We start from the raw sequence: 72,089 nt of genomic DNA on the forward strand, positions 1-72,089 counted from the left end.
CTTGTAACACGCTAATAAATTTACACCAAGATTAACAAAAGTTAGTGGGAAATTGAGACTGCTAAACCATGATTACTCGGTGGAAGTAAGAATATAGTAGGAAATAGATGGTATTTTCTTTGTTTTGTATTAGTTTTTGTTTAGTGTTAAGCAGCAATATTTTATAATAATAGTACTGCTCATGCTGTGTGTGAAATTCAGAGATACGTGTACATGATCTGGATCAGTTTTCACATATCCCTCTCCCTTCTCTCACTTTTCCTCCTTCATACAGGATGTTGCTCTGAAATCCATTTTAGTCTGAGGCTCTCCGCTATGAGAGACACAATGACTACACCCAGTGATCTTCTGGTTCTGCTGCAGGCCAAGATCCTGCAGAAAACATGGAGCCAGTTCAGCGAAAACTTTAAATGAAAGTTTCCCAGGATGAGGGTGGGTAGGTCAGAGGAAAGGTGGGAGCCAGAAATAGAAGTTATCAAGGAATTCGGAAACAGGAGTGGGGGGATTAGGTGATGGCAGCAGTGTGGAAGGAGGCAGAAGGATGGTAACTCAAAGAAGAAAATGAAAAAGAGGTTTCAGGAGGAATTGTCTGGATGGTGACTCATTGGGAAATTAATACCCCCATGCCGCTTCCTTGCCAGCCCCCAAGTCTGTGGATGTTGGAGATGGAAAGTCCCCCAAAGGAGAGATCTGCGGGAGAGGTGGTGTCGGACATGAGAGATGAAGGAGTCATGAATAGGCATTTAGCCATCGAAGCGGTATTAAACAATGGATAGAGGACAAATGAGCAGGTCCTGGGCTAGTTGAGGAAACTGGTAGAAAGATGTTTGGTCAAGATGTGGAGGAGGACCCTGTGGGCAGGAGGCAGGAGGACTAGGTCGGGTCTGCGGCTTCCATTTCTGCTGCAGGCTTCAGTTTGCACTGGTGGGCCAGATTAAGATTGGAGTGTATCAGATTCAGGACTAAAAGGAAGAGATGCAGAAGGACAATTGAGCAGGTCATGAGTTCTCCAAATGACATCAGGGTCCACATGATTGTTGATGCTGGGCCCCAATGAAGATCTCACCAGGACACGTCTGCTCAGTACGTGAGTCGGATGTTGTATGAGTTATTTGTTTCTGATGAAAGTATATATGCTTGTCTTTAATGCTTCTTTCTCTTTCTGGAAATAATATTCAGACTTCTTGATTTTTACATTATTGAGTCATTTTATGTTCCTTTTTTATTTACCAATTTAAATTGAAAAATACCCTATTTATAGGTTCTTTATTTCTTAGTGTTCCCCTGGAGTGTGCTAATTTCCTTCAGTTGTAGCTGATGTGCCCTTGTTATTGTACAGTCTTCAGCTCAGCAAGATTGATAGAGAGATCTTTGTGTTGACTTTAGATAAACAGCCACTATAATAATATACACCCTTTGACAGTTTCCCCATTTTATTTTTAAACGTATTTATTCAGGATTTTTTACTATTGATTGACACACAATGCTTTGTTGTAAACTTAATGTCCTCTTCTCGCTAGTCCTAGGTCTCTTGTAGACCTCTGCAGTATTTTTAGGTCCATCCATATTGACCTCTAGTTTGACAATTTCAGCAGCCCTGAAGCTGAGAAGCATCCCTATAGCATTTTGCTTCCGCAACCCTGTTTCACCATAGGGAAAATATTCTTGGGACAATGCAAAGTGTCAGGCTTGCTGGAAAGCAAAGCACGCAGTGTCAAGGCCAAAATGTTAGTCTTGGCTTCATCAGACCATAGAATCTTAATTTCTGGTAAACACCAGTCAAAATTTCATTTAATATTTTTTTGTTTTTTTATCGACAATGGTTTTCTTTTTGACACCCTCATATAAATAGTTGGTTTGTGAAGTGCCCGGGCTAATTATATTTTTCTCTTGTCTATCATGGAAGTTTGTAATACCGTCTAATTTGCTATGGCCTCTTGGTGGCTTCCCTAAACATATGCCCTTCTTGCATGGATGCTCAATTCTGAAGAGCTGCCTGTTCTAGACAAATTCACAGATATAAATGGTGGTTTCTATAATGGGGCTAATTAGGTGGCACCAAAAGCAGCTGAGTTTTTGCCAACCCCAGTATTATTAAGTAATATAGGAAAACAAACAATTATGTTCTGCGGAAACTATTAATGAAAATAAATATATTTATTGAAAAAACAATCATATTGAAGCATATAATAACAATTAATTTATGAAAGAATAATTGAATGCATTGATTATTAATAAAATTCACCAGTAAAGATAAATAAAGACTGTGAAGGTTACTGTTCTTATCCCAGTCAACAGGCAACAGTCTTAACTAGATTAAGATTGTAAAGTTCACTGCTGTATAGCAAATATTTACCTCTGCCTCACAGGAGAAACCTTCTCTAGGATGCAGACTGTATGTGAAGGCCAATTAAGCTCTCTATCTCTGTTTGCCACTGTATCAAAAGAACATTCTATAATCAACTCCTGTCGGCTTTGCAAGGTTGAAGCTAGGGAATATACATCTTATTCTGCCTCACATAAGGTCTACTCGCATGGATGTTCTCTTTATTGGCTCTTTATTAGGTAATACAATTTCCTTGGACAGATCATGCTGCAAACCTGATATTTATCGATATAATGTGCCCAACCTCTAGGTATTTTTTTCCTGGAGATTGAATGACACCCTGCTACTGAGCCCAGAGTCTGCTCTGAGATAGTGAAAGAGATAAATCATTTCTTTGTTATCAACTCCACTAATGATGTTCCCAGTACTGGATCTTCCAACCATTTGGGATGTCCATAAGGCAACCATTATGGGAAAATGTATCACTATAGTTGAAAATCCAGGTGGCTAGAGCTCAAAATCAGAATTCCCAAAGTGCCCTAACTTCATTGACTGCCAGCTCAATGCATTCCTGACCAGAAATGCCATGTAGATCCTTAAGTGGATGAACCAAAGGTTTAATGAAAAGAGTGACAAGACAGACATCCTTCTGGCTAGAAGGCTGTGATAACATCGTTCATGTGATGTAATAGTTGTGATCAAAAGATACAAAAGACCAACTAATGTATAACCCCAAGAATATCACAGATGATTTCTGTTCCTTTTACAGTAAACTTTATAATCTACCGAAGCCAACAGTTTCCCCTCAGGATTTGGAAGCTAAAATCAAAGATTGTGTCCGTCTGCTATACCAACCCCTGAGGTGATTAATTTCCTCAATGTCCTGATCTCTGAGGAGGAAACTGCAGTTAGCATTAAATTTATGAAATCGACTTCAGTCCCCATCCCAGATAGATTCCCAACTTTTATATATTATAATAAATTCAGCAATTTCCTTTATCCTAGTGTTATGGCCCTATTATCACTACTAATAGATATTGATGTGCTTCCAATGCACAAAGATATTTAATAGCAAACTGTAGCAGAATGACAGCAAACTATGATAAAAAAATGATGAAGTACAACTGATACATTATGTAAGCGCCCCTGGATCCAGGTACAGCTTCAGTCTTGAAGTCTGCAGTCAAAGAATCTGCACCAGTACCAGGCTAGTTTATATACACTTTGGTTAACAAAAAACAGTGATGATGTCACAATGCACACAAAGATAAACTAAGGTCTTTCTTCATTGGTCCAAGGTTTATGATGTTCCAGTAGAATACTGGTCATAGGTCAGTTCAAAGGAGTCCTCTGTCCAAAGATGGGGGAAACTCCAACAGCTGAGCACATGTCTTGCTTGAGGTAACCAACTAGAACTAGTTTGAACCAACCCTTTTAACAAAGTATTTCTGAGTATGAATCTTATACTAATCATAGCTGGCAATCGCTAAGTGCGATCGCTTCTCCGAGGGTACCGGATTCCTGCTGAAAAATGTAGATTAATATAAGACTAAACAACATACATTTTTTAGGACCTGAACCATAAATATCTTTAATGTAAATGTATCTATGTTTAAACAACCTTTAAGTCTTACCAATAAACTGATGTGAGGGGAAACTTTATTAAAGGTGAACTATTTACATATGTAGAAGTGAGTGTAAGTGTACTTGCTGTGTTTTCAATTGTGATTGTATAATTAACCCTTTTTTTTACGTCATAGCATACCATTACAATCGTTATTTAATTATGGAACGACTTCATCCAATTATTTGACTTTAACACTAGACTCACAGATCTCTTTAATTCAGTTCATGAAGGCTTTTCCTTTGCTTCATCCACTATTGCCACCACACTCCAAAAACATACTAGTATTATTATTATTAGCATTTATTTATATAGTGGCACTAATTCCGCTGCGCTGTACAGAGAACTCACTCACATCAGTCCCTGCCCCATTGGGGCTTACAGTCTAGATCCCCTAACACACACACACACACACACACACACACACACACACACACACACACAGATACAGACAGACTAGGGTCAATTTATTAGCAGCCAATTAACCTACCAGTATGTTTTTGGAGTGTGGGAGGAAACCGGAGCACCAGGAGTAAACCCACACAAACACATTTAGCTGCTTATAAATTGCCTTTAGTCTTTCTCAGTCTTTGTGTGTATGTTAGGGGATTTAGACTGTAAGCCCCAATGGGGCAGGGACTGATGTGAATGAGTTCTCTGTACAGCGCTGTGGAATTAGTGGCGCTATATAAATAAATGGATGATGATAATGATGATGATTCTCTGTGATTAATAAAGAGGGTAAAGATCCAGGGCTATGTGGAAGCTAAAGACCGGTCTTTCTTCTGAGTGTAGACTTAAACATTTTTGCAAAGCTGCAAGCTAATAGACTTAATGTATGGCCATGTTTACTCATGGCCCTCGTGGGTTGGCCTTTCATTATGAGAAGGTTTGAATTCTATGGGCTGGAAGGTGAATTCCTAACTGGCATATCAGCCAGGATTCAACTAAATTCTGAGATATCAGGAGTTATTGTAGATCATTGAGAGTATAAACTGGCCTATAAGCTTATTACATCCTTCTATCTATTGTCATGTCTATGCTGGTGTGTGCACTTTTACTCCACCCCTGAATGGCTCTTATGAGTATAAAAGGCAGCGAGGGATTAGCCTCCCTGCCGGTTATAGCGTCCTTGCCTTGCAAATTGGTGAATCTGCTCCTTTTTCTGGGAACCACTTTCTCGCTATCTGTTTTTACCATTTGGCTTGTTACATGGACCTCACTTGTTTGCTGATAGCCCCTGACCTCTTGGCTTGTACTTCTGGACTACCCACGTCTGCTGCCAGCCCCGACCTTTTGGCCTGTTACTATGACTCTCTTTGCTTGCTTCTGACCCTCAACTTCTGGCTTGGCCCTGGTTATTCTGTGCTTAGAGTTTCCTCTCTCAGCCTCCTATCTGTGCTCTTCCAGTTCTGGTTATAAACTTTTACAACTTTGAGTGTAAGTCCTGGGGACATCCAAGTACCTGTGTGTGTATCTTGCCCTACAGGAAAGGCGGCTGCTATAGGTGAAGACCACTTCTAAAATCTTATTATAGTTACCTGGGAGCTGTAACATATATCCCAAATCAATGATCATGCTCCCAAATATATTTAATGAAGTTAGTAGTTTCAGGAAACTTTTCCACTCTCAATCATCAAATCTGAAATAGCTTCCTGGGACAAATTGCATATTTTCTGGATCAGCCACCTGACTTTGGTTGAAATGAATATTCTCCTGAGACTCTTATATTATCACAGAGCACACAGGAACGGTTGGATTCTTACAATCTGCCAGGTTTAGTTCTATACATCACAAAGGCATGAAGTCTAACATTGTAAAGGTTTTTCTCCCTGCAAGGAGATTTGCACTTTGCTGATTACACCTTGCAGGCTGCAGTTCTCTGTATGGGTACCAGGCGAGACTGACTGGAGAGAATGATTTTAATTAACAAGAGGAGATCAGGATACCAGGATTAGCTGAGAAGCATATAGTGCTGGATATCAGGATCCGCTGAATAAGAACGAATTCATGCTACCAGGATTAGCTGAGAAGCATATAGCGCTGAATAACAGAATCTGAGTAGAGACAGATACAGAATACCAGGATGCCACAAGGAAGACAAAAGGAACTGAATATTAGGATACACGAGGAATACACAGAAATACAGGAGCCAAAATAAATCAGAAGCTTTAACAGGCTAATAGGACATGAAGATCTGGCACCATATTGCCAGAACAGGGGGTGTCCATGGTCTCACAGCAATTGATTATGGAAGTAGAGGACCGCAAGATGCTTGATGAGGGATCTTGTGGGATCTTGTGTTGAGCACAGGTTGTACAGGCAGAAACAAATTCTCTCACATCCAGATGAAGGGTTGACCACCAATTGTTTTTTGATTTGAACTCCGGAGTTTTTCAAGAACCAACCTGCTCAATGAAGCAAGAAGATGGTGCCCATTGTAGAAGTTTCTTCATAAATTGCAGAGGAACAAAGGTCTTGTTGTGAAGAGTAGTCACAGCAAAATCCACAGAGGCAGAGAGAAGGAATCTAGGATCCAGTAAAGAATGATTTACTGGACCCTCAAGATTCTGATTGTCTTCACATTGTCCCAGTTTTCAGATAGCATTGCACTTTTTTCAACTCAAAGGGGCAGCACAGTGGCCTAGTGGTTAGCACTTCTGTCTCACAGCACTGAGGTCATGAGTTTGATTCCCGACCATGACCTTATCTGTGTGGAGTTTGTATGTTCTCCCTGTGTTTGCGTGCGTTTCCTCCGGGTGCTCCGGTTTCTCCCCACACTCCAAAAACATACTGGTAGGTTAATTGGCTGCTATCAAATTTGACCCTAGTCTCTGTCTGTCTGTTTCCCTCTCTGTCTGTCTGTGTGTTAGTGTGTGTCTATATTAGGGAATTTAGACTGTAAGCTCCAATAGGGCAGGGACTGATGTGAATGAGTTGTCTGTACAGCGCTGCAGAATTAGTGGCGCTATATAAATAAATGATGATGATGATGAAGGGTCTGATTCATTAAGGAGCGTAAATGGCAATTGGTTGAATAAAATGCACACAATTACTCTTCGCATGCCCAGAACCGGACCATATGAACATAGAACACAGCAATGTCCAATTCATCTTTGAGTGCAAAGGACCCTTACTACAGCCTACAATTTCAGGGATGGAATGGAGAGGGGAATGGGTGTTTGCATGTAGTCAATGTACAGTAAGGATGTTCCAAGCTTGAGCACACACAGCAGAGTCCAATTCAAGCTTTGGGCATCTCAAAGGTACATGATTTTCTGTCGTAACACTTGCACCAGCTACAGGTGTGGTGCTAGTGTCTATCACTAGTGATGATGGCCATGTATGCATGCTAGAACATGTGTTTGCAATCAGGAGCAACTGTAAAAAATTTTTTTTTTTTAGAAATACTATATTATTGGAAAAACAAAATAATAATGTGTTGTTTTGTGACTTTCTGTTCCGCATATGTATTGGATGTATCCTGCAGTGTATTTTCTGTTAGAGCAGAACATACCTATTCATCAACAGACATATCTTCAGAACCGTTCCTTTGTGAATATGGATGTGCGTATAACCGATATATGTGCGTCTTTTTAAAAAACAAAATAGGGCTGTTTTGTGTTTGTGAATCAGGACTAAAATGTTTACCTCACAATGACTCTCGGCTAAAGCCATGGGCCACTACTCCCTCCTGATTCTCCTCGACCTCTCAGCGGCCTTTGACACCGTTGACCACCCCCTCCTGCTTCACACCCTTCAGTCCATTGGCCTCGCCGGTACCGTCCTCTCCTGGTTCACCTCTTACCTTGCCGACCGTTCCTTCTCTGTTTCCACCTCTGATTCTCTCTCCCCTTCTTCCTCCCTTCCAGTCGGGGTCCCTCAGGGCTCTGTCCTTGGACCCTTACTATTCTCACTATACACCTCTTCTCTCGGTGCACTCATCAGCTCCTGCGGCCTCAAGTACCACCTTTATGCTGATGACACTCGACTCTACCTTTCCTCTCCTGATCTCTCTCCCTCCCTTCTTTCCAGGGTATCCGCATGCCTCTCTGCCATCTCCTCCTGGATGTCCTCTAGATTTCTTAAACTCAATCTTGCTAAAACTGAACTCATTGTCTTTCCTCCCTCTCGTACCTCCTTCCCCTCTGACCTCTCCATCACTGTTGACAACTCATCTATCTCCCCTGTTCCCCAACTCCGCTGCCTAGGTGTCATCCTCGACTCCTCTCTCTCCTTTGCCCCTCACATTCACTCTCTCGCCAAATCCTGCTGTTTCCAGCTTCGCAACATTGCCTGCATTCGGCCCTTCCTCTCCCAGGATGCCACCAAATCTCTCGTCCACTCTCTGATTATCTCCCGCTTGGACTACTGCAACCTTCTCCTTATCGGCCTCCCCCTCTCTCATCTCGCTCCCCTTAGATCTGTACTTAACGCCGCTGCTAGGCTTATTTTCCTCTCTTGCCGTTCCACCTCTGTATCCCCACTCTACCAAGCCCTTCACTGGCTCCCCTTCCCCTACAGAATCCTTTTCAAGCTCCTCACTCTGACTTACAAGGCCCTCGCCAACTCCACTGCTCCCTACATCTCTAACCTTATCTCTATTCACACTCCCTCCCGCTCACTGCGATCGTCCAACGATCGTCGCCTCTCTTCCCCTCTGATTACCTCCTCTCACGCACGTATCCAAGACTTCTCCCGCGCCGCTCCCCTCCATTGGAACAAGCTCCCCTGCTCCATCAGAACTTCCCCTAATCTGTCCTCTTTCAAACGAACATTAAAAACCCACCTTTTCCTTAAAGCCTTCCAGTCTCATGCCTAAACTCCCACCGGTCGGCTACCTCTCTTTCTCATCCCTTCTTCCCTTCTCCCTCTTCCTCCCGTCTCTCCGTCTCATCCATGTGTCTGTCTGTCTTCCCCTCCCTTTAGATTGTTCGCTCCTTTGAGCAGGGCTCTCCTACCTTCTGTTTCCATCACTTTTAACTGCGCTCTCCAGCTACTCAGCTCACCTCCTCTCAGTCCCTCTGCCCTCTGTCTCCTCTCGCTTCTCTCCGCTCCCCTCAGTGACTCTCAACCTGTCATCCGTGCCCACCCTCTTGGGCCATAGTTACCTGCCTGTACTCACTTTTTCCCTCCCTCCCTCTCTTTCATGCTGTGCCTGAGCCCCCAGAGTTATAGTGCTTACTGTTACTTGTACTGTGCTGTTTCACCTTGTACTGTGCCATTGTTTGTCCTTGTACGGCGCTACGGATACTTTGTGGCACCCTATAAATAAAAATTAATAATAATAATAATGACTACTTTCCCATAATTCAGAATGATGCAGGATGTGGGGCAGGGTCCAGTTACTATTTTACCTATTCGGAATCCAAAATGTTAATGTGGTCTGAGTAAACTTCAGGTCACATGCGTATTCTGGTTTTAATTGTCGAAAATTTGAGCTCTACTTTACCCATGTATGATAGTTATATATTATATTTTAATTTGTAACAATTCTGCTTTGAAAATAGCTTTTTTTAGCTTCTGTTAAAAATATTTTTGAACTTAGTTGTAACAATTCAGAAGAAGCTGCCTGCATTAAATAGTCATCTTATATTGCACTTTACTAAGCTGAACAATACTTTATCTTTCCAGTGAGTGCAGTGATAATCTACTGATTCATATCTGATTTGCATAACTGTCAGTAAGTGATGGTTTTACAGTTACATAGGGCATGTCTGTTAGAGTGTGATAATCATTTCATCATTGCAGCAGTGTATTACAATATGAAATAGTTCAGATTCTGAAGTTCAATATGCTTAACAAAGAGAACAACAGGTATTTTGAAAGTTTGAAATGTATATGTGTACATAATGACATGTATACACAATTACATAATGAAATATATCTTAAAATGTTCCTCATTTATAAGTAATTTATTGTCATTGTTTTCTCTAACGATGTACAGTAAAACATATAGACATCATTGGCCTGATTCATTAAGGCACACAAAATTAATGTAAATTGTGTGTTTTTTTAAATGCACATAATTCGGACATATACACGTCAGTATTCAAGGGATCTGTAGAAATGTCTCTTGTTGAATACAGGTCTAGATGCGCTCTGCTCTGATACAATACACAGCAGGATACGTACACTAGATATGTGAAATCTAAAGTCCCAAAAGTACGCACATAAATAAAAGTATTAAATGATTGTTACCTGTTAATAATATAGTCATTAATGACAAAAAGGAAAAACTGTTTTTTTCCCCATGCGATACATCTATCATGATGTTATTAATGTGTACTTTACATAAAACACATTTTTACAGTTGATCCTGATTCAAACACATGTTCTAGCATGCATACACAGCCGTCATCAATATCACTCGGCACTTACACTAGACCTGTAATATGACAGTAAAACACATACCTTGAACATAAACTTGAATTGTAAGTAGCTGCGGTAGCACGAGCTTGGCACACCTTACTGCACATTGACTAAGGGCATACGCCCCTTCCTCTGCTGTTCTGCTCCTGAAACTGTAGGCTGTTATATGGGTCCTTTGTGCTCGAAGATTAATTGTATGTTGCTACTTTCACTGGCATATAGTTTAGTTCTGGGCATGCACAGAACGGTTTTGCACAAAATAGGGCACATATCGGCATTTACGTTTCTTGATGAATCCGTCCCCATGACTAATTTTTCAAAGTAATCCTCACTTTACAAGAAGTTTGCATTGTTTACATGCACATGAGCTGTCATTTTGTTTCCTTAGCTGAGATAAACTGAAATAGAGGGATTAATTAAAACATGATGAGACACAATGCATTTTACTGTCCATAAGTTTGCAAATTTTTCCCCTTTGCACATACAGTGGTTTATGCCCCCATCTGTATCTTTATTGTCCTTTAGCTAAGAAGATGTTCATAACCATTGTGAATGATTGGTCTGTGACGCAATGTGCATATTCAGGGGTGTAACACTCACTCGCTGGGCCACATAGTAAGATTTGTTGTGGTGGTTTGGCATTCCAATACTAAGACCACCGCTGTACACTGAGCTTGTGCGACTAATTCCACCACTGTGCATATATGCGAAAGTTAAAAAAATGACCTCAAATTGCTTCCTGTTATAACATCATACCACCTTAATTATAAACGTTCCTTTTTACAGATAAAATATTGCCTGTTTGACCCTCATGTGTGTGTGTAAATTAGCCAAAAGTCCATTGCAAGAAGGTTGAACTACTGGAGACCAGGAACTCTGTCAATATATTCAATTTCTATCTCTTTCATTATAGTATCTGGCTCGGAAAAAATAGCTCTTGTTTTTACAGATATGTGCAGAATGTGGTCCTACATTCTGACAGTTCCACACATAATAAAGAGCTAAAACAATTGGTGTCCTTTTTCTGTGATAACGCATGCACATGTCTGTTTAAACAGCGGCAGCTGTGCAAAGTCAAGTGCATAATGTCACAAAAAGGAAAGATACTTCTTTGCTTTTGTGTTGCACCTTTGCATTTTCCCATGTTAATAAATGATCGCCACAAACTTCAGTGGAAGCATGTCCTGAACTATTAAAATAATTGTAATACCATTTGCATAAGGGTAATATGATCATTTAAAAAAATAGAAATATTTAGTTTGATTTGAACCTAGAAGGTGGAGGTATTTTAAATCACCTGGAGTGCAGAAGATTATCAAGAGTTATACAATCTTTCCTTTTTTAACACAGCATTATGTTTACTCCTGGGAATTGCAGGGGGCATCCCTCCATCTATGCACGTGTAATGATGTTGCCCTCTTCTTAGATAGAGGGAATTAGAAGAACCATAGATGAACAAAGCAAGAAGCAGTAGATAGTGAGAGCTAGTTTGTCCAAGTCTTACATCCACCAGCAGATCCTTGCTGACACATGCCGGAGTCCGGCTGTCACTTATCGAATCCACTGTTCAATGCTCTCCCTCTGCTCCCATCACCGGTTTCTGTTCCACAGCCCCACGCTGTACAACAGGGAACGTGTGGCCCTTTAAGAGTTCTGCCCTTGTGGTCATGTGAATTCTGACCAGAAACCACCCTATTCATTAGCTCAACTGTAGACGTACATATATTTTTCTACATATAATTTGTAACAAACAAAAAATATTTTAGCATTTTATCAACATTTGGTGAAATTATAATTTTCCATGCCAATTGTCATTTAATTATGTAATTTGGTTTCAATGAGAGAAAGAAAAGTTGTCACATATCTGCACTGTAACAGATGTAAGTACTTCCTGTAACAGTGAAATCATTGAAGGATGCCACTGGGCAGGGCAAGATGCAGAGATGATGATTATGCTATTTAGGAACACGATTGGGTGTATTTTGGGTGGTGTAATCTCTTCAATAATTCACACCACTCATATATAATATATAACACACTTGGCCACTCTCCCGGAATGTCCAGAAAACTCTCAAATTCCTGGTTGGTCTCCCAGACTACCGGGAGAGCATTCTCCCGCATCCTACCCATCCTGCCCACTTCCTAGTGAAGTGGTCAGGATGGAAGACCCCATGATGCGAACCGTGTCATTGCATTTTGGGGGCAAGGCCAAAATGACATTAGTCACCCCTTCCATCCTCACGCTTCACCATTCATCTTGGATCTCCAGGAGGGGAGGTGTAAAAAGATGGGAAGTATGGTATAAATATGTTTTAGGACAAGGAATCCGAGTGGTGTTCCAGGATATATTGCAGTTAGTCAACAAGCCTGCCTCTACAGAACACAAAACGCATGTAGCAAAGTTTCTTTCCCACTGTTAGGGCTAAACAGATAAAAAAGAAGAAAACTCTATTTTACCTAATGAGGAAAAGAAATAGAGATAAAACAGACAGTCTTACATGCTATATTACCATGCAGACACATCATCATCATCATCATCATCATCATCATTTATTTATATAGCGCCACCAATTTTGGAGTACTGTCCAGAGAATATTTCTCTGCCCCGTTGTGTCATTTATACAATCTAAACGACACAACGTCCCGAACACGAACTAGTGTTAATTTTGTCAGCAGTCAATTAACCTACCAGACGAAAACGACATGGAGAGAACAGACAAACTCCACACAGATAAGGCCATGATCAGGACTTGAACTTATGACCCCAGAGCTGTGAGACAAAAGTGCTAACCACTAAGCCATTGTGCTGACACTTAATCATAAGCTACCACAATTGCAATAACAGTAAAAGGAACCAAATAACATTAATCATTAAGCACAGGAAATGCAAAAAGTTCAGTTAAGATTGAGAAATTGTTACGCTGATGGTCTGTGCACAAACTCACAGAACTAGTTGGCGGAGGTCTTCACCTTTAGCAGCCGCCTTTCTCATAGAGCTTTATACGCTCACCAGTACTCAGATGCCCCCAGGACTTAACTCCAGATGTAGTGTAAGTTTGTAATACAAAACCATAGCGGCAGGCCAGGAGGCAGCGTAGATGGCAGCGGATGGTCAGACAAAAGCAGCGGTCAGAGGTCACTAGCAAGGAGAATAATCAGATAACACGCCAAGGTCGGGGTCACAGGCAATACAGCGGGGTCCAAGGTACAGGCAAACGAATCAAGGCCACAGTCAAGCAGGCAAGGCCCAAGGTACAGGCAGGGGTCATACACAGAAGTTCAATCCAGAAGGCATAAACCAAACAGCACAGGAGCAGGTTAGCAGACAGGGAACTGGAAGCTATAACCGGCAGTGAGGCTCAGACCTCACTGCCTTAAATAGTACTAAGAGCCAATCAGGACAGAGGAGAACAGGGTTGACAATCAGCCTCAGGAGGCTGCTAATTAATTACTAGCTAGAACTGGCATAGGAAATAACATAAACCAGGAAGCATGTATAAAAATATAAACTAACCAGTTTAAAGCATATGAGAGCTCCCCCTGGAGTTGGAGGATGTCCCTACACCCTCCTACATCTATGCCACAAGGATAATCCCAAAGAATAAAAACAGAGCATAGAAACTAGAGCAAGCGCCTGGCTGCTAGATCACGCCATGATGCGTCGTACCGCCCCGGCTCGTGACAGAAATATATATTTTGTGAAATTTATCACAAAAAAATCAGCCTAATATTGTGTAGGTCCCCCTCATGCTGCCAAAACAGCTCTGTCCCGACGAGGCATTGGCTCTATTAGACCTTTGAAGGTGTCCTGTGGTATCTGGCACCAAGACGTTAGCAGTAGACCCTTTAAGTCCTGTAAGTTGTGATGTGGGGCCACCGTGGTTCAGACTTACTTTTCCAGCTCATCCCACAGATGCTCGATCGGATTGAGATCTGGGGAATTTGTAGGCCAAGTCAACACCTTGAACACTTTGTCATGTTCCTCAAACCATTTCAGAACAATTTTGCAGTGTGTATGTGGGGGAGGGGGCACATTACACTGCTGAAAGAGACCACTGCCATCAAGTAACATCTACGTGAATGCCAGGACCCAAGCAGAACATTGCTCAGATCATCCCACTGTCTCTGCCGACTTGTCTTCTTCCCATAGGGCACCATGGTGCAATCTCTTCCACAGGTAAACGATGCACATGCAACCGGCCGTCCACATGATATAATTAGATATGCTCAGGCTCGGTTTTCTGAAAACCAAACCCACCCGAACTTAGGGGATCCGAGTAGGCTCGCGAGCTGACTCGGTACTTTCGCGCGTCCTCGGATCTGAATCGAGGCAAAATGTCATTGTTGCATTGTCAGATCTCGCGGGTTTTAGATTCCATAAGTGCCTCCCTCCCCAGGAGATCCAGTGCCATTGCTCACACAGAAACAGGAGTAGCAGTGTTCTTGTCATTCTCCAGTCCCCAGTGCCATTGCTCATACAGAAACAGGAGGGATAACAGTGTTCTTGTTACTTGTCAAAAATTGACTGGAAATGACTGAAAATTAATATTATTCAGGTTAACAATAATGTAGGAACAAAAAAAGAGCCAAATTTTGTGATTTTTGTAAAAAAATATAGGGATCCAAAGCCAAAACACGCGAGGGCAGTTTTGCCAAAACCAAACCAAAACACAAAGTTAATTCAGATCCAAAAACAAAACCAAAACACGGGGGTCAGTGAACATCTCTAGATATAATAGAAAACTTGATTAATCAGACCAGGCCACCTTCTTTCATTGCTTCAAGGTCCAGTTCTGGCGCTCATGTGTCCATTGTATACATTTTGGTGGTGGACAGGGATCAGGATGGACACTCTGACTGGTCTGCGGCCATCTTAACAGCAGTATAGGCCCCTGGCAAAGCAGTGCACTGGGGCCCTACTTACACAACCACTCACAGGAATAAAAATTAAGCTTATATTTATTGGTATCTCCGACAAGATCAGGGTTTAAATATTTAAAAACATGCTGTAGACCAGAGATTGATCCACACAAACGTTTGGACAATATAACATGAGCCTTGAAGTTAAAAAACAAGAACTTCCACCTATATGTTTCAATAAGGAGTATTTGAAGGTTCTGAATACATCTCCTGGAAAAATATACTGAAAAGTTGGCAAGCCTATGGGGCCCCTATGTTCATGGGGCCCCCGTGCAACTGCCCAGCGTGCCTATGCGTTAAGACAGCCCTGACACAGCCCCATACGCAGCAAGCTGCGATGCACTGTGTGTTCTACACTGGGTCATACATTCATGTGTTTTTAAATTGAGAGGTAACTTACCAAGACGTACCCCAAGAGCCTCCAAATGACAATAGAAGACCAGCACTCCTCATCAGCTACGGATAGCAGAACATGCCTCTCAAACAAAATTACAGAAGTAGAAGTTTCTCAATCCATTTATAGGTTTATTTCACCATGATGTACCATAAAATAAGAAAACTGTGTACAGTTAACACTGCCACGATTAGCTTATCTGTTAAGGCTCCTTCTAATCCCTTTCAAAATGCATGGATCTTTCCCTCATGTAGAACTCATTGAAGAGGAAGTTAGCACCATCTCAAAGGCTTCAAACAACGACTGGCCATGCGGTGGCCAAACATGGAAAGGATCGTTTTTGAAAGGTTTATTGTACACAAGTGTTAAAACTCCTTACAATGGGTAAATAAAAGCAGAACTTATCTGAAACAATGCTGTACACTGGAGCTAGCTGAGTGTCTGGTGTGGACCAGAAGTGACATCACCAGAGACTCCTGAGGCTTATCTGCCCAAAGAGACCAGCTTGGTAGTATGGAAAATATTGTATCAGAGACCACCTAAATATGCACATATATTTTTTTAATATATGAGCCTAATCTTTTAGCACAGCAAGAACATCACCCCCTACCAGGGCCGGAATGGGACTAAAAATCAGCCCTGGCATTTAAAGCACACAGGCCCACGTGTTGTGGGCTCCATGTACTATATTAATGCACACTGATGCTGGCGCAGTGCGCGTTGCTGGTGCTGTACAACAGGATGTACTATGAGTGTGTGTGTGTGTGTGTGTGTGTGTGTGTGTGTGTGTGGGGGGGGGAGAATTATTTCTCCTAATGACCCTCAACATTAGCACCCCAATTACATCAATAAATACCACGACAATACATTATTAGTACCCAAATTACAGCAATAAATAACCCCCTACACACACTCATACTACATCAATCACCCCCACATTCCAGCAATTGGCATCACCCCCACATTCCAGCAACCAGCATGACCCCCCACATTACAGCATCCAGCATCACCCCCCACATTACAGCATCCGGCATCACCCCCCACATTACAGCATCACCACCCACATTACAGCATCCGGCATTACCCCCCACATTACAGCAACAGCATCACCCCCAACATTAAAGCAATACCCTTTCCTACTTATTAACAATACTAAGCCCCAAACACACTACAACACTGCCACCACTACGCCACTCCATACTACAGCAATACCACCAATTATACAGGTGCCACTGTAGGAAACCAATGTTTTGCTTTTTTCAAATCTCCCACAAAATAGAACAGAATACTTACACACATATAGTCAACAAGTACCCTTTTCCCTCAATTAAATAGTAATGGCAGAATTTTCATGACTCATTCCACATGAAATTAAACTCTAACATATATCTAAAAAAAAAACATAACTATTGAATGATCATTTGAACCCACATGGCCGCATTAAAAGTATTTCCATCTGCAGCAAAATGTCAGAGAAAAATATTTTTTTTACTAACTTTTTTTTAGTAACTGGATATGCGTCTTTTCTATTCATTTTAAATAACACAGTATATAAATTAAGAGGGATATTGGAGGTGGGTGAGAGATAATTGGTTGTGATCCATCAGTTTGATGGAAAACAGATGGGAAACATTTAGATTATTTACCTGGTGTTAGGAACCCCTCCAGCCGGCACAACACAACCCGGAATCTACTCTGCCAATCAGGTGTTCACTGGAGCCCCTGATGGTGGGGACAGACTGGGCCGCAGACTGAAAGAGGGTCGTGAAGTGTGTACCGGCTGGGGAGAACCCAGGCAAGCGGAGTGAGGTCCACACGGAGGTCAAGGGCCAGCAGCAGACAACAGTATCGGTAAACAAGCTGAGGTCAGGGGTCACAGGCAGATAGCAGAAACGGTAAACAGGCCAGAGATCAGGGTCACAGGATACACAAGCAAAGTCCAATTCAAAGCCAAAGGTCATAAACGGGAAATCAGTAGCGGTATCAGAATACAGGAACAGGAACAAGCAGGTCAGCAGACTGGAGCACAGAAGCTATAACCGGCAATGAGGCAGCAGACCTCATTGCCTTAAATACAGACAATAGCCAATCAGGGTTTGCCCCTGGGAGATACACAGCTGCAGACTAATTGTCTGCCAGACCAACAGGCCAATCAGGACCATGAAGAGGACAGCTGCAGGCTAATGCCTGTTAATTAAATACTGAAGACCTAATAGCCATCAGGTTACTGCAGACCTGTGCGCACGCGCCCAGCTGCCCCCTTGTTGCCGGGACGCGGCGCTGCTTTGTAAAGAGTCCGGCCGTTGCCTTGGCAACAGCCGGGGTTTAGGAGGAAGTGACGTCCCGGTCGTCATGGTGACGGCCGGGACGCCTGGGCACACAGGAAGCTCGTAACAGTACCCCCCCCCTTGAGGAGGAGTTAAGGAACTCCGACACCCAGGTTTCTTTGGAAATCTCCGGAAAAAATCCTTCAATTGTCTTGGAGCATACAGACGTCTTCGCGGAATCCAAGATCATTCTTCTAACCCACGATTCCTCCACTGCACTAGGAAGTGCACCTGCCCTTGCACTTTTTTAGAATCCAGGATTTTCTGAACAACGTATGTTCGTGGCTTGCTCGAAGACTGGGTTTGAGTTGGATTAAGTACTGGCTTCAATAGAGAACAATGAAATGTGTTGGGGATCCTCAACGAAGCAGGAATTTTCAATCTGAAAGCTACAGCATTGATTTGCTTGATAATGGGGAAAGGACCGATGAATTTAGGCCCCAGTTTCCTGCAAGGCTGTCGGAGCCTAATATTGCGTGTGGACAGCCACACTTTCTGGCCCACTTTGAGGGAGCAGGTGGTACGGTGACGGTCCGATTTTTTTTTAGTAAAGAATGAGGCTCGTTTCAATGATAACTGTACCTTCCTCCAGATGACCTTGAGATCCTTGGCTGTGGAACGAATTTCCGGAATACCAGCGGACTTGAGAGAGCATAGGGAATTGGACCTGGAATGATAACCAAAAATTGCAGTAAAATGGAGAAATTTGAGTGGATGCATGACACAAATTATTATAGGCAAACTCTGCCCAGGGTAACAAGGAGGACCAGTTGTCGTGAAACTCCGAAGTGTAACAAAGCAGGAACTGCTCCAAGGACTGGTTAACCCTTTCGGTTTGCCCATTAGACTGAGGGTGGTATGCGGATGAAAGACTGATCTTGATGCCAAGAAGGGAACAGAAGGATTTCCAGAATTGTGCTATGAATTGGGACCCACGGTCCGACACAATGTCAACCGGAAGACCATGGAGCCGGAATATATGCTGGATGAACAGGAGAGCCAGATTTCGAGCACTAGGGAGCCTGGTTAGTGGTATGAAGTGAGACATCTTGCTAAATCGATCTACTACCACCCATATGGTGTTGTGTCCTGCAGAGAGTGGCAGATCGACTATAAAGTCCATGGATAAATGAGTCCAGGGTTTTGCAGGAACAGGCAATGGAATCAACTGACCTACCGGACGATTCCTGGGAACTTTATTCCTGGCACAAGCCTCGCAAGAGAGAACATAGCTCCTGACATCAGTAGGTAATGATGGCCACCATACCGTACGGGATAAGATTTCCAATGTTTTCCAGATTCCGGGATGTCCAGCAGTCTTACTATTGTGAGCTTCTGCAAGAACCACCTTCCTTAAATGAACCGGCACAAATAAACACCCCTTCGGTGTATTATCAGGGGCTATCCTTTGAAACCTTTGGAGTGTAACGTTCAGGTCTTGGGTTAACCCAGCGTGGATTATGGAAGGGGAAATGATAGGTTCTGGGTTCGTAATTGGAACATGATTTTCCAAGAAGCTTCTGGACAGAGCATCTGCTCGGATATTCTTAGAACCTGGTCGGTAGGTGATCACAAAATCGAACCGAGTGAAGAACAGCGACCAACGGGCCTGTCTAGGGTTCAGACGTTTGGCCGACTGAATATATTGTAGGTTTTTATGATCCGTAATAATGGAAATCTGATGAGTAGCACCCTCCAGCCAATGACGCCACTCCTCAAAGGCCCACTTAATTGCCAACAGTTCTCGGTTACCCACATCATAGTTGGCTTCTGCTGAAGAGAACTTGCGGGAAAAGTAGGCACAGGGGTGCAGACGGTGAGTATGAGAGTCCTTCTGAGACAAGATAGCACCAGCACTGACATCAGAGGCGTCGACCTCAAGAACAAATGGTTTTTTAGGATCTGGATGTTTAAGGACCTGAGCGGATACAAAGGCCTTTTTCAAGCTTTCAAATGCAGCTATTGCTTGAGGTGACCAATTAGTGGAATCCATTCCTTTGCGGGTCAGGGTAACAATAGGAGCCACAATATCAGCAAAGCCACGAATGAATCTTCTTTAGTAATTGGCGAAGCCCAGGAACCTCTGCACCGCTTTGAGATTGTTTGGTCGCACCCAATCCAGGATAGCTTGGACCTTGGTTGGATCCATGGAGAACCCTTCCGAAGAAATTACATAACCTAGGAAGGACACCTTCTGCACCTCAAATTCGCACTTTTCTAGTTTGGCGTAAAGGTGGTGTTCTCGCATTTTCTGTAGGACCTGTTTTACGTGACCCCGATGGATAGTTAAAGACTTGAAATAGATGAGAATATCATCTAAATAGACAACCACGAAACAATCAAGGAACTCCCGTAGCACTTCATTAATCAGGTCTTGAAACACAGCAGGTGCATTACTAAGGCCAAATGGCATGACCAGATATTCGTAGTGGCCCGAAAGCGTATTGAATGCCGTCTTCCACTCATCTCCTTCTCTGATCCGGATGAGGTTATATGCACCCCAAAGATCGATTTTGGTGAAGACGGTTGCACCTCTTAACTGATCGAACAACATGGAGATGAGAGGAAGTGGATAGGTGTTTTTGACCGTGATGAGGTTCAATCCTCTGTAGTCAATACAGGGTCTTAATCCCCCGTCTTTTTTAGACACAAAAAAACATCCAGCTCCTACTGAAGATTTGGATGGCCTGATGAAGCCCTTTTCCAAATTTTCCTCAATATAATCCTGCATGGACTTGGTCTCGGGCCCCGAGAGAGAATATAAGCGTCCCTTGGGTAACTTAGAGCCAGGTATGAGCTCGATGGCGCAGTCGAAGTCACAGTGAGGTGGTAAAGTATCCGCAGCTTTCTTGGAAAACACATCCCAGAACTCGTGGTATGGTAATGGAAGTTGCTCCGGAATAGGCTGGATCATTCGCAGAGGCAGAGTCAAGCAAGACTGTGAACAATACGAGCTCTACTGAACAATTTCTCCTTTCTCCCAATCCACAACGGGGTTTTGACAGGAAAGCCAAGGATGGCCCAGTATCAAAGGAACTGACGGACATTCGATAAGAAAGAATGTTATAGACTCTGAATGGAGAGCTCCAATTTTTAACTGTAATAGCGGGGTCTCCCAGGTTATCTTGCCGCCAGGCAAAGGACTCCCATCTAGGCCACAAACAGTAATGGCGGACTTGAGCTTTACTATCGGAATTCCAGCAGAGTGGGCAAACCCGATGTCAAGAAAGTTGCCTGCAGCTCCGCTGTCAATGAAGGCCGACAGGTTCATGGATCCAGAACTGGAAGTGAGCCGTGCAGGAATTAATACAGCATTTTTTGGGGAAATAATTTGCAGACCTAGGTGAACTGTCCCCTCATTCCCTAGGCATGCGCTTTTCCCGGCTTATTTGGGCAGGAACGGGAGAAGTGGCCTTTAGTGCCACAGTAGAGACATAGACTTTGTGATCGTCTCCTGTCTCTTTCCTCAGAAGAGAGACGATACGCCCCTAATTGCATGGGTTCCTCATCATCCGTGAAAACAGGAATCAGAACAGATGGAAGAGAAGATGCCTCCTTTTCAGATTTTCGCTCTTTAATTCTCCTGTCAATTTTGATGGAGAGGTGCATCAGATCCTCCAGTGAGATAGGAGACGGATATTGCACCAAGGAGTCTTTGATTTGTTCTGACAGACCAAGACGGAACTGACTACGTAAGGCGGGGTCGTTCCATCCACTATCAGGTGACCATCTCCGGAATTCAGCGCAGTATTCTTCTGCCGGCCTTGTTTTTAAGGCCCGTAGATGAGCTTCCGCGGAGGCCACTCGATCCGGGTCATCATATAGTAGACCCAATGCCTCAAAGAAAGCGTCTACGGACTGCATGGCAGGACTGGTCTGTGGCAAAGAAAAGGCCCAGGACTGGGGGTCACCTTGTAGGAGGTAAATGATAATCCCGACTCTTTGTTGCTCTGACCCGGAGGAGCGGGGTCTCAACCAGAAATAGAGCTTGCAGCTCTCCCTTAAATTCCGAAACAGGGACCTATTTCCAGAGAAGCGATCCGGCAAGTTCATCTTAGGTTCGCAGGTGGAACTCGGAGTGGGTTGAGAAGTTTTTGCGGTTTCTTCTTGAACAGACAAACGCTCAGCCAATCCCTGGATCATCTGATACAAGGATTCAACATGGGCGGCTAGAGTTTGTGCCGGAGACGGTGTGTATCCACTTGCATCCATTCCAACCTCGTCTCCGTGAGTGGGCCGGTTATAATGTTAGGAACCCCTCCAGCCGGCACAACACAACCCGGAATCTACTCTGCCAATCAGGTGTTCACTGGAGCCCCTGATGGTGGGGACAGACTGGGCCGCAGACTGATAGAGGGTCGTGAAGTGTGTACCGGCTGGGGAGAACCCAGGCAAGCGGAGTGAGGTCCACACAGAGATCAAGGGCCGGCTGCAGACAACAGTATCGGTAAACAAGCTGAGGTCAGGGGTCACAGGCAGATAGCAGAAACGGTAAACAGGCCAGAGATCAGGGTCACAGGATACACAAGCAAAGTCCAATTCAAAGCCAAAGGTCATAAACGGGAAATCAGTAGCGGTATCAGAATACAAGAACAGGAACAAGCAGGTCAGCAGACTGGAGCACAGAAGCTATAACCGGCAATGAGGCAGCAGACCTCATTGCCTTAAATACAGACAATAGCCAATCAGGGTTTGCCCCTGGGAGATACACAGCTGCAGACTAATTGTCTACCAGACCAACAGGCCAATTAGGACCATGAAGAGGACAGCTGCAGGCTAATGCCTGTTAATTAAATACTGAAGACCTAATAGCCATCAGGTTACTGCAGACCTGTGCGCACGAGCCCAGCTGCCCCCTTGTTGCCGGGACGCGGCGCTGCTTTGTAAAGAGTGCGGCCGTTGCCTTGGCAACAGCCGGGGTTTAAGAGGAAGTGACGTCCCGGCCTGGGTACACAGGAAGCGAGCCGCGGCGGCCGTGAGTACCGCCGCGGCTCGTAACACCTGGAGACGTCTACCCCTTTGACTCACAGGCAGGGCCGACAAGAGGAATTTTGGGCCACGATACAGCAACTTCTTTGAGCTCCCATCATATTTAACAATGAAAGACTTGCCTTTGGCAGAAGTTCATATTATGCCACACTGTAGTGTGCCCAGTTCATATTATGCCACAATAGTGTCCCCAAATAACATTATGCCATAGTAGTGCCCCCAAACCATTAGTAGTGCCCAGACAAAAACTAATTCACAAATAAAAATTGGTACAGCATATCAGATACTGAAAGTGTGAGTCCCAGGAGCAGCTTAATACACCATTTACAATGCAAACAAAAATAGATATATTGACCCAATCACAGACAAAATTTATGACAAGCAATGTTTTTTCCTCTTAATTAAAAATCTCTGTACAGATAAATATGCAAGAAACATTACAGCGCAATAATGAGCAATACATAGTGTTTTAAACGTCATTGGATACACAGTAGTGCCTCCAGTTCATGAAAGGATGGCACACGAGAAAATATATGAACTTACCTAGTTATGGCATCCTGTGTTCTGTATTCCTGCTGGGCGAGGAGGGATCAGCAGCTGTCAGCTCACACAGGCAGTCGGGAGCAGGAACAGAGGGCAGTGGTCGAAGCGGAGATTTGGTAGTGGGGGTTTGGAAACTATAAATGAATGGAGTATGAAGGCTTGATTTTTTTTTTTTTTTAACACTTGTCTCCTCTGTGCATTCCCCTTCTTCATTATTACTTGTGTTTTATGATGGCTGCATCCCTGACATTCCCATTCTTAAGATGTCTCTCCCTTTACACTTTCTTTTACCTATGCCCCTGTACCATCTTCTCCTTTGTCCCTCTCATTTAACCCCCTGCACCACCTTCCCCCCTGGCTCTCTCACACGTCTTCCTGCACCACCTTCTCCACTGGCGCTCTCACACGTCTTCCTGCACCACCTTCTCCCCTGGCACTCTCACACGTCTTCCTGCACTGTCTACCCCCCTGGCACTCACACGTCTTCCTCCCCCCTCTACCCCCTGGCTCTCTTACCCCTCTTCCTGCACCCCCTGGCTCTCTCACCCCCTCTTCCAGTGCCCCCTACCCCCTGGCTCTCTCACCCCCTCTTCCAGTGCCCCCTACCACCTGGCTCCTCACCCCTCTCCCAGCACCCCCTTCCCCTTTGGCTCTTTCACCCCCTCTCCCTGCACCACCTTCGCCCCTGGCTCTCTCACCCCCTCTCCCAACACCTACTTCCCCTTTGGCTCTCTCACCCCCTCTCCCAGCACCCCCTTCCCCTTTGGCTCTCTCACCCCCTCTCCCAATACCCCCTTCCCCTTTGGCTCTCTCACCCAGCACCCCCTTCCCCCCTGGCTCTCTCACCCCCTCTCCCAGCAGCCCCTACCCCCTGGCTCTCTCACCCCTCTCCAGCAGCCCTACCCCCTGGCTCTCTCACCCCTCTCCAAGCAGCCCCTACCTCCTGGCTCTCTCACCCCCTCTCCAAGCAGCCCCTACCCCCTGGCTCTCTCACCCCCTCTCCCAGCAGCCCCTACCCCCTGGCTCTCTCACCCCTCTCGCCCCTACCCCCTGGCTCTCTCACCCCCTCTCCCAGCAGCCCTTACCCCCTGGCTCTCTCACCCCTCTCCAAGCAGCCCCTACCCCCTGGCTCTCTCACCCCCTCTCCCAGCAGCCCCTACCTTCTAGCTCTCTCACCCCTCTCCAAGCAGCCCCTACCCCCTGGCTCTCTCACCCCTCTCCAAGCAGCCCCTACCCCCTGGCTCTCTCACCCCCTCTCCCAGCAGCCCCTACCCCCTGGCTCTCTCACCCCTCTCGCCCCTACCCCCTGGCTCTCTCACCCCCTCTCCCAGCAGCCCTTATCCCCTGGCTCTCTCACCCCTCTCCAAGCAGCCCCTACCCCCTGGCTCTCTCACCCCCTCTCCCAGCAGCCCCTACCTTCTAGCTCTCTCACCCCTCTCCAAGCAGCCCCTACCCCCTGGCTCTCTCACCCCTCTCCAAGCAGCCCCTACCCCCTGGCTCTCTCACCCCCTCTCCCAGCAGCCCCTACCCCCTGGCTCTCTCACACATGATCCCTGCAACTTGCGGCACCCCCGCGAACCACCCCCCCCCGTGACTCCCCCCCGTGTAAATCGCGGCACCCCCACAACCCCCCACTCCCACCCCCCGTGAAAATCACGGCACACCCGCGACCCCTCCTCTCCCGAGAATCGAGGCACAGCATAACGTGGGAGGGAGTTGAGGAGGGCACAACAGAGGTGGCTGGTTCCCAGGGAGGAACCAGCCACCAAAAAGACAGGAGGAGTCGGGCCGGCCCATCTGGCCATCGGCCCTTCTGGCATTTGCCAGAAGTGCCAGATGGCTAGTCCGGCCCTGCCCCCTACTCACATTGAGTAAATAGCAATAGTGATTACCTCTCCCACAAAGGTAGAATGGAACAACTCTCTGCTCCTTTGAATGAATAGTTTCCAAGGGGGCAAATATTACTATACGTCAATAACTGATATTTAGAAATGAGCTGTGACATATTTTATTAAGAGAGCTTTTATAAGAAGTGCACAGAAAAAGCAAGTTTGTCATGGATTTATGTCAATTTTACTTTTTTTCTGCTGCCCAGGAACTTTAAGTGGATTTGTGGTATATCAGTGGTGCTGATTTCAGAAATGTAATCCGTTTTTCACAGTTTAGTAAATATACCCCTAGACTAAAATTTAGCCACGATAAAACTTTGCACTCCTGAGAGTCCCACTGACTATCGGGTTACTAACCCACCCAGTGAACCATAAGCCCACTGCTTAGCCAATTGTAATAATTTGTTGTAGCTAAGTCATCAAAGTTTCATTGATGTTAATCCAACATCAGGATGATGATGGTTTAACTCCACAGAATATCAGTGCCTTATTTTTAATAAATTATGATGGGCAGCTAACCAATGTGCCCTGACTGCCTGTCCTACATAAAACCACCGCAAGCAGTGGCAGCAGACACCTCAGATTCTGAAAAACTAAGCCAAATATTAAAGATGAGGAGCATCCTTACAAAAATATAATATAATAAAATATTTGATTTTTTTCACAAAATAAACTGCAAAGTTTAATAAAACATAATTCTACTTAACATATTTCAAAATATATATTGATTGCACATGGGAAGATTTAGGACAATCTGTTTGTTGTTTTTTCATTTGGAAGATATTCACCACATCACTTAGTGACAAATTGGAGGTGGCTGTCAAAACATATATCCTCCATATAAGGATATGAGTGGTTAATACTTGAAACAAACAGTCAGTCCTTTTTTTTTGATAAAAATAGTGTTTTAGCTAAATTACTGACGTCAACACACTGTAGACCGTTAATCATGACAAGAATATAAATAGCATATTATTCTGAGCTCACATATGCAGATGCAATGAGAGAACATAGTAAAATACATGAAAGACAGAGAAACATAATGTACAGTACAAGGTCACTGTGTACCAGGCCAATGAGATACACACAAAATGTTTAGCGACAATGTCAGATCTCTTATCCTAGAAAAGGGTGGAGGAAGGGAGTAACATTTTCTACTCAATATGAAAAGCATTCCTGCATAGTGTGTAGCATCCAGGTAATGAGAAAATGATTATTAAATGGAAGTAGTGTAAGCACTTTCTGCAGTCTAGAGTGTTCATATTTGCATGTAGATCTCAATATAAGATGAAGATCTCAGTGTCAAGTCCTTGTAGTAGTGTCAGTGACAATTCTCATGTGGTTCCAGCAAAAAACAAAAACAAAACGATAGATAGATAGATAGATAGATAGATAGATAGATAGATAGATAGATAGATATAGATTGATAGATAGATAGATAAGCACTTTATGATTTATTTACTTTCTGGAATAAGAAATGATAAATTAGAAAAGAAAATAATATCTGCATATCCAAATATTATACATAATACTCAGCTGTTTGCTAAAACTACTGGTTTACTTTACTGGATCATAAAAAAAACATGTCCACGTAGCATGTCCTGAAACTGAACTGCATTGAGTTAACCTAGTCGCTGTGAATATCAGTGTTCATGGTCTTTATAAAGTGAATCATTTAAATGATGACTCATTCAAACCATTTAAGTTGTAATGATAGGCATGTCAGATTGAGGGGCCAATAAAAGCATAGCATATGCCCCATCCTATCAGGAATCACAAGACATTTCTGTCTCATATGTGGAGTTACTCTACTATAGAATGCAACCTCATATATAGCATACTTGTCAACTCTCCCGGAATGTCCAAGAGACTCCGAAATTTGGGTCGATCCCACAGACTCCCGGGAGAGCAGGAAAGTCTCCAGCATCCCGCAGCTGCCTAGCTTAAATGACGCGATTCGCTGTGAATTGCGCCATTTTGGCCTCGCCCCCGCGACAAACCGGCATTTCCGTCGCAGGGTGCTGGCCCAAAATTACGCATTTGGCTCTAGTCATGCCCCTCTCCCGGACTACACTTGCCGAAAGTAGGCAGGTATGATATATAGTCCACCACCACATAATCAATCTCTTATAGGAAGTGGTGTAGCTAAAGACACCTGGGCCACCTGGACCTGCAGAAGTGCGACACAGCATGTTTAGTAGATAAAACATACTTTCTATGAATGAATTTGCTCAAGATTGCAGTTCAGCTACACCATGCACAGTACTTCTGATTTAGACAGCCTGCTACAACTGTTAAACACACCGTGCTGGCTTTTCCACGGTCACAAAGATAGGAAAAGAATAAAACAGCTCTGATCCCCCATAGAATATTAGGGTCACAGCAGGGCTACCACTGCTACCCCTGTTGCTATGCCACTACTGCTAGTATATGCTAAATCCATATAATGTTTTTTTCTTTAAAAAAAAAACCAAAAAAAAAACCACTGCTTTTGTTTAATTGAGTTTATATTTTCAGCATAGTGCTGCAAGATGGGTTTTCAAGGTTGCTGCTAATACACAGGAATATATATTTTTAGTTGGAGGCTTGGAAATAACAAAAGTGTGCATATATTTCATGTATCTGAATACACTAGAATTGTTTGTTAGAATGTGAGCTGTCATGTGCAGTCCCCTCTCTTCCCTCTTACTCCTGTCCACACTGCCTTTGTTTACTTCATATGTTATTATGTTGTTGCGTAATAGCAATGTACATGACTTGTAATGCCCCTACTTTGCTTATCTCGCATGTACTTTTTATGTTTTATGTTTTTCTGTATTTTTTTATGACTTGTAATGTTGACTGTCCAGTGCCTTATAATTAAACAAAGATATTGATGATGGTTAGTGAAGATTATTTAATCAGGGGTTTTATAAAACTGTGTTTTCTTTACCCTGAAAAGTTTGGTAGATTGGCATACCTCTCCCTCTAGTTTAAATTTATGGTACCTGACATTGCCCAGGTTTAAATCTTCAAGTTATTAAGTTATCAATGAGTTGGATGTAACTGTCAACATTTTAAAAATAATTAGTAGCTAAGATGTCATCCAAATCCATCTCGGGGAAGCAGGGCCGGATTTACCGCTAGGCAACCTAGGCACCTGCCTAGGGCCTAGCGGCTCTCGGGGGGCACAGCTGGGCAGCTGGGGGGGGTGAGGGGGTTGCCGCGAGATTGGCACAGAAGTGGTGATGGTGATTGGCACAGAAGTGGTGATGGTGAAGGGCACAGAGGTGGTGATGGTGAAGAGGCACAGAGGTGGTGATGGTGAAGGGGCACAGAATTGGTGATGGTGATTGGCACAGAGGTGGTAATGGGTACAGAGGTGGTGATGGTGAAGGGCACAGAGGTGGTGATGGTGAAGGGCACAGAGGTGGTGATGGTGAAGAGACACAGAGGTGGTGATGGTGATTGGCACAGAAGTGGTGATGGTGAAGGGCACAGAGGTGGTGATGGTGAAGGGGCACAGTATTGGTGATGGTGATTGGCACAGAGGTGGTAATGGGCACAGAGGTGGTGATGGGCACAGAGGTGGTGATGGTGAAGGGCACAGAGGTGGTGATGGTGAAGAGGCACAGAGGTGGTGATGGTGATTGGCACAGAGGTGGTGATGGGCACAGAGGTGGTGGTGATTGGCACAGAGGTGGTGATGGTGATTGGCACAGAGGTGGTGATGGGCACAGAGGTGATGGTAAAAGGGCACATGTGATATTGTGAAGGGGCAAAAGTGACAATGAAGGGGCACAGTGTGATGATAGAGGGACAAAAGTGACAAGAGCACATACTTGGATTTATGTGTATTATTTTTGCAAACAACTTAAGTAAGTATTTCTGCCCTGACTTCAATATTTATTAAGTTGTTTTGACCCAACTACTTAAAAAACGGGACTGCTTGGTAATTATTTAGGGGTGCCTTTTTCTGCAGCAGGGTGGCCTTGCTCTTTTCACATGTTAGGTACGCCCCCAAAGATGCAAGCCACGCCCTCACCTCCTCTGGCGGCACATGCTTTCATATCTACTTAACTATAGGGGTATATGGTAGGCATGCGGCGGCACATGCTTTCACTTCTACGTAACTATAGGGGTATATGGTAGGCTGCAAAAATATAGTGCTATGGATTGTTTCAGGGAGGGGGCCCAAAAACAGTATCCTGCCTAGGGCCCTATGAGGTCTAAATCCGGCTCTGAGGGAAAGCCTAGAACAGACTCCCTGTGTCAAAGTTGTGCCCAGTGTACAACAACGAGAGGTCTAACTGGGACCCCAACCACTCCATTAGGCATCCCAGACAAATTGCCACCCCTCTGTGATGTTTTCATCTAAATCCATCCAGTGGAAGGCCAAACTTCTGCCCAGCATACACCAACTGGAGGTCCGACCGTGACCTCAACCCCCCACCGGACTCTAGCCCCGCTAAAACCTGGCGTGGACCCAACTGGATCACTTTGCGTTGGTTTCATTCCAATCGTTGCAGGGGTGTTCAAAATGAAAGACAAACAGACCAGTGAATTTTATATATATAAGATCCATGCACGGTCACACGGCGTTGCATGGGTCCAATTTGTAATGTGTAGCAGTTTTTATATTGGAGCAAATTCTTTGTTGAAAATGAGAAAATAAGATTTGCTGCTTTATCGCATTGTCATTATGTTGTCTTGTGGCGAGGTTTCCTTCCAGCGGTCAAACAAATGTTTACAACCAAAAAAATTGTGTTTTCAATTGTCCTGTGCAAGCTAAATTTTTAGGCATATAAATCTGCAAATATGTGTTTGTGAATTAATTCCTAGAAATAGTTGACATGGCTCAGAGGAGCTGTTTAAATCAATGTGTTTTGTTTATGTTAAACTACCCAGAAGGGGCTGATGGATAGCACCTTGTATCATTTATGGCAGGTCGCAAACGTGAAAGCCTTTAAAAATACAATGAAATCTAACACATGTCTGGGAGGCCTCAGACATGCCGACTGCAGAGACAGGGGTATATGTTGATGACAAATTCAAGCTGAATAGGGTCACAGGAAAGTATATAATTTTCTCCAATATCATACTTATCAGAGGCATGTGTGGTATGCAGATGAAGGGGAACTTATGACCTGTTGTGTGGAGGTAAAATCATGTTTGTAAGTCATACTGGTGAAAAGTTAGGACAGGGTAATAAAACCTGACTTAAAAGGTGTTTCTACAAAACCCTAATTTGCATTCTCACAGATCTGTTTGTTCTGACCTCACAGGAATGGGGGCTGTGGGCCCTGCAGCTTGGTTTTAAAACTGCACTGTGACTGTAAGAATTTGTTCACTTTTGGGAGTCAATCTGATATTGAAGAGTGTCCCATATTTCCTGCTTCTCCCAGCACCAGAAACTGATTACAACTAAGTTTGTTGCGTTCTCGCTAAGTGGTCTAATAAGTTACTTTTTCAATACTAAATAACTATGTAAGATTTGGCAGCTTTATCTTGAGAGCTGTGTAATATTTTCGCCAACAAACTTAGTGGTTAGCATTTCTATCTCACAGCACTGGGGTCATGAGTTCGATTCCCGACCATGGCCTTATCTGTGTGGCATTTGTATGTTCTCCCTGTGTTTACGTGGGTTTCCTCCAGGTGCTCTGGTTTCCTCCCACAATCCAAAAACATACTGATAGATTAATTAGCTGCTATTAAATTGCCCATAGTCTCTCTCGGTCTGTGTGTGTGTATATTAGGGGATTTAGATTGTAAGCTCCAATGGGGCAGGGACTGATGTGAGTGAGTTCTCTGTACAGCGCTGCGGAATAAAGTGGCGCTATATAAATAAATAGATGGTGATGATATATATATATATATATATATTTATATTCACAAATCTGTCCAACTGTTTCAATAGTGCAGCTTAGCTGCAAAAAGACTTAAAGTAATGTTGCCATTCATAATTTTTGAGATGCCTGTGAGCACACCTCCCAATTTTTGGGTAAGCAGTGGCAGGACTGGTGGCATTATCACAGCACGATGAGGGCATGCCTAGTCTTTTTGAAGTGCTAGGCTGTCTCGTTCTCTCCTGCCCTCATTGCCTTGCGCACAGTACCCATTCACTGCTGCTCAGCCATGCAATGAAGCAGTGAACAGAATATCTCCCAACTTTGCCACTGATGGGGATTAAGCTCTCCCGATCTGGACATATGCTGTGAGTCAGCAAAATGTTTTAACAGATTTCTTTTTTATACTAATATCATTTATCTCACAGCTGGTGTAGCAGTCTGAGAAGGTTGCGATGCAAAATATTTCCGAATTTGAGAATAAATTGTCCTTTAAAATGTTGTTTTTGAACAAAATTATTTTTTTAAATGCCTTTTATAAACAACAAATGCTATTAAAAATAGATAAAACATTGAACACATCTACATTATAAACACATTTTTACACCTCCTAAAATATCATTGAAACAACTTTCTCTGTTTGAACCAGTAATAAAAGAGTTGTGAATCTACCCCTTTAATACAGACAAGGAAACTGTCCATGTAAGCTTGGACAAGGAAGTTTATTGTCAGTCAGTTTCTTAATTTGGAATGTCACATACATGTTGCAATGCTGTATTATTAGAGATAAGAGAATGTGCTACAGTTGGGCTTGCGGAAATAGTTTCCACGTTTTGGACATTAGTTTGGTGTAACTGTAACCTGTGAATTTCACTCAAACCTGGGGAAAGAAAATATAGCAATTTTGCTATATATTTGTAGAGGAATTAATGTAAATATTAAACGAACACACAGAGCTGTAAAATAAGCGGGGCAACCAAAGACCCACACCCAATACAGGCCTGAAGCTTTGTTTGCATTCCCCTCAGTTTCTTTAGGTCTTTGATGATGTGAACATTATTGTATTAGTGTACGGCCATGGGTACATCTGTTTTTCAGTTACAAATAGTAAATATTAGGGATGTGCACCGGCGACTTTTGAGGTCTCGTGTTTTGTGTTTTGGATCCGGATTTTTATTATTTTTGGGGTTCGGATTTGTCTCGCAAAACACTTGACGAAAGGTCTCGGTTCGGATTTAAGGTTTTGGATTCGGATTTTTTTTGAAAAAAACATAAAAAGTTTAAAAATCAAGTTTTTGGGCTTATTTTCACTCCTACGCTATTATTAACCTCAATAACATTCAATAACAAGCATTTCCACTAATTTACAGTGTATTCTGAACACCTCAAAATATAGGTATTAGTCCAAAACGTTGCAACGAGGTATCTTTCTGGACTGCGTAGAGGAGTGGGTCACCACAATATATATAATAAGAAAACCATCAACTTGTATGATTCGCAGCAATAAATGTACCTGGACTGCGTAGAGGAGTGGGTCACCACAATATATATAATAAGAAAACCATCAACTTGTATGATTCGCAGCAATAAATGTACCTGGACTGCGTAGAGGAGTGGGTCACCACAATATATATTAAAAACCCTGAACTTGTATGATTCGCAGCAATAAATGTACCTGGACTGCGTAGAGGAGTGGGTCACCACAATATATATTAAAAACCCTGAACTTGTATGATTCGCACCAATAAATGTACCTGGACTGCGTAGAGGAGTGGGTCACCACAATATATATTAAAAACCCTGAACTTTTATGATTCGCACCAATAAATGTATCTGGACTGCGTAGAGAAGTGGGTCACCACAATATATATAATAAGAAAACCATCAACTGGTATGAATCGCACCGAATAATGTACCTGGACTGCGTAGAAGAGTGGGTCTCCACAATATAAATTAAAAACCCTGAACTTGTATGATTCGCAGCAATAAATGTACCTGGACTGCGTAGAGGAGTGGGTCACCACAATATTATTAAAAAACCCTACACAGGTCTGAATTCCACCCAAAAAGTTTATGGACTGCGTAGTGTAGTGTTCCCCACAATATTATTTAAAATTTTTGCAGCAACAGTCAACGTTGTTTAATATCTGATACACCTCTATCTGGACTGCATAGTGGAGTGGCCCCGGTACCCAATTTGGTACCGGGGCCACAATACCTCCTCCAAACATGGTACAGACCATTCGTCATTGAGATCCCATCAAGTATGTTAAAGACAGACAGGGTCGAAGTGTTATTGGTTGACTTTGTAAACCAAAAAACTGTCCCTGTTGCACATAGTCGTGCAATGAAGACTGACTTTTTCATTTAAAGGCACCATCTTTCAAGTGTAGTGTTTGTAAGTCTAAGTCACATTATACTTTTGGTAAAATTGGTTTATTTTGTTCCTCTTTATGGTAACTACTAATAGAATTAAAGTATTAAATAGAAGCGGCAGTTCCTCTTTATGGGAATTAGTAATAGAATTAAAGTATTAAATAGAATTAAAGTATTAAATAGAGTGGTATAGAGTTGTAGTGTGGTATAGATAGAGTGGTCCCCACAATATAATAATAAAACCCTCAACTGGTCTGAATTCCACCAAACAAGTATCTGGACTGCGTAGTGGGGTGGCCCCGGTACCCAATTTGATACCGGGGCCACAATAAAATAAATACACCCTCAACTGGTCTGAATTCCACCAAACAAGTATCTGGACTGCGTAGTGGGGTGGCCCCGGTACCCAATTTGATACCGGGGCCACAATACCTCCTCCAATTTCCAAGTGTAGTGTTTATAACATCTTAACACTACACTAATTCTAGCACGTCAAAACCTCTTGTTTTAAATAATGACAGGGCATTTAACTTTTGATTTAATTTATTGAATTTGTTGGCATTTTCTTTTACTTTTTGAACATGGCAAACGACTGTTGAATGGTCACATAATGCCAAAAAAAAAGTTGCAAGATGGAATTGTCCTTGGGCCCTCCCACCCACCCTTATGTTGTTGAAATAGGGCATGCACACTTTAACAAACCAATCATTTCAGCGACAGGGCCTACCAAACAACTGTGGCTGAAATGATTGGTTTGTTTGGGCCCCCACACCAATAAAACAATTCATCTCTCCCTGTACAAACTAAACAGGCTCTACTGAGGAAAGATGTCGCCCTCTTCCTCAACCTCTGATTCCTCTCCCCCTACAGTGTGTACTTCCTCCTCCTCACACATTATCAATTCGTCCCAGCTGGACTCCACAACCACAGTCCCTCTGTACTGTCTGGAGGGCAGTGCTGTACTTCATTGAGGAATTGATTATTCATTTTTATAAACATCATTTTTTCAACGTCGTGAGGAAGCAACCTCCTTCGCAGCTCACTGACCAGGTTCCCCGCTGCACTAAAAACTCTTTCCGAGTACACACTGGAGGGGGGACAACTCAGTTAAAAAATAGAGCCAGTTTGTACAGGGGCTTCCAAACTGCCTTTTGGAGTTCTACCACGTCACTACCTCTAGTTAATTTAGATTGCAAGGCTTGTAAATATAAATACTTTGAAGATAAAAAAAGCAGGCTGCACAGAATGTGGAGCTAGAAAGTGAAATTAAATGGACCACGTTACTTTGGTGGCTATCTATGCCCCCCCCCCCCCCCCCCCCCGCCCTACACTTGTAGTTGAATATAAATAAAGCAGCCTGCATAGACTGTAGAACTAGAAATTCAAATATACAAAGCAATGGACAAAGGCAGTTTGGTATCTGTCTGCATCAGATCCCCTCTCCACTAGGAGTAAAACAGAAAACTTTTCAGCCGTTATATAATCTAGAATATAAATAGAAATTGAGAAAGGCAATTTGGTATCTGTCTGCATCATAATCATCAACATCCTCCTCAGCGCCAGCTACATCAATATCCTCCTCCCAGTGTACAACAGTCACACCTTCATTAGCCAAATCTGTAACTGGACTGTGGGTGATCCTTCCAGCATATGCAGAGGGCGTGCTGCAAATGCTGGATGGAGTCACCTCTTCCCGTACAGTGATGGGAAAGTCAGGGTTCACAACCAACAACACCCTTGGACTCGCCTTGGGGATTTGTGATGTCATCTGTTTAGAAGGCAGAGTTCTTTGCTGTTTTGTTGTTGTTGCTGACAGCATAACTCTCTTAAATTTTTTGTGGGGGGGGGGGGGAGGAAGGCTTAGATCCTTGGGTGAAGCTGGACCACTAGTCATGAACACGGGCCAGGGCCTAAGCCGTTCCTTGCCACTACGTGTCGTAAATGGCATATTGCCAACTTTACGTTTCTCCTCAGATGATTTTAAGTTTCTCTTTTTGCTATTTTTTGAGAACTTGGGCTTTTTAGATTTTACATGCCCTGTACTAGGAGATTGGGCATCGGGCTTGCCAGACGACGTTGATGGCATTTCATCGTCTATGTCATGACTAGTGGCAGCAGCTTCAGCATTAGGAGGAAGTGGGTCTTGCTCTTTCCCTACTTTATCCTCCAAATTTTTGTTTTCCATTATATGTAGCACAAGAGAGCGTACCCCTAAGCCACACACACTCAGCAAAGCATTTAAAAATTATATGCGGCACAGGAGAGTAGCACTGGACTTATACTGCTGAATCAGTGAACTTTGTAATAGCAGTACCACTGGACTTATACACTGCTGAATCAGTGAACTTTGTAATAGCAGTACCACTGGACTTTTACTGCTGAATGTGTGAACTTGGTAATATTGCAGTACCAATGGGCTTATATACTGCTGGATTGGCTTTGCAAAATTGGTTATAATTATTTTTTTTTAAAAATTTTTATTTAAATTTTTTTTATAACTTTTTTTTTTTTAAAAAAAACTTGGGAATAATGGGGAAATAACTATGCCCTTAGAAGCGCAGAGCACAGGACACAGCACCACTGGACTGAGCACAGCACAGCACAGCACAGCACAGCACAGCACAGAACTTAACTGAACAGCACAGAACTTAACTGCACGAGATATAGCAGGACAGAGGACCACCTAACACACCCTCCCTCTACCCTGATCAATGCCCGAGTGAAGATGGCGGCGACTAGCGGGGAATTTATAGGATCCGAGTATCGCGAGATCCGACAACGGGATTATGAGTCAGAGCCTCAGTTTCAGATTTGAATTTGGCGCCAATACCTGGATCTGTCTCGGATCCGACTCGGATCGGCAACGTTCGGGTGGGCTCGGATTTCATAAATCCGAGTGCGCTCATCTCTAGTAAATATATGTAAGTTTATCAACATGTGTAATGTATGATCTGTTTGTGCCACATAGAGTCCTGCAGTGGGGCATATTCCTATACGAATTGCAGTATGGGTATAATGTCAGTAGTATAAATATGTATGCAGGTCTTTGACTTATTATTACAGGTGATTTGTCATTTCTTGTTGGGCTGTTTGTGGAGCTCTGCACAATCAGTTATTTAATATTAGGCGATATATCAAATTAATTATGGAAATATTTAATTTAGCATATATTGATGTATAACACCTCTAGCTTACAATTCAGGCCAGCAAGAGCACACTACCACTTCATAATGGTTCACATGAGAAGGGGGCATGGGCACTTTATGGCTGGGTCATGGACACATCACATTGGGACAGCATTTCGGAAGTGCTATGCCATCCTCAGCCCTCTACCTCTCCACTAAAAACACTGAGACTGAGACAAAGGGGTATATTTACTAAACTGCGGGTTTGAAAAAGTGGAGATGTTGCCTATGGCAACCAATCAGATTCTAGCTGTCATTTTGTAGAATGCACTAAATAAATGACAGCTAGAATCTGATTGGTTGCTTTAGGCAACATCTCCACTTTTTCAAATCCGCAGTTTAGTAAATCTAGCTCAAATTCTGCCTGAATCGGGGCAGTTGGGAGATATGATAAAATTGTTTTTGAAACAGAAAAGTAGTTTAAAAAACTAATTCAATTTTAAAAAATGCAATTGCAATTGTTTATTTTGTCGAATAACTCATAACACAAAGTGAATTCCAAATTGTGTTTTTCTGACCGGTAATGACTTTACATGAACTACTGTCATCTTACTTACTGGACTTTCAGAAATAGTGTTACTTCCCTTTTGTTTAATGCACATTTTGTTTTATTCCTTAAAGTTTTTAATATATGACTCAGAATTTACATACAAACAATGCAGTTTGTTTTGCTTTATTTAGCATGTTGAGACATACGTGGTTTGACTTTTTTTCATCTGAAAAAAAAAAAATTGAGAAAGCAAAGAAATCATAGTTAGAAAAACAATACTTAAGGCTTATTTTAAGCAAAACTGTTATAATTAAAGCCTGGTTTTCCTTCACAATTATATACCAAGAGAATTAGCAAGTACAAAGCACAGTGGAGCTCAAACCAGTTTATTGTTCACGGACAAAATCAAAAATAACTATCTTCACATCTGTAAACAAAACCTACACAAATACAACCGACAGGAAATATTGCATTCAGGATCTCATAAAAGTGACATTGTATAAAAGTGTTACTAATAATATTCCACAACTATATATGTAAAGGTTTGCATACCTTGACAGAACACAGCTGACCTCTGTCACTTCAGGAGGATTCCAGCGTGAGGAGGGGTGAGAGCGGCACAAATCCACACGGTAGTGATTAATTTCATTACTATGAATGTGCGCCCTTGATCTGCCCTAACGCTTCTTTCGGCCACACTGCAGATGGAAAGCAGCACAATGCGGCTCTCTGAAGGCAGATATGAAGGAAAGACTTTTCTTTTAATTACCTTGATGCATATAGCCAAAATATACTTTTGTAGAAATTAGAGAAATATTTTTTAAATTATAAAACCAATTTATATTAATACATCTGGCCAGATTGGATTAATAAAACTGGAAGCTAGACTATGAGCCATAACTTCTGGTAAAGACCAATTTTCTTAGACCACTAGTAAACAGAAACGCTGCAAACGGGGATAGGGGAAGTGCCATAAGTTCCCCCACTAGTACCACCATAGGGGCACTTACTCCCATAATGCTATCAGAAGGTGGCAGAGACCTCTACAGGTTCTCTGGTGATGAGTTGTAACATCAATGCCAAGTGTATCAGAGACATGGAGTACCATCTTCACAGCTAAGAAGCTGCTCCTCCATGTCAGCAGCCAGAGCTCAGTGTGAGATAAAAGGGAAAATAAAAACACTGAATGTTGACATTTTGACAGTGTTTAGCTGCCTTCTAACCACTGGAGACCAGGACGATTGCCTAGGGTAGCTTAATGGTTGCACCAGCCCTGACTGCATGATAGGGCTACAAAGTGTCCTGGTTTTTACAAAGACACATATACTTTTTTTGTACCCCAAATATTTAACTAACAATCCTAGTATTATCATAATTTACATTTTTAATAAACACATATTAATAGGATAATTGGTTCCAAAAACTGCATTACCTTATTTGGGACCTCAAATGATGTATGTGGAGGACGTTATGGCCTAAGCAAATTTCAGATCACATAGGTATTTTGGATTGTTTTATATTTTTAAAAAAAAATGATGGTAACCCTATCCTAAGTGATCAGTCCCTCCCACTATGTGGCAATCCAATTATCTCATTTTAGTCCTCTACAGGTAGTATCAACAATACAATTTCAACATTTGTACTATCTAGTAATAGTCTCCTGTTTGACTATACAGCTCAAATTTACAATATTTACCAATGAACCATTCATTTGGATATATAAGTTCTAGAATTTCTGTCTGATCATAGTCAACTCTTTTAACTATATAAATGTACACATAAACAGGGAGAAGGCTCTGGGGGGCGCCACTGAAATCGTGCACATCTATAAAGCTGTGCAGCGGCATGGAAGTTAAACTCAGCGGCCGACGCACAGCTTTATAGATGTGCACGATTTCATCTGATCCATGGCGAGGGTGGGGTGATTGATCACCGCCGCCCCCCCCCCTCAATGCTAGGACGCACTGATGCCCCTCTCTTCCCTCACTGACTGTCGGGAGTGACGTCATCGTCACGGCACGGCAGTCAGTGAGGCGCCTGTCAGAGAGGAGCAGAGCATGGAGAAAACTTCCTGGTAAGTACAGAGGTGTGTGTGTTGTGCGTGTGTTGTGCTGCGGGGGGGGGGGGGACGGACATGTTCAACAAGGGGGGAGGACATGGTGCTGCAGGGGGGGAGGACATAGTTTGAAATTTTGCCTAGGGCGCCGAAAAACCTTGCACCGGCCCTGACAGAGAGACCTTATATTTGCATGTTTTTCTTTTATCATTTTTTTTTATTTATTATGATACATTTATATGTGGCCAGATACACTAGTGCACATTGGGTTTAGATTTTGATATGAGTATCTCCAATAGATTATATACAAGTGTCCCCCCGCATTAGCACCTTTATCTTTAATGTTACTTTGATAACTGGAGAGAGGGCTTTTGTATTCGTTTGGATCTCATTTGGATGCTGTTTTTGCCTTCCCAAGTACAACTTTATCTCAAAGATGTTAATTTCTTATAAGCTCCTGACGTTTTTACACATTCTATTTAGTAACTCTTTTATATCAGCCATCATGTATTTAAGGTTAACTGGGGCTTTAAACTATATTATTCATATTTATTATTGTACATATTAACCCCTTTCATCCATTATTTATTTTTAAATCATATTATTAACCCTTTTTTATATAGTACCAACATATTACACAACACTTTATAGAGAAAGTATAATCGTTCACATCAGGTCCTGCCCCAGTGGAGGTGACGATCTAAATTCTCTACCACACACACTCACATTCAGACTAGGGTCTATTTTTCAGAAAACAATTAACTAATTGATGGAAGGTAACTCTAGCACCCGGAGGAAGCACATGTAGACATGGGGAGAACAGTCATATTGCCAGAAAATGGTTTAATAATAGTAGTAGTGCATAAAATAGTACAGAAATGTAATCTAAATGTCCCCAACTGCACATAGAGATGGGCATATTAATTTTACAGTCAGAGAGTTATATTATTTAATAATTGATATTTCACCAAAGACTTGTCAAATAATTTACACCCAATGGAGAATCAGGCCAATCACTGTGCATAGAACTTAAAAAAATCCAATCAGCATGGACTAACAAATGTCTATAGCTGTATTAACAGAGCTTATATCACCTTGTGATGTCATTGTCCATGGATAGTTCTACGGGTAATGTTAGCTGTGACCATCACCCCACCTTTTAATTCATTCAGTACGGTAATAAATCCAAAGCCTATTGTTTATGTTCTTCTATTTACCACTTGACATTAGTGATCTAAGTAACCAAATATGCAGAAAATAAATTTACTATTTTTTTTACTACACTGCAGTGAGTTGTGCAAGAAAAACAATTTTTTTTCAGTAAATGTCAGTAAAGTACTCACTGTGGTCCAAAAATTTATTTTTTTTCTACTGAATATGTTATTTTGTGATTTGGTGGTGGACAGAAGAGTATTTGCACTGTGTATATATGTTTATTGTGTAAAGTTTGTCACACTGCTCATGCACACAACAAGCACCAGCTTAGGAGGCTTTAATGTGAAAGTGCAGTGAAGTAAGGGTGTTCGGATGCAAGTTAAGCATGCCCCTTTGGCATGTACCTTTTTTTACAGTGTTGTACAGTTGATGTCATATTTTGAGGTTTACATATCATGTACATAAATGTATATACAGACCATCAGTAGTTTGTAGATACATATTTGCATATATGCAAATAGCCACCTTATATATTTACCGCCAATAGTCAAATTGGAAGTTTAGAAGTGGCTGTATGGATATTTAGAAATGGCAGGATGGAAAAAGTAAGTGAATTAAATTTCATAGCTTTGCAATGAAGGCACTAGGAGAAGTGGTGGTATGGCACACCAATGCAGGGGCAAACACAGGATTTCTAGAGAGGGGTTTCCAAGCCATGCCGCCAATGAGAATGATCATTATGAATGGGGGCGTGTCTATAATTTTAGACAGTGCTGGGCTGCTCTTGAACTCTTCCTATCGTCATCATATACATGGGCAATTCCTATCCCCATCATATAAAAGGGGCAAGCCACCGCAAGCATATAGTGCCCCAGGCTGGGAGGGAGGTTTCCAGGCACCAAGTAACCCCCCTTCCCCTGGGTGTGTCCCTGCACTGTATAACAGAACACTTCCACCACTGTTTACCACTAACACACACTGTATGTGTACAAATACACAGGCAAGACATTGGCATCTCAACTAGTGTATTTGTTGCAACACAAATACGCAAAAATATTTTTTCATCATGTACCAGTCTGTCCATCCCATCTAATTGAAGCCATGGAGCTGTCCTGTTTGTGTGTTAGATAGATAACACAGTACAATGTGACTGCAGATTAAGAACAAGACTGCCAGCCCTATTATTTCTTTTTCAGCAATGACAATCAACAATAGAGCAATGGAGCTGCCCTGGTTGTGTGTTAGCTATATAACACAGTACAATGTGACGGCAGATTTAGAACAAGCCTGCCAGCTCGATTATTTCTATTTCAGCAATGACAATTAGCAATGGAGAAATGGAGCTCTCCTGTTTCTGTGTGAGCTATAACTCAGTAGAATGTCACTGGAGACTTTAGAGAACACTGCTACTCCTCCTCTTTCTTTTACAGCTATGACGCTGCCCAACTGCACTAGAGACTGCCAAGAACTGTGCTACCCCTTCTGTGTCCCTCTGTGAAATGGAGCTGGATCACCGTGTAGGGTGGTACTTATAGAATCCAAAACCTGCGAGACCCAACAATGTGACGATGATGTTTTGCCTCGTTTTCAATTCCGAGGGCAAGCGAAAGTACTGAGCCGGTTCAGCTCGGTACTCGGATCTGCTAAGTTCAAGTGGCCTCGGTTCTCGGAGAACCGAGCCTGAGCATATCTAGTTTTCAGTTACTATAAAGAGAATAACAACTGTTGTGAAGAAAATAAAAGTATCTCATAAAATAATTCAGCCAAACACATGAAATTATGGACCAGCTGGCCAATACTGGCAGTTAGATGATAATGAAACCAGTAAATCTTGATCATCCTTTCCACCAAATCACGACAGATTTGCGTATTTTGCGAACAATATGTCAGGATCAAGGAGTAGTGCAAATGATGTACATCTAAAATTACAATGAAGTGCCAGTTACAACAGAATTTCGAGGATTAACATGATGAGCATGATGGGGCAATAGCACCTTGATGTTATAGTAAAACTCAGAAGAACATTTATTCTTGTCCAATGGTCAACGATGGTCAGAAGAGGATGAATATTTACCACCACATGATAAACCTAAATCTGGCACAGAAAAAAGGGCAAATCTGCTTTGACATCTCCACATTGCTAAGTACATTATACAAGAAAAGAAGTAATGCTTGTGCCAGTTGTAATAAAGCAAGGAAAGGTGTTGCTTCATTCTTATCCCCATAAAACTTATTTAGAATTTTAGCAAAACAATCCGTGTTTGCAGATTCTGGTCTCATAGCCTCACAAAATGGAATTACATTAGGCAATCTATTTTCAGATACTAAATCTGCGGCTTGCATTAGCTGTCCGAGTTTTGCAATTATCATTCGAAGTTTGCCATTCGTATTCAAAGTTCGCTTTTTTTTTTATAAACACTATGTAAATAATAATATTCTACATAATAAGAAAGCATTTTAGATTTCTTTACCTCACACAGTAAACACTACAGTATTTGAATTTTGCAGTTCACGCTTACCGTTCACCTTTAAAAACTGTTAAAATGTATACGCTCAAGCTGTTCAAACCAGTTGGAACATGGTTCAAATGTCTAAACTTGTCTTGATTTTTAAAAAAAGATCTAAAATTCGAGAAATTCTAGCAAATTTTCACATTTTTTACCAATTTGACAAACCAGTTAGAGAAGCATCTCTACAACTATCATTCAGCAGGCACATGACAGGAATAAAAAATCCAAACGGTGCAATGGCTGCTAGAAAAGCTAACAAAATGAAAGTAACACAAAAAATATTACTAAGCTTTCTAAAAAGCCACAAAAAATCAACAGGTTTCTTTCACTAAAACAAAACGGAAAAATACAAAATAATTACACTCTATAAGAAATGCAAAATAACCGTAATAATAACTTTAAAGCACACTCCTTAGGTTTTTCTTGTTGTGTTGTGCTGTCTACTGTTCCAACAGAGATTGTAACACTGACAGGATGAGGGAAAACGTACCTGGGTTCAGGTGAATTGAAGCAAATAGAATTTTTTTAAAAAATGTTCATTTTGCTGCAATTTTCAGCTGAAATCTGAAAATAAATCAGGGTGAGCAAAAGTTCTGGGGTTACACTTATAACTTTATAGAGAAGAGTAAAAACAATCCTATGTTTTGCTGCTTCAGGTGTTGTATTCTGGATTTAGATGAGGGCAAGCAATACCTCAGAGCATTGCAGTTGATGTTTGGCAACAAATATACTTGGGGTTAAAATACATTTGTGAGAATTTTTTTTTTAATTAATCACCAATGGATAGCCCCCAAAATCCCCCCATCCTCAAGATTTACAAGAACAATAAGTGCGCTATAGTGTACTTGATAGGTGCAATATTATATTAACCTTGAACAATTAAATGTTTTACATTAATTAATATTGGTGTACCGTGTGATTGCGATTATTACGCCACATGTAATGACACAATCGCATGGACTAATAACACACATTTACATTACACTTATAAATAGTACACATTTATTAAGGTTCCAATCCACATTTATTTATTAGTGAAATGTATTAGAGATTATTTATACATAGATAATACTACAGTAAGGGTAATTATGGTTCAGGGCCACATTAATCTACAAGTTAACCCGTGCATGATACTCATGCATTCTAGTCAAATCAAGCTACTTAAGGTGTTAAAAAGGTTCTTGTCATGTATTTGGGCCTAGCCCAGGCCTCCTCAGGGGAAGAGCGTTACTTCCCGACGCAAGCGCCCTTTTTTAACGTGGTTTTGTCCACATGTCACCACCTCATCATTTTTCTCTATCACCTCATCCTTCATCTTCATCGCCACATCCTTCATCTCCATCGCCTTACTGTTCTAAAACCTCTGGATACACAATGTTTCTGCTAAACACCTTATCACTGTGCTCAATCAGTCTTCCTTAAAGGGCAGTATTCATAACCTGCACCTTCACATCACTGCTTCTCCGCACTCGTGAAAATGCGACATACAATTGTCCATGACCAAACACAGGCTGCGGTAAATAAATACCCACGCGGTCAAGTGTTTGACCCTGTGACTTGTTAATGGTCATAGCAAATGCCGCCTTCAAAGGGAACTTCCGCCATCTTAGCTTAAACGGCAGTCCTGTTTTGGATGGACATAAGTCAATCCGAGGTATCATCACCTTTTCTCCTTTAGCAGAGCCAGTCAAAACTTCTGCTTGTATCACATTCGTTTTCAGTGCTGTCACTACTAATTGAGTGCCATTGCATTCAGATTTCTCAATAGCATAATAATGCTTCCAACTTTCAATTTTAATCTGTGCCTTGGCATTCCGGAAGGAGTCAAGGTATTCAAAAACTCAACTAGGAAATTTTCTTTCTCAGTGTTATCGTCTACTTGTACTGCATCATCACTCAAATAAATCATAAATTCACCTTCCATTATCTCCATCACCTTTTCATTAAGTTTATCAACGTCTTCATTTAAGGGACACAAAATTGCTCGATTCGACATAGATTTAACCATGTCGATCGAAATGTTCTCGCCAAATATCTCCTTAACATTATCATCGCATACCATGTCGTGTGGTATCTCAATCGTTTCTTCATTAAATTCATCTTCATTTGTAAAAGCTCCATCTCCCAACTTCAACAACCAATCACTGTATTCAGGATCTTCCGATCGCTGATTAATCTTCAATTCAAGTTTTTTAAATTGCCTCCATGTGCTCGAAAACTTAATGCTTCCTTGCACAATGGCAGCTCTCATTGCATGCGGTAGAACCGGCAAGCATTGTCTGAAGTCACCTCCCAGTAAAATCACTTTCCCCCCAAAGGGTATATTATTCTTCATCACTTCTCTCAAAAGACGATCTATTGTATTGAGTGTATGGGTAGAAACCATTGTGCACTCATCAATTATAAATAATTTTGCGAGCTGAAGGCTCTTAGCCTGATCGGATGTCGGCTTAATTCTGGATACAGATGTTTCATTAATTGGAATTGAAAGTCCATATAAGGAATGGACTGTCCTTCCTCCATTTAAAAGATTAGCTGCAATGCCTGTCGAGGCAGCAGTAATCACTTTCTCTCCTATCCCATTCATAAAATGGATCAAATTATCATAAAGGTACGTTTTTCCACTTCCTCCAGGGTCATCAATAAAGAACAAATTCTCAGGTTTATTTAAAATTGCTTTTGTTATTTTGTCATATGCATTTCTCTGCTCTTCATTCAACGTAAGGCTCATTTCTTCTGCTTGCTGCCTTTCTTTTTCTTGATCAATTTCTTGATCAATCTTTGGCAAATAAACTGGAGGACTCAGAAGTCTGTAATGTGCGCAACTCATTTGATGGGAAGCTAACACATCATTAATATCTCTAAGGGCATAGCCCTCACATTCATTGCAAGTAGGGTCTTGCGTATGAAGTCTGTGACAGTAATCTTCCATCATATCTTGTTTAAATTCTTCATACAATTTGCGTGGATCAGTCGGAGAGCCAAACACGCAAATGTATGCAAATAAATCTCGCAGTTGCCGAGGCATACTACACACAACTGCATCTTCCATAGTCGACTTCCACACCGTATCATCAAGCAAAAATCCTCTTGCTTTTGCCACTTCACGAAAAGTCAAATATTCCACTTCACCAACAGTTCTCAAATCTTGGAAGCTTGTAGCTCCCTTGACGTGTAACAAATTTAATCTCAAATAATATCTCTCCCCTTCTTTTAACCCCACCGTGTACATTCTTCCAATCACCTTGTGTCCTCCTCTCTGTCTCTTTTTCCAAACTCCCTTTTCAAAAACAAAATGCTCAGGAATTTCTCGATAAAAAAATTGGCGAGCATTTTCATTGGTTTCATTCAGCTTGATCCAAGCCATCAGAGTTGAATTCTTATTCAATCTCTGTACAAAGTCTTCCATATTTTCTATGTCGAAGAATATTCTCTGTTGTTCAGGCATATGCACCGCCAATCGTATGATGGCATGTGTCTGTATGTGCATTGGAAATGCAAATATTCTCCATATTGCTTCGGGAGCACTCACATATCTCGAATCTACATGCTTCACAGGCTCATCATGTTTATCTACTTTAATTTCAACATTGGCACAATCATGTCCTTTATATATGTATTTAAACAAATACTTCACACTTTGTATTGATGCACACACCTCAACATTGATGTGGCAATTATATTTCAGTAACAAATATGCGTTGTAAGGTACAACCCATGAATTGTCAAATATTTTTCCATTCACCTCATGCTCAACCCCTTTTCTTCTCATATATTTTGGATAACCGTTTAGATTTCCTACAGTTGCATTACAAAATTCTTTTGGAAAATTCTTCATGCATTTTCCGTTGTCCATGCATGGAGACTGGGGGTTTCTCAAGCCATATGGCGCATGAATCATATTTTTGGTGACGATTTCATACAGTCGTGGAAATTTTTCTTTATCAGGTATCTCAGCCGACACCATCTTATCAATATCTTCCACTGTCTTTAACTTTGACTCTGAATCCATAATCAATATGTGCATGTGGAAGTCCACGCTTTTGAAATTCAATAGAGTGAACTCTTGCCACTTGCATTCCAAATAGTCCTTCATTCAAATCAAGTAAACTTTTAAGTTTTAAATGAAAAACCCTCGCTACCATATCAGGTCTATGTTCTACCTGTTGCCAAGGCTCCAGGTTTTCTACAATTTCTTCCCAAATTTAGTCACAATAGCCATTGCATCCTGGTATCTTTGTTGCATATTTCTCAGGCTTCCCTCAAAAGAAGATGGTAAAATTACCATTTTCCCTGGAGGAATCCCTCCCTCTTCAGCTCTTTCATTAAAGTGGTCCATCAAGCCACTGTACTGTTCTACTCGCAAATCTTTTTGATGGGTTTTGATCCAATTTAATCTATTTGCTTCAACTTTGACATAAGTGTCAACAATATATTGCTGAGTCAATTTTCCACCATTGAGTAGAGGATTGAACTCATCTCTTACGGACAGCTTGAAGCTGTAAAACATCATCATAGTCAAGCAATCATTCTTATTCGCTCCAATCAATTTCATTTCAGTGCTCCAGTTTTGTTCCGCACGTGGAAAGAATAGTGGATACACCATAGCATCAAGATTGGGATCAAGAATGCTCAGTCTTTTCAAAGGAGGAACTCCTGGTTTTGGTCTTAAATGAACCAAAATATCTCTATTAAACGGAGGTTCCCCATCCGTATTTTCAAATACCACAGCTACTTCACTCACTCTTGCTACGTTGTAACGTCGAGGATCTTTTTTTCGGTCTTGTTTAATTGCCATCATAATATTAGGCATCTCCGTATTATTCCTCATTGCTTCCCTTTTAGCATCTTTTTCAACCTCCTGTAACATTCTATACGTCTCCACCAACTTATTCATTTCTCTTAGTAATTTCTCAATTTTTTCCATAATACGCTCATCACAATCTTTATTTTCTGGCATATCTGCTCTTTCCTTTGAAGCATCGTCAGTATCAAGTATGTAAAGTTGAGCAAACTTTCGTTGCCCAACTTCTGGATGTAAAGTTCCAGTTCAATGATAAATCTGACCTTGAATGCGAAAGCAATAAGGTCAATTTCCTTTTGGTGTAGTTATAGCAGCTCCCATTGATGCAAAAGCAAAAGAATTGTTATAATTTCTTATATTTTCCATAAATAGTTTGCATCTTGTGGCCTTTTGGCCCAAAAATTCTTTGAGTTACAAAACTCGCATCTTACATTCATGTTTCCACAGTAGTGCTGGTCTACTGCGTTTTCATGTTTGTTAGCTTTTAAAGGTAACGCATCTGTCATTAACTTTTTCTTTTTAGCGTCAGCTAATTGTCTCCTTCCATCTCTTTTTGACTGCCTTTCCTTCTCTCGCATCTCTTCAGTCTGACTTTCCCTTAACTGTCTCATTGCAACTCTATTTGCCTCTCATTCCTGATCTCGCATCTCGTCAACTCTGACTCTCTCTTAACTGTCTCATTGCAATTCTATTTGCCTCTCTTTCCTGCTCTCGCATCTGGTCATTCTGACTCTCTCTTAACTGTCTCCTTCCATCTCTTTTTGACTGCCTTTCCTTCTCTCGCATCTCTTCAGTCTGACTTTCCCTTAACTGTCTCATTGCAACTCTATTTGCCTCTCATTCCTGATCTCGCATCTCGTCAACTCTGACTCTCTCTTAACTGTCTCATTGCAATTCTATTTGCCTCTCTTTCCTGCTCTCGCATCTGGTCATTCTGACTCTCTCTTAACTGTCTCATTGCAATTCTATTTGCCTCTCTTTCCTGCTCTCGCATCTGGTCATTCTGACTCTCTGTTAACTGTCTCATTGCAATTCTATTTGCCTCTCTTTCCTGCTCTCACATATCTTCACTCTGACTCTGTCTTGATTTGCGCATTTGGGCAGTTTTAGCCCTTCGCCTCTCTTCTTCATTTGCGTATTTTTTTGATCTCCCTATTTAAATAAGAATAAAAATATAAAAATAAGATAATGAATTGGTTTGCTATTGTTTGATAGTGAGGGCTATAGAAGTTGGATTGTGGTTTATATTTCACGGACTTATTAGTACAGCGTGAGTAGTAATTTTTGCTGACTTGTTAGGAAAGGGTCAGTAGTAGTTTTTTGCAGACTTGTCAGTAGAGCGTGAGTAGTAATTTTTGCCGACTTGTTAGGGAGGCGTGAGTAGTAATAGTAGGTGTTTGCCAAGTTGTTAGGAAGGCGGGTAGCACAGTAATGACGTCCATGCATATGGTGCTTTCATCAGGTTTCTTCACTGTGTTAAGTATACTACGCATGTGTGTTCATGAGGTAAAATTACCTCACGAAAATGAGTTTGAGCCCTCAACTCGTAAATTTAGCCTTTACTATCACTCCCACGGGGGGAAGGGGGGATGATGGAAGTTAACTGACTTCACTATTATAATTTTTTTGTCAAATAATGTCAGTATACCCAATTTCAGGTCAATTGGATGAGCCCTTTCTGAGAAAATAGTTTTTTCCACACACACACACTAACACACGCCGCTAGGCTTTTATATATTAGATAATGCTAAGAATTTAGTAGGTCAGTGTAGTATATAACTCCGCCCAGCAGGTGGCGCTGCAGCTTGAGCACTCTGTCACCCGGTAGTTTTTTCCACACACACACACACACACACACACTAACACAGCATGTGTGTTCATGAGGTAAAATTACATCACGAAAATGAGTTTGAGCCCTCAACTCGTAAATTTAGCCTTTACTATCCCTCCACGGGGGGAAGGGGGGATGATGGAAGTTAACTGACTTCACTATTATAATTTTTTTGTCAAATAATGTCAGTATGCCAAATTTCAGGTCAATTGGATGAGCCCTTTCTGAGAAAATAGTTTTTTCCACACACACATACACACACACACACTAACACACGCCGCTAGGCTTTTATATATTAGATAATGCTAAGAATTTAGTAGGTCAGTGTAGTATATAACTCTGCCCAGCATGTAGCGCTGCAGTTTGAGCACTCTGTCACCCGGTAGTTTTTTACACACACACACACTAACACACGCCGCTAGGCTTTTATATATTAGATATTTAACTAGCTGAAGTCTGGTGTCAATAGAGAAACGATCGCATAGTTATGAATGGTATGAGATTAATACTCAAAAGTACTTTGTTTATGGGTCAGTTTCACCTGGTTTATTGGCAGGAAGACACGTAAAACAGTTAGAATAAGCTGTCCCCACGTTTAGAGAAGAGATCAAATGAACTGACCTATGACCAGCAGTCTACTATAACATCGTTAACCCTGGACAAATGAAGACCTCTCTTAGTGTTATCTGTGTATATTTGTGACATCTTCACTGTTTGTGTTAACTCATACTGCATATAAGCAAGTCCCTGGGTCAGTGCTCTCTCTTCCTGACTGCAGACCACTGAATATGGACGTGGGCCCAGGACGCGCTTGAGTAATGTAATATATTTGGTTTATACTTTCCTGTATATATATACCTTTTATGCATCATCATGGCTTGCTGTAAATCCTGCTATCTTTTGCTATTTAATCTCTTTGTGCGTTGGAGCCACAATAATCGCAATGGACAATGTTTATTGGTAGCGACAAAACGAACATTGCAGTGGGAAGAAGTGTTCTTTGCTAAATGCAGGAGGAATCTAGTTTTGCGGACCTTTGCAAAAGGTAGATTTCATTTTGCAGAGAGAGACTATTAAAATGAGATATCGGAATTCAAGCAAATCGATGCAAACAGAATTTCTATTGTTTCATCACTATACTGCATGCATTTATTGAAAATGTATATAAATATAGAGACAGACTTGAGATTAGGGAATGACTATGCAAGTAATGTGTTTGTTTGTTTTTTAATACGCAAATTTGATCTACATTGGCTGTTGTACCACCCACTTATATTTTGATTGTGAACAGAAAAACACATTTTACCCAGGTTAACACAACATTCACTTTTTATTTCCTAATAGAATTTAGCGTGATTCAGGTTCTCCAAATAATTTGCGGCTAAAAGAGGTTCTGGTGCCCATGCGATTTTGCTAGTCCCAAGTGCTAAACAGTCCAATTTCAGCTTCTTTGTGCCTAGTCAAATTGGTAACAAATTCCATTTGTTGGGGACCAGCATTAGAAACCAAAATTTAAAAACCAAAATTTGGGAATGTGCTCGTTTCTAGGCGATATTACTTTTTGTTAGCTTGTCAATTGGACCTTAGTATGTTTTCATAGAAGGATCCCTCCATTACCTGAACTTCCCAAGTGCACTATACTGATGCAGCCTAAAATATACTAAAATATTACCCTTATCAAATAATAATTAATTCAGAAGCAGAACCCTTCTTGGGGTGTAGTCATTCTCCTACCTAGAACAGCCGTTTAGTGAATGCGACAAAGAAGCCCTTATAGATGTTTCTCCAGGTCCTCATATCTCTGGCATTCTTACACTTGCTGCTCATGAAGGTGCTTGCAACCACCCAGGATCAGCCACCACTGTGTTTCAAAGACTTTTTTAAGGCGGTAGTTGAGTTTGTAGTTGTAAAGCATTATGTCACACATTATGTGACAAATTATATCACTCATTCAGTGTTTTAGGTGCCCCCTGCCAACCATTGGCTGCATAGGCAACCACGTAGATTTGTCTAATGGTAGCGCTGGCCCTGTATCTTGACACTTACAAAGGAAACATGCAAATAAAAGCAGTGAAACTCTTTCCAAGAGACTCAAAACACAGGCATGTTAGAAAAAGTTGATTATACCCATAATCTAGAAGTGCTTAAGAATGGAGATGGTGAACTTTTTGAATGGAGATAGTCACCTGTAACTGCATCACTAAATGACTACTTGCAGTGTCGGACTGGGGCATGAAGGGCCCACCAGGGGAATGGAACGGTAGGGGCCCATAAAAAGGTGTGTGTGTGACACAGTGCACTGCTGAGGGGGCGTGGCCAGACACCTGAAAAATCACATATTATACTTTTATGCATAATAATTTGCCCAGGTATCACCATGTTGCATCTTTCCACTTCTGAGTTCTCTATCCTCTGAGAGGGTGTATGTTATCCTATTTTAAGAATCTATTTGTGTGGCCAGTAAATACAGTATTGAGCTCTTGATAAAGTACATCTTAGTGGTTATATATGTGGCCAGCCCTTCGTACCTAAAGACATGTCTCTTTTCCTCCCACACTCTAAAAACATAATAGTAGGTTAATTGGCTGCTATCAAAATTGACCCGTGTGTGTGTGTGTGTGTGTGTGTGTGTATGTGTGTGTTTTAAGGAGTTTAGACTGCAAGCTCCAATGGGGCAGGGACTAATGTGAGTGAGTTCTCTGTACAGCTCTGCGGACCACTGGTCTAATATGTATAAAGATAGTGTTGCACGTATACAAATATTGCCCCTCTTGTATCTTCCACATTGCCCCCTTACATCTCTCACATTGTTGTTCCCCCTCCATATCTTGGGGTGAGTCAGCGTTGCCTCCTAGTGGCAGCGCTTAGCCTTCTACAGGCGCTAGACCACCCTCTATCCCTATGCTGTGCTTTCCTACCTGTTCTTGCATCTGCTGCTGGTTTCTTCAAGTCAGCTGCTGCTTGGCCAGATCCAGAAGTGTTGGGGTCCTGTTTGGAAAAGAGATAGCTATTATTCAACTCCTAGAAAGTAGAGCAATAATAATCAACATTTATTTATATAGCGCCAGCAAATTCCGTAGCACTTTACAACTGGGAACAAACACAGTAATAAAACAATACAGGGTAATACAGACAGAGGTAAGAAGGCTCTGCCCGCTATGACTATACACTAGACCAACCTAACCCCAACTAGCTCAACATTAAATTAATAGCACTCACGTTTAATAATTAAGCGCCTTTCACCCCAAAATTAAATAGTGTTTACATTTATGAATGTAAACACCTCCTTCCTACAAACCAGTCCCAACATTAAAATCATTCACTTCTAATATGTGCATGTACTGCCCCCCCCAAAGCCCCAACATTAAATTAATAGGATTCCCATTTAATATGTAGACCTCCTACACACACACCAGCCCTGAAATTATTAGCATAAATAAAAAGACCTATTTCTCCCAAACAGTCCCATATTTTTTACAGACTGGGTACAATAAAAATATCAACCCCCTTATTTTTTTTTATATCTTGGGCGCCAGAACAGTCTCATCATTCTCATCCTCTATATTTTTTTTATAGATTTGCCTACAGTATATCAAGTTTAAAAAAAATAATTATAAACTGGGAGCCAGAATAGTCATCTACCCCCCCCCCCCTATAGATTTTATAGATTTGGTAGCTGGATTTTTAAGACAACCTCACCCCCCTTGATGGGATTTTGATGAATTTATGTATTTTTATTCTCTAAAGAATACTAAAGAGAAAACTACATATATGAAAACTATAGTTTACTTACAGTCTCCGCTTTTTCTTCTTCTTTCTCTTCTTTGCAGGAAGACAGGAAGGAAAAGCAGCAAAACTACCTTTGGAAACATAAAAAAATAGGAATAAAGCACAAGTCAATGCGCACATGTATGAGAGCCTAACAAAACTTGAAAGGGAACTGAGTGATAATTTAGCAAGTTTAGAAATCAGAGGTAAAAGAGCTAAGAAGCTGCCTGTGCTGCTTACTAAGGAACTGTGCACTACATTAAAGAATATTATCCAGAAGTGTGACATAGTTAGTATACCAAAAAACAACTCCTTTGTTTATACAATGCTTGGGGCAACAATCTCCATGAGAGCATCTCAGTGTCTTAGAAAGTTTGACGGTGCAAGTGGAGCTAACCTCTCTGGCTACCTCACCTCAGCCACATTAGGCAAGCATGTACACTGTGCCAAAAAAAGAACTTAAAAGACAACTAAATAGGTCAAGTTACCAAGACTATGGGAGTACACATAAAGTACTACAGACTGTTGGTAAACACTTTACAGCTGGCAAATATCAGCATCTACTTTCCATGGAAAATGAAATAGATGCATATAAATGAAAAGAGTTATATTCCCAAAGAAGTCTAGAGGAATTCACTTTTATATCAGGTATTCTACAGCTCAGTGCCACAGTGCTTAGCAATGCTACCTCTCAGCGCTCGGGTCATGAGTTTGATTCTGACCAGGGCCCTAACTGCGTTGAGTTTGTATGTTCTCCCCATGTTTGCCCAAAAATATGCTGGTAGGTTAATTGGCTGCTTACAAAGTGCACCCAAATGTGTGTGTAGGGAAGAGAATTTACACTGTACGCTCCAATGAGGCAGGGACATATTCTCTGTGCAGCGCTGTGCGATATGATTGCCACTATATAAATAATAATAATACCAGACTTCTTATGTATTTACTTTTAATGTAATTAAACAAAGAAATTGATTGCTACTCTGTAGAATACACTAAATAAATAACGTTAGTAATATGCAGTATTCAGTGGTGGAAAATCACAAATGCTAATGTATTAGTGTGTATAGCATTTGTATCCCAGTTAGGAAATAAAATAATAACATTGAATGCTTGACTACTAATTTACCCTTTTAATGTACTTATCCAATAATGCTAGTTTATATGCTTCAATAATGATATGCATTTTTTAAGATGTATTCTCTAGCCAAGAAGACTATCCAAGCTCAAATGCAGATGTTGAAAACCATAGTTACTTCAGCAGTTGTGGAAAAACACACATCTGATTTAAGTGAGCCCTAGAGACAGTAAGGTGCTCAGACTCACCAAGAAGCCTGCCACACGCCAATGATCCCAATGGCAATAATCTTCTCTCATCAAGCAGCCCAGCGGGGGAAAGTTGCTCCTCCCATGTAAGTGAAAAGAGCCCTGCCCACAATGACAGTGTTTCAGGCAATTGATGGTTTGACCTGACATCACATTCATCATCCTGCCACGCTCTGATTGCAGCAGGGGCGGACTGGGCCGTGCGGCAGGGGGGCATGTGTCCCCAAGGTCGGACATAAAAACTTTATTTCGGGCCGCCAGGCTTGTACTCGGTGGCTGGCCCCTCCCCCGGGACCAGCCACCTTCAATTGGCCGTGGATCCTAACGATCCCCCCCCCCTCCCTCCCACTTTCTATGCTTGCGCGATGCACCTCTGCCGTGCATTGCACAGGTGCCGTCCCATGTCTGAAGAAACTGAAAGCGCGTGGGATTGAGCCAGGTAAGTGCCGGGGGAGGGGGGTGTATTATATTAATATTGTGTATGTCAGTGTCAGTATGCTAAATTAATGTCTGTGTGTTTGTGGGGCCAGTATATGAATGTATTGTGTGTGTGGGGCGGCGGGGCAGTGTATGAATGTATCTGTGTGTGTGTGTGTGTAGGTGGGGGGGGGGGGGGGGCAGTATATGAATGTATGGGAGGGGCCAGTATATGTATGTATTGTGTGTGTTTGTGGGGACCAGTGTATGAATGTATTGTGTGTGTTTGTGGGGGCCAGTATATGAATGTATTGTGTGTGTTTGTGGGGGCCAATGTATGAATGTATTGTGTGTGTTTGTGGGGGCCAGTATATGAATGTATTTGTGCGAGTGTGGGGAGGCGGGGCAGTGTATGAATGTATCTGTGTGTGTGTAGGGGGGGCAGTATATGAATGTATGGGAGGGGCCAGTATATGAATGTATTTGTGTGGGGGGGGGCAGTATATGAATGTATTGTGTGTGGGAATGACAAGTCTAGGAATGTAGTGTGTGTGAGAGGGGGGGGTCTTAATATAATGTGGGAGGTAGGCTATCAATTTAATCGAGGAGTGCAGGTGGGGGCTAAGTATTGGGTGCTATTTTATTTGTGGGGTGATGGTGGGACAATTTAATTTAATAGTGGGTCCTATGAATTTAAGATGGCGTAATTGCACCTTTAAGTTAATGCTGGGGTGGTGAGCTATTAATTGATTGTGGGGCTGTTTGGGGAGAATGAGGTCTATTTATTAAATGTGATTATGAATTATTTAATGCCTGGGATTATTGTGGGAAATGGTTATATTTGTTAGACGTAAATGCTATTTAAAATAATGCTGGGGCTGTTTGAGGGGAGGGAAATAGGTTTATATATTAAATGTGTTTGCTATCTAATGTCAGGGTTGGTTGGAGGGAAAAAGATCTATTTAGCAAATATGAATATTATTATTTTAAATTGTTGTGGCTGGAGGGAGGCCTAATTATAAAACGTGGGTGCTATTGATTTAACACTGGGACTTGTTGGAGTTTTCTAAACTTTATGTACCCATTTTTTTTTTCCAAATAGGGCCTCCAATATTCCAGGATCCAGACAACCAGCAAATGAGTTAAAGTAACCAGCAGCTACAAGGGGTAACAGTGACAAGAACAGGTAGGAGAGAGCAGGACAGTCTGCCAACTGTCCTGAATCTGGTGAGACAGTTCCGAACTTGGGTCACTGTTTCCCTTAGGACAGTTGGGAGGTATGTCCCGCTTCACCGTGTACTGCTCGTGAAGGCAGAACTGTGTGCACCTAACAGTAGTGCATACAGTATTGCCTGTGTATTTGTCTAAAATGATAACCATGCTACATCATAGGGGGTTACCCAGTATAAAGTGCCCAGGCCCCCCAGAGCCTTAATCCAGCTCTGGGCCTGGGCATAAAATATATATATCTGGATTAGGCAACACTACAATAGCCTCTTTTTATATAGATAAATATATATTGCACCAAAAACCACTCTTTAAGGATGGGCCACTGCTGTGTGCTTGCCCCCCGGGCTGAAATCAGCCAGCCCTCCCCTGGATTGCAGTGCAAGCTAGGTTGCAATAAATCTCATTATGACTCATTCTGTCAGTCTGCCTATTTGCATTGGATATCAATATTGACAGTGTTGAATACTCTGTAAATTTAAGTGGGTATGTGGAGAAATTTGAGGGACTAGCATGGGGGGAGGTCTGTTGCAATATGGGGAGGACTGATTGGCATTTAATGAGCATATGGAGAGGTATGAGGGGCATGGAAAGGGACACTTGTTTTGGCCTGTGTGTATATTGGGAAATCTGATGGTATGTGGTGAGGTCTGATGGCACATAAGGGACGTGTGGAGGTCTGGTTGGCCTGTGATTAGGTCTGGTGGGCATGTGGGGAGGTCTGTATGGCACATGGGGAGGTTTGATGGCATGTGAGGGGGTCTGAGGGGCATGTTCAGAGGTGTGGGATGTGGGAGTCAGAGCATGTGGTGTTATTTTGGAGCATGTGGGAGGTCTGAGAGGCATGTAAAGAAATGTTGGACCCAATGAGGAGCATTTGGGGACGGGTAATGTGGGCGTGTGGACATAATTCTCAGGCTGTTTTTCTATTCTCAAAATGTATTCAATAATAATAATAATTTAAAAAGTATGGCCCTCTTGCTCTTCTATCTCTCTTTTGGTCCTTTTCTCACACTATCCCTTGCTGTCCTCCATTTATTATCTTCCACAATGTCCTGTCCATCCCCCTGCTGTGTTCTACCTTCCATCTTACCTTCTCCTTTTCACATTCACTCCTCCTCGTCCTCTCCAATATTACCCTCTCCCAACAGACTTTAGACTTTCAGGACAGTGAGAATCAGCTTGAGGCACAGAGAGTCAAAACTATCAATCTTCATATTCTGGCCATCTCCCCTAGTGCACTTACTTTGGGAAGGGGTGTATGTGATATGTGCTTTCTTCATGCACCATGGCTACAGGCTACACCTCTGCATTCATAGACTCGGGGAGATGGGTGAGGATAATGTCTCATTCACTGCAGAGCAGCAACTAATGAGACGTTCCTCCCAAATTTCCCACCCGTGTGACAAAGTTGTCCCAATTGTCGGGACCGTGCCCTCAAATTGGGACTGTCCTGACTAAATAAGGACAGTTGAGACATCTTTAAAAAGCACACACAATTACCTAGCTATACATTTGTTCCTCACAAATATGTTCTAAACATACCACATATAAAAATCACATGATTTGAAGTGACTGATGATACCAAACTATGCATTTGTTTTGTTTGTAAACACGACAAAAGCAGGATCCAGTCCCTGCCAATATAGATATAAGTGTGTGTGTGTGTGTGTGTGTGTAACAGAGTGGACTGCTCATGTCATCTTTCTTCTCCCCACTCTCCCTACTATCCCTGCAATTACATCACTGAGGGAGCATTCTGTACAATACTTCTGCGCTGGTGCATGACCAGATATTGGGAGCCTGGACCTGCTGCGTCTGTACTAGGTGCCAGGGCTTCCAGAGAGTGTCCACATACACAGACATTGCCGCGTGTGAGCAAATGTGCCGTATATATTCACATGTGTTATGGAGTATCATCACACACATGGACACTGGGATTTTTGGCCTGGGCTTTATACAGTTGGAGCCTGGTTTTACATGCAGTCCATCTAGATGGTGAGAATGCAACTATTTTTCTTACTTTCCATATTGTCCTTCCCACCTCCCTCTCTTCCTCTGCTCTTCTTCCCCACTAAGGATTGCTTATGGGACATTAAACAAAGAGGCTATCAGAGCAATTTATAATAGGAACACATGATGATAGGAATCATATGGGAAACAAGAAGACATCAGTAATGGCAATTAATGTAGTATATGCCCACAGATATTGTATCATCTAGGCTGAACTATTAAATGTTCGGTGTGATAGATTATTGAAGATATGTTGTAATATTATTGTATAAGTATATATACAGTACATCTGCATTGGATTGTGGGTTCCATAAAGCCTTGATTCAGTAACTATTGAACAAAGAACTCTGCTGGTTGTAGCACGGTGGCGCAGAGGTTAGCACTTCTGCCTCACAGCACTAGGGTCATGAGTTCAATTCCAGACCATGGTTTTATCTGTGTGGCGTTTGTATGTTCTCCCCGTGTTTGCGTGGGTTTCCTCCGGGTGTTCCGGTTGCCTCCTACACTCCAAAAACATACTAGTAGGCTAATTGGCTGCTATCAAATTGACCCTAGTCTGTCTCTCTCTGTCTATCTGTGTGCATATGTTAAGGAATTTAGACTGTAAGCTCCAACGGGGCAGGGACTGATGTGAATGAGTTCTCTGTACAGCGCTGCAGAAATAGTGGCGCTATATAAATAAATGATGATGATGATGTTGTTATTTGTGGTGGAAAAGACTGGGGTAGGTGTGGTTTCTAAGGAGAAGTGTGTGTGCAATTAAACAAGGTTATTTAGGAACAGTGTATGGAAATAGCGAATGCATAATAACATGTTTAATATAACGTCTATTCTCCTATAACATTGTGCTTATTATTTTTAATGTCGTTTACATACAAATTATATCTGCTTGGATCAAAAAGATAAAAAATAATTACAAAATAAAAATAAAATCTGTATAAATAGGCCACAGAAGTAAAAAAAAATGATTGACGCTGGTTTTTTTCCCCCTAGTTATGCCATTGGTTTGCGAGATGGTTAAAAGGAATATATTATTACTAGACTATAAAATCAATCTTTTATTGTTGAGGTAGACCAACTTGTCCATGGCCTCCAAAAAATACATTAACAATCTTTTTTTTCCTTTTGTTCATAATAGGATAGACCAGGACAATTTATACGCTTACTGACAGATAGTATGTAAGCAGTTTATTCCATTTAAAACAATTATTTGTTTTATGGGTTTGACTGATAGCATAAGTTACTGTATACACAATATGAAATAGAAAGTGGTCATAGAAATGTTTATTGTAGCTGCTGAAAGGAGAAAAGAAGTACAGCATGTCAATAAAACACTATTTTCTAAATGATATGTGGGGAAAAGTACATTAGCAAAAAAGCTTTTATCATGTAGAGATAAAAAGAATAGGTGCCCCTGGACAGCTAAAAAAAAGATTATTTAGGGAGCAGGAGCAGAGTTTAACTGCCTAAATGATTTTCGTGATATCAGAGTAAGAGCCGTTTGAAGTAAAACATGAAGGAGTTCATACAGTTGCTACAATTAAGTGCAGCTGTATCACACATTATTATTCTTTCTCCTTGTAAGTAAAATGTGTTATAAAAAAGTTATACTATGTTTATTATTTTAAATATAAATCATGCTGCTTATTTTTTAGTAGGGTTGTTAAACTTTTGTGCACTAGTGTTCCCATAATTCTGGATTCGTAGACCAGGACTAGAAGTCTCCCTTGTCTGTACGTACTTCCTTTTATCTGTAAGAGGCAATTATCAAAGCATTTTCACATGAATATTGTTAATCCGCATGCACATGTTGAATTCTACGAAAATAAGTATTTGAAACATCTGGGGTTTTCTTGGAAAAATATGGACACATAAAAATCCAGCATATGTATCTCCAACTATCGCAAACTGTGCTGAGATTAAACAACTTCTGCCTCTGGTTGTCTAAACACAATCGGGAGAGTAGTATAGATGGAACAACTTTGGGCAGTGAAAAGCAGTGCTTTTTGCTGTATACTAATGCCATCTCAAAATGGCCTTAGCCTACCTTCTCCTATGGGGTCCTTTGAAGCCAGAAAGTCATCACTTGATGCTCTGCTGGGTCAAATCCATTGTGCATGCATGACTTTAGCGCTACATTGCCAGCGAACATGTCCGCATGGGAGCTGGACTTCGTCTAGTATGCCCTGTCAAAATAAATTGTAGCTGTACTGCATTATACAGTATATTGCTGCGATTTGCAGTGATACAATAAATAGACCCTTGCATCTGATGTCTGAGCATCTGTTTCTCAGTGCACCAATTGCAATGCGAACTTCAAACTGTGTAACACCCCCATAGTAATAGTATGGAATGCATTGAGTTAGTGTGGTGCAGTGTGGCACACACACCTCAGTCCAGAAGGGGATTGCCATGTCTTTTAGGCAGATCATGTTATGCTCTTTATGAGCTTTCAGCCCTTCTCATTTTGGCCCTTCTCAGGTCCTTGCTGAGTGAGAGCATCTTGTGACAATCTCGAGGTTCTAGCTTATGGGAAAGTGACATGGTCCAAGAGATTCACATGTTGCCCTCAAGTAGATTTGCACAACAAGAATAGATTTGAATGCCTCATTGCGACTGCTGTGTTCTGACTCTGTGCACTCCACATTAGGACATCCCAATTTCAGCATAACAGCCCAAAGCTGATATACCTGATATATAAGGAAACTGGATTTTTCCACATAATCAAGGCTGCACTCTGCTGACCCTTTGACACCACAATTAATAAAAAGCAAGAACATTTCTAGACATTCCTGCAATCCAGTCCCCTTTAGTCTAAATTAACACATTTTATATTTTGGGAAAAATAGTAATTTTATTCTACAAGTTTTTTTTATATATACTACTTTCAGATAAAGAAATGAGTCATAAGATATTGTCTCATTTTTTTGTACAATCAACCACAAAATGTTGGCTTGCTTCAACTTACCTACGTGTACTTTAATTTGTAGAATAATTATTTTAATCACCATCAAATATTGCCAATCATCGACTAACAATCCTTCTTTCATGGCATACAATTAAATAACTGTGTGTGAGAGACAATAAAAGTAACCTTTTAGTCCTTAACAAATGTAACGCCCTTTTCAAACAGGCAGAGCTAGACACAACCTTTATTTTGTGATAAGATGTTATAATATGGCACTGTTATTATTATGCTAAAGGTTCAAGGCAATTAGTATCAAACCAAATTGATCATAGCAATAATAAATGAGTAGCAACATAGAGAGGTCATTTTGCCTACCCCAAAATCTGTGAACACAGACCACCTACTTGATCCTATTGCTTGTTCATAGGTGATTGCTCACTTTCCTATTTTGTAGCAGTAGAAGTGTCTACAAAAGTGCCAATTCTGAAAATCAACCAGACAGGTGTGTTCCTATTGGAAGCTGTGCCAGTGAAAAAGGGGCATGTCAAATATTTACAGATAGGGCGGGATAAAGAGCAGCAGACAACTAATGGGAATGTGTTGCCACACCAAGAAAAAGAAAAAAAAAAGGAAAACAGCAATGGGAAAAGTCAGTCAAATTATTAGAAAAAAAGAGGAGAGAGAAAAAACTAACGAAAGAGTATAACAGTACAGTTTAAGCATAGAACTGACATTGCGGATGAAATAAGACATTGAGTCTGCTAAAAAGAAAATAAATCTGTATGACATTTTCATTTCACTTGTGTAGAAAAAGAAAGAGGGCCAGAGTTTAGTTCTGAAAAAATGGAAATAGTGAGAATGCCCCTGTGCACATGCAAATATTAAAACCAGCAAGCTGATATGAGTATAAAGTCCAGTTCACATAAGAAATGTTAAACAATGGGCACCAGGCCATCTCTCAATAATATCCTCTCCTTTATTGACCACTTCCAGCACATATGTACTAGTTGCAAATAAATACGTGACAGTGTCGGACAGATGATACACAAGAGTTGAAACTTCACACCTTGGGGATAGTCATTCTTATACTCAATGTCTACACTGTCCTCGGAAGCAGCTCTCTTGATATCCTAGCATTAGTTGACCTATACTACTTAGGTGCCTCTTTACTCTTTCTCTGTAGAAATGGTACAAATACCCAGGCCCTATCATTATGCCAAGGCTTCCTGGCTTTGCAGTCTCAATGGCCTGACTGGGCGGTTTCTGGTTTGGCGCACATACAGTCCTATCATGTCTGCAAATAAAGTCAATACCTCGACAGCGCCGCATGGCTCTCAGTAATCTCCCACTCAGAACTTGACTGCGTACCTTTCAACTGCAGCTCTTTCACTGTCTATACTATCAGTTGTTGAAACAGCATATCTCTGCTCAACAACTAGATAAGATCAAGGCTATCAAAATGGGCTTGAGCTTGACCATGACTCAGACACTAGTCATACTCAAATTGACTAATCAGATCACAGTTAGGGTAGGCCTTCAAACTGCTTAAGACTGTCCAGATGTTTTTAAATCCTTCAAACGTGCCACTTACTCCCAGTTCCATCCCGGGCATTATTATCAATAATCTTACGTATAGAAATAGACAGGTTCTGGGCGTTTGTAAAGGGAAGTGTAACAATTTATTGTGGATACATATACAATGTGCTCCGGCCGGAACAAGACAATTGAAATGTTTAAAACAGTAGATATACACACATATAATGACAATGCCAGAAACAGTACTAAAATAAATCGAGCTCTATTTGATTATTGTTCAATTGTGAGCTAATAGAGTATGCAATGCAACAATAGATGTATTAACAGATATCTTGGAATTGATATATATCCAACGATGTTGATTGGCACAGAGCACTCTAAGCATATGCGTATTGTCGTACAGTTCAATCCATAACCGCATAGTGATACCGCAGAGATGCTTGGTGCTATGGTACAACAATGGCATCTGAGTACTGTGATTTATAATGATGTAATTGGTAATAGTAACAAACAGAGAAATGTAATGTCCAGTATTAAAAGTCAGAAATTGTTAATGCTAATGAATAGTACAAGCATAATAACAATCTGAAGCCGTTACTCACATGTAGCGGGAATGTCTGGCTGTCCGTAGTACGAACAAATATCAATAATCTTGACTATGGTGTCCAGTCCATTAAATTATGGTTAGCTTAACTGCATTATATATAGTGCAAAGAAAAATATTTAGTTGTATTTGGTGATTGTGAGATTTAGCTATGTTTTCTCTTTACTGGCAGTTATGTATTTTATGATGTACAGTACAGAAGGGCTGTAGAGCTATATTTGAGAAATGATTTTAATCATTTCCTGTACACACAGGATTTCCTGACAATAACTTTATTGGAGCATGCTACAGAGAAAAAACTAACTAAAATGAATAAATAACACATCATTGTGTTTAATCTCCTCTCATTTGTGTACATGTTGCTCTCTCCATTATTTTTGCCCTCATTGGGGTAATGAGGGAGGGGGCTTCTTAGATTTTCCAGCTGCCAGACAATCTTGGCCTGCACAATTGATTTATACTTGTGCCTAAGTGTTTTGTATTTTCACTTTGCTTATGAGCAGAGCATTGGCCTCTGCAACACACATGATGCATAATGCAGAACCATGTTCAAATAACTATAAGGACATTATATCTACATTCAGGAAATTCTTGATGGCTATGGATAGGAAAATTCAGCTTCTACTCAACTTTTTTGAAGGATGTTTTATGTTCTTCAAATATATGGAATAGATTTCAATAGCAAGGCAAGTTTGCAGTTTGTGAAGAGAACCTCTTCTAACATAGAAGTTCTCATCACAAACTGTATTTGGAAAGTCATTCATCTCATCAAACAGAAACGACTGAATGTTTGAAATCTTCTACCTCCAGAGGTTTTCATGTGAATGCTAGGTTGTCAACTAAGAGTGGAAACTCTTGCTATTTTATCCATTAGGTTTGCTACTTCTTTCAAAGGATATTAACCCATGCACCTGGAACAACATTGTTAGCTTTATCAGATAAAGTCCGATACTGATCCAAAAGTCATGATCACATATCTCAAGCGTGCTGTAATTGTCTACCCTAGAAAAGGATGGTAATCCTCAATTTTTAAGCAATCTGTGCTGGCACAGATAGAGGGATAAGTCACTGGCCGTGAATTTGGTCCCAATGTGCTGCTAGTAGCTGATGCTGGTTTATCTATGGTGCAGAGAAAGGAAGTGACATGATAGACACCCACAAGTGGTGACCCCCAGGTTTGCATCACTTGCAATTGAAATACTCAACTCCATGTCTCCTCTACTCTTACCTGTCGGAGTTCCCCAAGGATCCATTCTTGGCCCCTGCTCATATCATCTTACACCCTCTCCCTTGGTGTCCTCACCAGCTGCTTTGACATCCAGTACCTCCTATATGCTGATGACACCAAAATCTATCTTTCCTCAACTGACCTCTGTCCATCACTCATCTCTCTGTCTCCTGCTGCTTCTCGATAAATCTCATCTTGTATGTCACAGTGCTCCTTCAGCTCCCACCCTCTCTGTTTCTGTTGATAACACACCCTTTTCTATGTCCCTTAAATCTGCTGTCTTGGTTTCATCTTTAACTCCTACCTAACCTTCAAATCTCACATTTGGTGGCCACTCAAAATCCTGCCACTTCCATTTCCAGAATATATACAAGATGCAGCTCCTTCTACCAAAACGCTTATTCACTCCCTTGTAATCTTTCAACTTGATTACTGTAATCTCCTCCTCCTGGTCTAGCTGACTTACACCTTACACCTCTTCAGTCGAACATCAGTTCCGCTGTCAACCTTATTGTTCCCTTCTGCCATTCTACCTCTGCTTTCCCTCTCTGCCATTCCCTACACTGGCCCATGGCCTACATAATTAAATTTAAACTCCTAACTCTCAACCTACGAAGACCTCAGCTAATCCTGTCCACCTACATATCAATACACACTCCTTCTCGTCACCGCTGCTCTGCAAAAAACTGCCTTCTCACTACCAAACGGACTACCTCATCCTACTTTTGAGGACACTGGGATTGGAAGTTCACTAGATACCCAGTCTTCTAGGTTCACAAGTCACACAGACAAGGAGAAAGGAAAGAGATAATAATCAATTTTATTAAAAAAAAGTGCACACACTTAGTAAAGTACAACAGTGCTGCCCAAGGAGAAGCAAAATTAACAAGTGTCAGACAATCACCAATGCAATTAAATTCCCCAACAGGTTACCCCCCAGCACAGAGTTCTAGCAGGCACAAAGTCCCGGCAATAACAGTCCACAGAAGATAGTCCAATGGGCCAGGGGTTCTGGTCTGTAGGTAGGTCCATGTACCTTGTACCTTGAGGATCCCAGCTGCTCAGCCAACTCTCCACCAGCTTGGGGGGACCCTGAGTATTAGTCTCCCTGCCAATGCAAGCTCCCTAGTTCCCCAGAATCTACGAGTGTCTGCCAATGGAGTGGTGACAGAATCAGTACTAGAGGTGCACTCTTCTCTGACTGAAGAAGCTCCTGCTATAGCAATACTTTCTGGTCTTGAGAGAATAAGATTACTCTCAATCTGCCTAAGTCTTTGCGCTCTCAAAATTCTCCAACAACAACAACCCTCTCTCCTCCCTGGGCATCCCTTTTTGTCCCTTCCCAAAAGAAACCTGATCTTGGCTCCCTCCCTGGATCAATCCCCTGCTCATTGTCCCCTTGTGATTGGTGGTGTGAAGAGTTTGGGTGGTAACAGGGGTGAAGGTAGAGCATGACATCTATGGCCTCCCATCTGCTGTGTTTGTGCGATCCAGTCTGCCTTGAAGAGGTGTTGGAACAGTACTTAGCAAACAGGTAGAATCCACCTTTAGATAGAGTCCTGACGCTCCTGTTTTTAAACCCTTCCACTCTTTTGATGTCAAACGAGAAATACCGCAGCAATAAAAGATCTGGCCACCGGGTGGCATTTAATTACTGAGTGAGCCGTGGTTGTTTAATTGGCCCACTGACTGACAGACCGGCTGGCCATATTCCCAATGTAAGGCCTAGGTCTGTCACACCATTCCTGCCACCAGGATTTCACCTGAGCTGCTCCTCACTTGTGGAACGACCTCCTATTTCCTATCAGGTCAGCCTCTACTCTCCAAATCTTCAAGCATGCCCTTAAAATTCATGAACTTATTCAAGCATATCAACCCTCCTCCAATCTCCATTAACTCTGCAATCACCTCCACTCCTACCACTCTGTGCCACTTTATTTGTGTCCTCCACTTCCCTTACGAGCAAGGCCCTCTTTCCCCATTCTACTATTGCATCACCCTCTGTTCCTCTAGGCCTGCTTTCCTATTCCTTTTTTCTTGAGCCCATGCCTGCTTCATATTGGACATTACCATCACTCTTTCTCGCTGTTCCATAAATAACTTGATATGCCTTACCAAGTTATTTGTTTGTCATCTGTTAATTAGTTGATGTGTGGTCTTTGTATAATTATTTTTAATTTAATAATGTATTATGTAAGGCATTATGGATTATTGCTTTCTGCAAATAATTCTTGCAGCAAAGTTTGTGTATGGCATTGTGGAGCTTTTGTGTCTTCTTAGAAATAAAAGATAATAAAAATAATAATAATAGATACATATTACACTGGTCTTATATGTATATACCATCCAAATGAAGCTATGCTTTCTATATCCCTGGATATATATAGAAAGCATAGCTTAATTTGGATGGTATATACATATAAGACCAACAAAACTGCATTGGCCATAAACTAATCAAAAGAAGTTTTTGCGCACTCAGATTTTTAATCCACATATTCACTATATCACACTATATTTTGCGCTATTTTAAGAAGACAATTTTATGTCATATATTAATAAAGGTTATATTTTAATCAATGTTGTGTCAAAATAATTGAAATATAGGAATTATTGTGCACCATAAATAACCTCTAGCCTCTTTTTCCTGTTTGAACTATAATTACTAAACATGCAAGATTCAGTGCTCATGTGTAGGTCCTAATTGTATAGCTGCTGTCTATGTACTGTCTATGTACAGACTGCAGGATGTTTAAAAATGAACTTACTCACCAATGTAGCACACACTAGTGTTGGTGCTAGAGTGGTGTCTAGACTACTGTATCATGTGTCTTGCAGTAAATGAAAGTGAATTTGAATTGATAGGTATATCACTAATACCTGGTTCATGGATTGGACTCCAATCACTACATGGATAATGCAAGTATATGTCTAAAATGGTATATTTAATCAGTGTAACAAATTATGACACACAAAATTGCTGAGACACAGTGCAAAATTATCTTTGGTAGCATTGTGTTCCTAATTTTTCGCAGAATCACAGGGCCATCCTTCCACACTTTTTCCTGTCCATCTCCATCTTGTCAATATCGGTCAGTGGTTAACATTTCTGCCTCTCTGCATCTGGGTGGAGTTTGTTTGCCCTCCCTGTCTCTGCGTGGGTTTCTACCACACAGTTAAAAAACATCCTGGTAAGTTAATTGACATCCAACAAGAAATACACCCTAGTGTGTGCATGGTAGAGAATGTAGCCTGTAAGGTCCAATGGGGCAGGGACTTATGTGAATAATTACATAGAATAGTAGTTGAGCACACCTCACCATCTGCTTCGAGTGCTATTGGGAGAAAAGTGCTATATAAATAATTAGTATTATTAAATGTGCATCCTTGAATTTGCCTTTTGTATGTTCCATGTTATGCTTTATGTTTGTTAAGCATTTTTGTTAATTACTTAGTTTGATTTTTGTTTTCTGTTCAACTACATTTTATATATAATGTGTCATTTCCCACTGTACAGCACTGTGGAATATTGTGGTGCAGCGGGGCCCTATAAATAAATGAAAATTATAATAAAATTAATATTACATTTTAATTTAAACCACCTTTCGCAGTATTTTTCTGTGAATAAAATATTTATAAGAGAAAGAGCGTTCAGATGCAGGTGGCATGAAGCACATTAAAGCATTTTGAACCACACCTGCTCTGATGTTTATTTGAATGAAAAAGGCATTTTTATAAGACAGACAATTATCCATCCCAGTAAAAAGCATATTACAATAATTTCAATAATCCCTATTACAACTGACTGTTAAAAGGCTTTTAAATGCTTAGAGAACTTCAAATCTTTGTCAATATTAATAATAAATATTCCAACTGCTCTCACAACTGCTTCACCTAGTTAACTTGAGCTCTTTCAAGAATTTATGACTACAAACAAGCCATTTACACTAGTCATTTCAAACCTGATGTGAGAAAACTATGTATGCCTGGTCCCCCAATGACGGAAAACTGGTTCCATAAAGTACTTGTTGGAGGCACTGTACTAAAGAGTTCACCTAACCCCTTGATAGATATAATATAGGGGTTATATTTGCATAATATTTTGCACATTTTTAATAAAAATAACAAACAAAACTTTCAAGATAGTAAGTCATATCAAAATCACACATAAGACATATCTTGGGAGCAAAATTACAATTTGATTAATGAACTTGAAAATGGAAATATATTCAGATTATTTTTGAACAAACTCATATAATTGGAATTTAATTGATTCTTTTGTTTTAGTTACTGGGCTTATTGCACTGACGCTAAATTGGAATTATTTGTCAAATTATTATATGTCTATATCTATATTTGGCAATTTATTATATCTCAAACCTATCAAAATATTAAATTGCAGTAATTTATGCCATCTGAATATATTTAGTATCTGCTTACTAAATAGAATGTATGTAAAAGGAAGTGAAATAACTCATGAATTACATGTTTACCAAGAATTATTAAGGGTGACTAAAGGACACTAAAGTAAACTATTTAGATGTATGTTCTGTTCAGTATCGTTAGATGAGACATCTTACTATGCAGACTGAAAGATATGCAATTGTAATATTCATTTTTTATATATTACTACCTTTTAAATATGGAGAAAATTCCCCCCACAACACTACTGTGAGCGAGTAAAAAAGCTGCTTTTCTACAACTTGTGGAATTTTTCTCTGTATTTTTTCCTTTCTGAATAACCCCACCCTTTCAAGCACCTGCTGTGATCCTATAAATGAATTGAGTAACTTCCATATCTAATTAATTGTTTGAAAGGCATGTTCTATCATCAGTAGCTGATGGGGAGTGCTGGTCCTCTGATGTAATTTGGAGGTTCTTTGGGTACCTCATGGTAAGTTAGCTTTCAATTTAAAAACACATGAATGTATGACCCAGTATATAGGGACTCTCATTGTTTAGACTACCACTCTATTAGCAGAAGTGCCGTGAAGTGGTGTTTGGCTTATCATGCATTTGCAAATGTGTAACTGAGAATTCTGCATTTTTATGAAAAAATAGAAAGGCATCTCTTTTACTGGCTCACAGCAATGTTGCTGGGGGATTTTTGCTCTGCATTTATTCATTTTTGGACAATCCCACCCTTTCAAGCACCTGCTATGAACCTATAAATTGATTGAGCAATTTCCATTTGTGTGCCTTTTAAATATTTCAAGATTTTTTTTAAATTCATGCTAAAGGGAAGTTGTAAAATGTGAACTGTAAATGTCAATGTACAAGCAAGCACAGCATGAATTATTTTGTTACCAGAGATTTAAGTTGGATTGTGTCACCGTGTTTTCTAAGCAACAAATAACTATTATGAATCTGGATATTCTGCAGTATTTAAATAAGGACTGCTAAATACAGCAGGAAGTTGTTCTCTATTAAAGAACTGCAATTTAATGTCTAGCTTGCACCAGACAGACCAAATCTAATTGTTGATTGGTTTTACAGATTTGCACCTTTTGAACACTGTTAACCCTCAAAATATGTTTTAAACATGTAGTATCAGAAGTACAAATATTCCGCATACAGCTTTGTTCTTGAAGAATGCTTTTTCTCCTAGTGGGCAATGTGGTAAATATCAAACAGAACTTCAAACATCTTTACTTGTGATATGGGAATTTTTACATATGTGTTTATGAACATATGTTTTATAAACTTTCAAACTAAGTCAGGATGCAGATGTATAGGACATTTAAGAAGTACTAATAAAGTATTAGGTCAGTTACCCACTGGAGTTAGAAATCATGGTTTTACTATTGTTTTTAGTTTATTGGAAACCTCACATTTATACATGTTGTTGTTTTGTGAGCCTGCTTCTTCCACTGTCAGTCTGCAGCTAACTCTTTGCCTCTGTTCCCCTCCTCATATGAAGACACTGCCCCGTCATATGCATCCTAGTCCTAGCTAAACACAATCAGACAAGATCCACAAACTTTTCTCTTTCTGCTGTGAACATTCTGTTAATATAATTTGCTATAAATTGTTATATCCCCATCCTCTTCAAAACTATGGACATCTCTGTCTATCAGATGTTGAAGATTAAATACAAGAAGGTACTGAGACGTTTAAAAATGAAGTACTTAGGCTGAATTGAACAGTGTGTCTGGTACCCAGGACATCTGGGGGTAAATTTATCAAGCTGCGGGTTTGAAAAAGTGGAGATGTTGCCTTTTGAAACCAATCAGATTCTAGTTATCATTTACTTAGTACATTCTACAAAATGACAACTAGAATCTGATTGGTTGCTTGATAAATTTACCCCCTGCAGGGTTTGTATTGTTTTCTGCTTCACAAAAACATTATGCTTGATGCCTTCCTTTGCACTAATAATTTTAATTTATTTGTATTTAAATAGGGTATGTTTTCAGGATTTCCGGATTGTGGAAAAAGGTGGGATAATCACTGAATCAAAAAAAAAAAACTCAACTGTCCACGATTGAGGTAACCCTCACAGCATGACCTGTTGGGGTTACTTGAAGAATGGATTTGAGAAACCGTGTTAGAGGACTAAAATGCTGAATTACAATGTCAACAGTTCAGATAAACTGCCCCATAAGGATAACAATCTTCTTGGCAATGCCATTCACATGGCAATTCCCTGCCGACTAGATATTTAGATGCAGTATTGTCCTAACACAGATCATCCACCTACAGACAACCGTTGGGCCTGATTCATTAAGGAACTTAGGCAAGAAAGTTCTTACTTAAGTCTCCTGGACAAAACCATGTTAAAATGCAAGGGGTGAAAATTAGTTTTATATTTTGCACATACCGTATTTTTCGCTCCATAAGACGCACCTGACCATAAGACGCACCTAGTATTCTGAACCAAATAGTGTAATAAAATATTTAATAAATACATATTGACAGTGGGTATTGGCACAAAAAAGGATGATAATAAAGCTTTCGTATGATTACACACACATAGCAATATAAAGGCTGGTGGTTCACATGAATGTGAATAGGTCTCTCAAATGGCAGTTGGAGCTCAAATCAGAAAGTCTCAATATGTCCACACTTGCTTGGGATAAAACTTCAAAAGATAAGGGAAAGAGAAAAGGGGGTGGGGGGTGGCAGTCAGCGGATTTGCAATATGAAAAAAACTATAAACTAAATCGGATGGAAAGGATGCAATAATCAAAAATGCAACACGAATGAAAATGATACTAGAATAGTAACAGAGTGGGGGATAATGGAAATGTCCCATAAATGACTGGAAATAGGAAAAGGTAATAATCTAAAATTTAATGGCTGAACAAAATGGCCATACAGACCAGAGATACACAAATGAAAACATAAAAACACATACAAAAGCACTCAGAAAATAAGACCGTGTTCCGGGTGTAAATATCAAACATGGACTCACGCTAAATATGATTGTAGATGCGTGAGAATGCAGCCTGG

The 72,089-nt window shown here is 41.1% G+C and overlaps 1 long non-coding RNA gene across 2 annotated transcripts; it reads right to left on the reverse strand.

The window, feature by feature from the left end:
• Nucleotides 1-37,372: 37,372 nt before the first annotated feature.
• LOC142142807 (uncharacterized) lies at nt 37,373-54,944 on the reverse strand. Of its 2 annotated transcripts, XR_012689339.1 has the most exons (5): nt 54,708-54,944; nt 43,472-43,545; nt 40,411-40,550; nt 37,813-37,989; nt 37,373-37,486 (listed from the first exon to the last, which is right to left on the reverse strand). It is a non-coding gene; the product is annotated as an uncharacterized LOC142142807 (long non-coding RNA). The 2 variants fall into 2 exon arrangements; XR_012689338.1 differs by lacking the exon at nt 40,411-40,550 and having other exon boundaries at nt 54,708-54,930.
• Nucleotides 54,945-72,089: the final 17,145 nt, after the last annotated feature.

Source organism: Mixophyes fleayi, chromosome 3 (assembly GCF_038048845.1).
Source record: "Mixophyes fleayi isolate aMixFle1 chromosome 3, aMixFle1.hap1, whole genome shotgun sequence".
In the NCBI taxonomy this organism is placed as follows: domain Eukaryota; kingdom Metazoa; phylum Chordata; class Amphibia; order Anura; family Limnodynastidae; genus Mixophyes; species Mixophyes fleayi.